We start from the raw sequence: 72,089 nt of genomic DNA on the forward strand, positions 1-72,089 counted from the left end.
GTGGATACACAGAGGGACATCAGGGATGTGTTCACACTGAGGGGAGACCACATGGAGACACACAACAAAAAGGCAGTTATTTGCAAGCCAAAAAGAGAGGCGTCAGAATGAGAAGAGTGCTGCCAACACCTTGATCTCAGACTTCTAGCCTTCAGAACTGTGAAAAAATAAATTTCTATGTTTTAACCACCTCGTCTGTGGTATTTTATTATGGCTGCCTAGCAAACTAACATAGTCACGTTAGCCACATTTCAATAACCTCATGGAAGGAGCAACAAGTTCTACAGGATGGCACCATTCTGGAGCTAAAAGTCACTGAAATAAAGAGAAAACACAATTTGTTGTGGCTCATGACTCACTCTCATACATGATAACACTTGTCATTTATTAGCAGCCATGTCATCCGATTAATGAATCTCTTCCTCTTGCCTTTTACATTCAGCTAGAGCTCAAACAGCCAAGCAGAGGACGTGAGAATCTGTAGCTTATAGTCCCTCTGTATCTAACAAGAGCCCTGTACCTCTGCTTGAAGTCACAGTGGCAAGGCCTTCTCTCACTCTCTCTCTCTCTCTCTCTCTCTCTCTCTCTCATATACACACACACACACACACACACACACACACACACACACACACTTACTTTACCTTAATGATAAGAAGAACTCATCATCTCCCCTGCCCTGACACATGTTCACACAGAGTTGTAACTGTACTTAGTTCTCTAAACTGTGTAAACCAGAAGCTACTGGTGCCTTGCCCTCATCTCCTCAGGCCATCACAGAGGCAACCAGCAAAGTGTTCCCATACACACTGCCTTCCTGCTCTCTCTAGCCAAAGTGGTATGTTTGACCAGCACCGAAGAAAGAAAGGCCTGGAATGCTAAGAAATTAATGCCCATGGATGTCCCTGAATCAACAAAGGACAGACATTATGGATAGTTTTCCTCAATAGTTCATTCTGAAAGATGGTCTCCATCGTCTCTGATAGGACCCCCAACAGGAGGAAGCTCCAATTGCCCACAGTACTAACCTACTCCACCACAAGCCTTCCCTCCCCCTACTCTCTTCCAGCACGTGGAGACCATTTCCCAGATGAACTACTTGCATCAAACCTTCACCCTGACATCTCTCTCTGGGAGAGCCCCAACTAAAACATCATCACAGTAGCAGTCTCTCCCAACTCTTGACACACACAAAGGAGGGGGACTGAATTCTATGCACCAATTTTTAATGCTTTCTGACACCCTTAGACCTAAAGGCCTGAGAGTGTTTTTCTTTACCACAGGCATTGGTAAATCTCATTGGCACTGCTGAATCTCACGGAGACACTTGGGTGGTTCCTTCTCAAGAGGAAATAAATCTAGAATTGCTTCCAGGGTATCATCTACAGGCTGCCCTGACCAAGTGTCCTCCCTGTCCCCTTTCAGGATAACCAGAGAAATACAAATGAGGTAAACTTCTAGAGATAAACTGAACACATCAGCATCAATGCACAGAAGACTAATTATTCTACATGGCTAGCACGGAAAGCTGCCATGTAACAAATTGTTCTTTTTTGGACTCTCTACAACAAAAATGTTGAAAGACTTAATAACAGTTTACAGAACGCTTCTGTGGTGATAAATGCAGAGGAAAGCATGCTCAGTATGGAAATGAACGTCAGGGGTAACTGCCTACACCACAGCCAACCCTTCCCTTCGCCATTTTGCTACAGTTCAAATTCCATTACATAAAAATTACTTCATCATTAATCCTTGTATAATATACCCTCCCTTCTACCAAAAAATAAATTCTCAGTGGACAGTTTACTTATATCACATAAATATCCAGTGCCTTATACACAAGGATGCCAACATTTCCTTTTAAGAGATTTGACTCCTGGAAGCTAAGGAGAGTGGGCAAGTACCCAAAGACACCCAAATTCCATATGGCTTCTGCCTATCTCTGCAAGTTGGCATCAGGTTCTCAATTGTCCTCTTCCCAAGAGGCCCACTTCACTTCACCCACAATTCAAAGGAACTTAAGCCTCATTCATGCTAATGAGGCTCTTTATTTGTCCAACAAGACAGAAAGAATTCAAAAGCTTGATATCTCCAGCCATTTTTTTTTTTTTTTTTTTTTTTTTAACAGAGAAACCAAGCGTCAGTTAGCAGGGAGCTCAGGGACTACCTCCATGGCCACCATTTCTGTCCCATGAGAGCAAAATAGGTGGATGAATTCCATGGAACAAGATGCAGAGCTTCAAGCTCTGTGAAACACTCAAGGAAGGTCTTGGACTCTCTCCATAGATGTCGCTGTGGCCCTGTCCAGGGCTTCACGGAACATTCTGTATCTTGGAGGGGAAAGGCAGCCAGAGTAAAAGAGTGAATTCTTGAAAATTAATGATGTCAGTCTGTCTTCATATATCAAGCTAATTTGAAAGGGCTTTAATTTTCTTAAAGGATAAAAAAAGGTTTCTTTGCTAGATTAAACTTGCGATTGTCATTCATATATTGTTTATAAGGCAGTCATCTCTTCGCTCCGTATTTTTTTGTTTTTGATTTTGTATACTAGTTAGCAGTGAAGACTTGTCTGCGTGTATCAGAAGGAATAAAGAGAGAAACGTCCTTAACTGTCAGTTTTAATAAGAGGAGTCAACATGCCTCTATTCAGGTTAAATATTGTCCTGTCACATTTCAATAGAGTCAACAGATTTTTAAAAAAGAAAAGTCAAAAGCACTGTGTATGCAAAAAACCCTCCCTGTCATAGAATGTCAAAGCCCTTCTTTATCTGGGGGAGGGGCGTGGAGGTAGGGACAGAAAAATCTTTTGTAAAATGTGAAAAATTACCACTCATAATTGGCGCTGACATAAAAAAGGTTTTTTCTTGTTAGAAAAACAAAGAAAATCTCTAATTTAATAATCACCTGCAAAGTGTTATTGTGATGGGAACAAAAAACACACAATCAAAGTCATCTTTTTAAAGTAACTATAGTGTTTTAAGCAATCACTGCACTTTGCAGCAGCTCATACACATAAACCAATGATGTTCAGAGGGGGAAAAAGCTATTCCAAACTCCTCTAGCAAAGTTTCTGAAATAACAAGTGACAGGCTACAATAAGAAAATGCAAATGGGGTATTACGTTCAAAATAAAGCCAAACAAGATTTTCTTAAACCCAAAACATATTCCTGTAAGCAGGAATCATTTAGGCTTAACTTGCAAGAGAAAAGCCATTCTTTACAGGGGGGCTAAAGGGTTAAAGATACACATTTAGGAAAGATGCACTAGAGAGAATTGGACATATTCTGAGTGAAGAACAATCTGTAATAGAGACGAGCAGAATAAAGCCATTTTTGTTTCAACTGCCGGCTGCTTTGTTAAAATATGTGATTCCCTACTTGGAGTTTCAGGGTCTCATATGTTTTTTATCTGCAGCAAACACTGTCATTTTAGAAATTATTCGAACTCCTAATGAAACTATTTGCATTTAATAACCATTTCCACCAGTTAGGTGAGTGTAAAAAACAAGTACAGCTTTTAGACTAATAATCTCGAACTTGACAATATCAAACCAGATGGGATCAATTCCCCCTAAGAATGGCCAGGGAGGCTGGCTCAGACCTTGAACACCAAGTTGCCACAAACACCCAGGCCTTGTCACTAAAGAAACAATGCCCCAGAGAGCTATCTTCTGAAGGTTTCATCAAGACATCATGATTTCTTTGGAGTAATCTGCCTCCTACCAAAGGAAGATCCGAGCTGAGAAAAATCTACTTCTTCTTTAAATCAGCAATAAAATAAACATATAAATGACAACAACAAAGTTCGCCTTTCAGGAACATGACCGTATGTCCTTATTAACTCAAGCCAATCCCAACTTGTGACTGTTGACCTCGTGTCTCATTTGCTTCAGCATTTGTCTTGGGTTTTTCTCTCATTAATCAAATATCAATCCAGGATGGATCCAGTAGACCTGCCCTTTGTACTTCTAGCTTCTGCTATGGTACTGTTTACTTGCGCACGAGATGCATGTGTAGTAACAGAAATTTCCCATTAGCCCATGGCGAAATCTGAAAGACGACTACTGTTAGCCCATATGTCTGGCTTAAGACTCATTCCAGGGACAATTCAGACCATTCTTTCACGGAGATCTTGCAGGGTATTTGTGGATTAAATACGCACTTAGGGAAATTTAATCTGTCCGGTCTTTAGTGGTAGTGAGAAAGACAGTTGTCACCACTGCTTTTCCTGGCTTCTTGTATGCCCTGGTCCATGCCTGTAAGATGCACTAAGGTGGCAGGGCAAGTGGAAAATTATAGCGGTCCTGTCATGGATTGTAGAGAGTAGTCCGTGTACTCTTACTGCTGGGCTTCTTCCTCAGTGTATGATGAGAAACCTATGACTATTTTAATATTCAATAATGTTTTTAAAAATTTTGCAATAAACTCTTTAGCCAGCAATGAGCTCAAAACCACAAAAAAGTAAGGAAGTTTAAGTTCTGATTTTCTACTCCTGAAAAAAGTTAAAGCTTATAACTAGCACAAAAGGTATGTTGATGTTTACCATCGACTTTGAAGAGATCATAGTGATATCATTGAGTACAAGAAAAGCGAAGCTATATAATCTGCTGAAGAAATAGTATGTTCTACTTAAACAGTTCGTAGTTATTCTCCAAAGACAATACTAAAAGAATGATGATTTTATATGTAAAGCTACAGAAGCTTTGACTGCGTGCCACTTTATCAATCATGACTTTTCATTTAGATCAAATGCTATTTTCTCTTAATTAATTTTACTTATTTTGAGTTTCAGTTGAAAGAGATGTTAAAATTTACATTTTTATAAACTCAAAATTAAATTAACTGAATTACAAAGATTTTATGACTGAACTGATATATAAAATTCATTTTTTAAAAAAGACTTAACCATGATTGATTTTTCTTTCTTTGCTACCCATCATTAAAATTTTTTTATTATGGATGAAAGATCTAAATGTGAGACAAGATTCCATCAAAATCCTAGAGGAGAACACAGGCAACACCCTTTTTGAACTCGGCCACAGTAACTTCTTGTAAGATACATCCACGAAGGCAAAAGAAACAAAAGCAAAAATGAACTATCGGGACTTCATCAAGATAAGCAGCTTTTATCACAGCAAAGGATACAGTCAACAAAACTGAAGGATAACCTACAGAATGGGAGAAGATATTTGCAAATGACGTATCAGATAAAGGGCTAGTTTCCAAGATCTATAAAGAACTTCTTAAACTCAACACCAAAGAAACAAACAATCCAATCATGAAATGGGCAAAAGACAGGAACAGAAATCTCACAGAGGAAGACATAGACATGGCCAACACGCACATGAGAAAATGCTCTGCATCACTTGCCATCAGGGAAATACAAATCAAAACCACAATGAGATACCACCTCACACCAGTGAGAATGGGGAACATTAACAAGGCAGGAAACCACAAATGTTGGAGAGGATGCGGAGAAAAGGGAACCCTCTTACACTGTTGGTGGGAATGTGAACTGGTGCAGCCACTCTGGAAAACTGTGTGGAGGTTCCTCAAAGAGTTAAAAATAGACCTGCCCTATGACCCAGCAATTGCACTGCTGGGGATTTACCCCAAAGATACAGATGCAATGAAACGCCGGGACACCTGCACCCCAATGTTTCTAGCAGCAATGGCCACAATAGCCAAACTGTGGAAGGAGCCTCGGTGTCCATCGAAAGATGAATGGATAAAGAAGATGTGGTTGATGTATACAATGGAATATTACTCAGCCATTAGAAACGACAAATACCCACCATTTGCTTCGACGTGGATGGAACTGGAGGGTATTATGCTGAGTGAAGTAAGTCAGTCGGAGAAGGACAAACAGTGTATGTTCTCATTCATTTGGGGAATATAAATAACAGTGAAAGGGAATATAAGGGAAGGGAGAAGAAAAAGACTCCTAACTCGGGGAAACGAACTAGGGGTGGTGGAAGGGGAGGAGGGCGGGGGGTGGGGGTGAATGGGTGACGGGCACTGAGGGGGGCACTTGATGGGATGAGCACTGGGTGTTATTCTGTATGTTGGTAAATTGAACACCAATAAAAAATTAATTTATTTAAAAAATTTTTTTTAATTTTTATTTATTTATGATAGTCACACACAGAGAGAGAGAGAGAGAGAGACAGAGGCAGAGACACAGGCAGAGGGAGAAGCAGGCTCCATGCACCGGGAGCCCGACGTGGAATTCGATCCCGGGTCTCCAGGATCGCGCCCTGGGCCAAAGGCAGGCACTAAACCGCTGCGCCACCCAGGGATCCCTAAAAAATTTTTTTATTGATTGGGTTTTATTTTTTTTTTTAAAGATTTTATTTATTTACTCATAGACACAGAGACAGAGGGGCAGAGACACAGGCAGAAGGAGAAGCAGGCCCCATGCAGAGAGCCCGATGTGGGACTCGATCCGGGTCTCCAGGATCACACCCCAGGCTGCGGACGGCACCAAACCACTGCACCACCAGGGCTGCCCTATTGATTGGGTTTTAGATTTCAACCTTTGGAGAACCACTTTATAAGCCAACCTAAGTGTATGATTTCATAAATAAATGAGTCCTTTCAATTTTGTTTGCATTTTGTTAAAAATCAGAGAGCTTTAATCAAGTACTCAATAAATAAGCACCAAAAGACTGCAGACTGAAGAATTCAATAAATCACAATAATTGGAAACAAAATTTGTATATAACAACACAGTGAAATTTATCCCCAAAATAGCAGGAAGGAAATTTAAACATATTAGATGATGAGAGCTCATATGATACATAAGATTTTATTTTGAAATTCTATAAGTAGGCTTTAGAATATTTCAAGCTGTACAAAGAATATTTGGATAACTCTCTTCCTTAAAAATTATATAAATTCATGTCTTTGCTGAGACAGACTCAAGTTGAGAAAACTTATGATGGGGGATCCCTGAGTGGCGCAGCAGTTTGGCGCCTGCCTTTGGCCCAGGGCGTGATCCCGGAGACCCGGGATCGAATCCCACATCGGGCTCCTGGTGCATGGAGCTTGCTTCTCCCTCTGCCTGTGTCTCTGCCTCCCTCTCTCTCTCTGTAACTATCATAAAAAAAAAAAAAAAAAAAAAAAAAAAAAGAAAACTTATGATGGTGAAGCATCTTAGTTTGGCAAAACACTAAAAAGAATTACAGAGAGGCATAATTATGAGTTTTGTCTTAACAAAATTTTCATCACAACAAGCTCCCCTAAATTAAAGCAATGACAGTATCCGTGAAAATATTTTGGCTGAAATATTTACACACTTCATTATGAAGGTAACAACAACAACAACATCAAAGAATTAAGGATATAAACCACTTAGTAGAATTTTTCCTTGAGCTTATCAAATACTATAGCATTTGTAGAGAGAGTAATTACCCACTTAAGAGTATTGTGGCTTACAAAAATTAGTGAATTAAATAATGTCAACGGTTTTGAACAAAAAATGCAACTTTGAAAGTTGCAAGCAATTTTGTGAAAATGTTTTAAAATAACGAACAAGAAAAAAAAATAACGAACATTTTCTTATAACACTAATGTGTGTTATTTTAATTCTTTATAGAAATTTTATCATTCAAAATAATTTTTGAATAGAACCATTTATAAACCCACCAAACAATAAAATAACTTTTTCAGAATATATTTTAAGTTATTTATTTATTATTTTTTTAGTTATTTATTTTTTAAAACTGTAGTAAAATACATGTAAAACTGATCATTTTGGCCATGTTTAAGTGTGCAGGCCAACAACATTAAGCATGTTTGAACTGTTGTACAATCACCACCGGCATTCATCCATGTAACTTGTCTTCTTGCAAAACTGGAACTCTGTACCCATTAACCAATAATGTCTCATTTTCCCTCCCCTCAGCCTCTAGCAACCACCACTCTACTCTCCTTCTCTATGAAAATGACTCCTCTGGGTACTTAGTATAAGTGGAATCGTACATTTACAACAAAACGAGTTTTGATCCATCAATAAATAAGTATGCCAGTTACAGCTGTCTCATTCGTTCTCAAAAACAACCTGGAGCACAAATCACATACAGTTAAGGTACATTTGAGTGACATCACCAGTGACACCTTGCTCTTCACCGAGAAGGAAGGTTCCCAAAAAGGCACCTTTCTCCAGAGTGTGGGGTCTCCATTACATATCTGTGTGCCCAGAGACATTCCTCTTTGAGCCATGTCATCATGTGGCTTTCTACAACACCAATTTAAGTAAGAACTATGGGTGCTTCCCAGCATTCCCCTTCCCTGCATAGTTTGAGTCAACACCACCCACAAGTGACATTTTGTGCAAGCTTTCGAAGGCAGGAACGAAGCAGTAGATTTTTGATGCTCTGAAGGTTGGTATATCTATCTGATTAGGCACCTGGCATAGTGACAGTTCATACACACTGGGGATCTACAGGCTACCTGGGGTGATGTGCAGTAGCACTTGGACCCATGCTTCCTCCAGCTCCTTCTGGATCTGCTCCTTCAAATTCTCAGTTCTTAGCCAGGTCCAAACACAGCGTCTTGGTGAAAGGTTCCATCTTCTCTTTGCGGTCAGTGACAGCATTGAGATTGGAAGGGGTCAAACACAGATGGGGATTCCAGTTTGTGCTAAAGGATTCAGTTGTCCTCGTGAGTTTCTGGTTAACCCTCACTGTTGTCCATTTCAAGCTTTTCTTCCCAACTGCTGGTCTGACTGACCAAGGGCAATTCTAGTTCTGGCACTGGATGCCAAAGTGACAGCCTTCGTGGATTGGTCTAGCAGCTCTCACAATTGCGTCAAGTTTAAACCCTATAACAAATCCTTTATTCTAATCACTCAAGATGGTTCTGCTTCTCTGACTGAACCTTGAGACACATCATCCCAAATTCTTCAAATCCAGGTGGTTCCTGGGTCTTATTTTACAAACCACCTGCCAGATATAAACGCTAAATTTCATAGCCACTTTGATGTTTATTAAACTGCTTTCAAATATGGAGCAAACTGAAATAGATGACCGAAGGAAATACAGAAAGGAAAATCAGGAAAATGTAGTGCTTTTCTCCTTTGGAAAGAGCAAGCTTTATTCCTCTGTGAAAAGTAAAGCCCAAAAGGAAGGGACGCTGACTCCTGTACAGGGATCAGATTATTTCCCTCCCTTAGGGGAACTTTTCATCTCACTCCACTTTTGTACCATTTTATCAGCCATTCCAATTTGTTTAGGGGTGCATTCTGGTACAGTGGGAAGACAGGTGGTCATCTTTAGTAGACTCAGTAGGTTGAAGAACAATGTGAGTTGGGACTTTTAAGAGATTGCATGTTCATATCAACATATGCTTTACTCAATGTCAGTTCCGCTAGCTCCCTGGAGCATGGCGGACACAGGCAAGAGTGGGCAGGTACACAGCCAGCCATCCTCTGGTTTTTTTCTATGCCATCCTTAAATCCATTTTACTTTAACTTTAAAGATTTTTACTAACTTGTTCATGAGAGACACACAGAAACAGAGTCAGAAACACAGGCATAGAGAAAAGCAGGCTCTATGCAGGGAGCTCGATGTGGGACTCGATCCCGGAACCCCAGGATCATGCCCTAAGCCAAAGGCAGACGCTCAACCGCTGAGCCACCCAGGTGTCCCCTTGAATCCATTTTAGATAACGGGTAAATATGTTTGGCAAATACAAAACTAAACAAGAAAAACGAGGGTTTTTTTTTAAATTTATTTTTTCTTCTCGTTTTCAGACATCTCTAATGGGATAAAGACAAACACCACCATCCCAATTCTCGGTGCCTTGAGGTTGTTTAAGAAGATGCCTGGCCATCTTACCAGCACGAGGAGTAACATGAATGCCATTTATAAAGATTAACAATTAAAAATCTTTCCCCAGAAAAGGAATACCATACAAAAGCCATTCAAAGCTTCAAAGCAAGGGTCTGTGAAGGCCCCATATACTTGGGCCATGTGAGTTATTTCAATTTACTTTAGGAAAAAAGAAAAAAAAAAAACTCCCACAAAGCTGACATTATATAGTAAAGTTTCAGGGATACGGGAGCTATTTAATCATTTTGTGTGTTACCCTGGCTTTTCTGCAGTCTCTTTTTCCTGTGGTTTTGTTCTTGTGCTGCTCATTAGCACCTCCCCCAGAGAGTGGGCAGGAGAAGAGAAAAAGAGATAAAACTCAAATCAGACAATTTTATCAGTCAGCCTGTCAACAAGTTGAATATATTGAGAGCCCAGGGGGTGCAGAGGCACTTTTTAGTAGCTCCGATAAAAGGTTTGGTGGGGGAGGAGGTCAAAACTAATGGCAACATTGAGATTTTTTAGATTATCAAGGGATTTTATTGATTTGTGCCCTCTACATCTCCATTAGTGCAGATAATCAAAAGTGGGGCGAAATAATTAAGCATCTGCAGAACTTTCTTAAAGAAGACACTTAAAAATATATCACTTTTATCCCTGTGAGTTTGGGGACCCGATGGGCAGTTCAAATGGAAAACAAATACATTAATTCCCTTTGCTTTGTCTAGATTCTTCAAACTGCACTGGAAGGAAAAATAAAAACCTTCACAGCAGGTTCTCTGGCTCTTCACCAACATTCTCCTTCCAGTCTGACTCCAGCTAAGAGAGGGGCAGGACACATGGAGAGGGTACATCTAAGCGAAGCAAGAAGCAAGATCACTGCCACCAAAATGAGCCGAAGCCTGACAATGAAGGATGGAGTTGGCCACAGACACAGCAAAATTAACAATGTGTGTGCTCTGCACGTTGACATGGATTTCCATCGAACCTTGCTGTCTGGGCAGAGACACAACACTCTCTCTCCATCATGTTGGGAGGCCACTCGACGCAAGAGGTTTGCTACTCCTAAGGCTGAATTGAAAAGCAACAGTTGGGTTGGCCGGCTCTTTCTAAGGGCATCTTGGGTTACTGTCAGGCCTCGAGTCCCGAGGCATTAAGGAAAGCAGAGGCTTCAGGCTAGAAGGCCAACGGCCTCACCGCAGAACTTTTGGCCTGGCCGCTCAAGGGTGCCATTGTTCTGTGGGTTCTAGTGTTCTGGAAGTTCCACAGGGCTCTAAGAGTTCGTGTATACTGGTTTGGACCTGCTTGCACTCAGCTCTGGATCCCTTCCCCGCTGCTGGGTTTGCTGGGTTTCCCAGGCAGACGAGCTGCTGGGGCTCCGCTGATGGGAGGCACCTCCCATTCAAAGGTGGGAAGGAAGGACAATCAGAGTATTTCTGAGAGTATATCCCCCTCTTCCCCAGTTTGAAGCCCCAGAAGCTTCCTCATTTCTGTGGCTCTGGTCCCCACCAGACAGGCCTGCTGGGGCTCTAACTACCACTCCTAAGGAGCAAGGCCACCTCCACCCTCTGTCCTCAGAGGGAAGAATGGCAGTGGCTTCCTGCTGTTGCTAATCTCTGTCTGTGTCACCACACTCTGCTCTCCAGCCCCTCCAACACCTGGACATCTGACTCTGCACTGAATTTGCTTCCTTGTAAACACCCAAGTGCTTTCTACTTTCCTGGTTGGATCCCACCTGACACTGTGGCAGTGCATCCCATGGATGATTTTCTATCTTGACAGCTGATTCGGTGGCTGGCATCCCCTCTTTCCTGATTTTGTCTCCTGGTAGAACGGGGTTCCTCAGCTCCAGCACTATTCACTCACTGGGTTGGGTAGTTCTTTGCTGGGAGGGGCTGTCCTGTGCATTGTAGGCAACTTAGCAGCATCCCTAGCTCTACCCAGGAGATTCCAGGAGCACCTCTACAGTCATAATAATAAAAAATGTCCCTAAACATGGCAAAGTGTCCCCTAAGGGGGGAAAATACCTTCCCCGGTTGAGAACAGATACTAAAGGGGATTTGGTAGCCATGGCTCTGTGCATACACTTTGGTTGCTCCTGGTCAGCGAATGGGGCTTCGGGGCATAGACGGCCAGGGCTCTGATCAGTGGGCCCTTGGTGGCCTCTTCTAATGACTACCATGGATTCTCAAGACAGAGGGAGAAAAAGCCATGTGGACTCTAAAGACAAAAGAACCAGTCTCCTTCCTCACTGGGGAAAATGATGGCCTAGGCTGGACTGTGGCTGCGATTAGGACACAGGATTCTCACTTCCTCTATCTCTTCCTTAAGGACATTTAGAAAACGTGGAGACTGGAGCCTCCAGGTAGGAAACAATGCATACTCTCCATGCCCCATATGGTCTTGCCTACCCACTTACCACTTTATGTTTTTAAGTGCAAACCAGCCAATGGTGTGCACTTGGGTGAGCCGTGAGGTTTCCTCCTCCTGGTCCCTTGTCTTTCAGAAAGGGTACAAAAGGTACCGCTGGCACCATCCACACAGCGTGCCATCCTAGTTCCCCGCAGCCTGGAGGTAGCACAGTAATTTAATTAAATGTCAACCCCCAGGTATTATATTTCAAATGCAAATAGCTTGGTAATGTAATATTGTGGCTAAGACTTTAAACTCATGGAAATCTAGAAAATCAGGTTATGGTCGCTCCTAGAATTAACATTCCTCTACACATTCCTTGGACACTGGGCTTGCTTTGTGTTGCTAACTACCGTCAAATACACACCGAAGCGACTGTGTATTGGCTGGCCAGGCTGGGAAGTCTGGTCTCCAAGGTTGAGATTCTTCTTGTTAAAATGAATATCCCTTAAACTGGACTTCTGATCCTACAGTGGGAGCTGTTGCCCGGAGCTATGAATAACAGATGGAAAAGTTTTATTCTAGCCCAGATCCACTGTTGGCAAATTGTTCTGTCTCTCTCTTTGGGCCTCAACCTCTCAAATCATTAAAAAAAAAAAATTGCTATGCGCTTCCTTCTGCAAGGTGCTATTCATAATACAGTGGGAGTCATTTTTACTGTGCTTTGAATGCAAAATATAAATGCAAAATACTTAAAAGGTTACTTTATTTTAGAGATTTCTGTCAGTCTTCTCTGAGCTGAGGTCTAGTGAGATGCGACTTGATGAACAAAGAAACTCCAGACCCCACATTCTCAGCCCACAGTAAATTATCAAAGAAAGCAATCCCTACTTTCAATCATGTCCCTCATTACGGAATACAAGGGGGTCAAACAGTCATATCACGGAGAAGAAAGAGGCCTTTCCTGGAAGGACCTCCTGAAGTTACCTTGGTTACTCACAGACCTGCTTGATGATTACATGACCATGTAGCTATGTGATAAAGATGATGAAACTTTTTTTTTTTACATAAATGATGGAAACTACGAACTTAATTTTTTTTTAAGTAAAAACTTAAGAGGCTCTCCATTGGACTTGTTTCTCAAATGCTCTTGTACATAGGGTGTAAAAGGGCAAAAATGGGCCACCTCCTAGTCAGTTTATTTAAGAAGCAACCACATGCAGAAATACCAGCTTTTTAAAGTAGCCAGTATGAAAATGATACTCTTGATCAAAATTAAATTTTTCCCAAATTAGGGAGAGACTTGAGTTCTCTTGAGTTTCTGAATCCTGGAAGCCCCCATTCCTCCAGAAATCGCACTTTCTCCATGCCCCCAGATCAGGTCTATCACTTCTCTCAAAAGTAGATAGAGTCTCCATAGCTTTTTCCTTTCATGCAGAGTGTGCACGTTTGTGACATGGGTGGAACAGACAGAAGGAACTGTCCAGATACTCTGAACTGTATTACTGCAAAATCTAAGCAGCTTCATTTGGGCAATAGGCAGCTTTGCTTCTAATGATTGCCCTGGACATACATGAGCACCAGAGAAACGGAAGCCCTGAGCCCCATTAAAGAGAAGACAACAATGCCCTCATTTCTAGGGCTATCACATTTACTTACTTATCTTTAGATATCTGTATCCTGTATTTATTGCATATTTTACCACGCAAAATAACACAAGGCAACCTAAGTGAGAAACTGGGAAGGAAGAGGAAGATAGAAAAACACAAGGAGTATATCAACTAGATCCAGAAATGGATAAATGCAAAACAGCACTGAGTCTTACGTACTTGTTCTCAAGACTACATATTTGGTCCTAAGACTTTTTAGCAACAAAGCCAAAAGGGGGAAAATTAATCATTTATGAAGGCCCAAGCATCCACAAAATGAAAACAAACCAGGAGAAATCCAGAAACTCCTAAAGCTGAGATGAAGGGAGTCCTCATTTAGCGAGCGTGTATTACCCATACCAAGATCATCAACCTGTAACCAACTCAAATCCCCAAAGCATCAACCTGGAATGATATTTCATATTCAGATCTTTGAAGAAGCAAGCTACCTTCTGAGGACCATCTTTCCACTGAAGTTTCAGCCACTCTTAAATGTGTATATGAACATAGACACATATTACTTGCCAATATATTTTATCCAGTCTACCAATTTTTTTAAATCAAATTTTTTATTTATTTATGATAGTCACAGAGAGAGAGAGAGGCAGAGACATAGGCAGGGGGAGAAGCAGGCTCCATGCACCGGGAGCCCGACGTGGGATTCGATCCCGGGTCTCCAGGATTGCACCCTGGGCCAAAGGCAGGCGCCAAACCGCTGCACCACCCAGGGATCCCTACCAATTTTAAACATGATAAAAAGAGTGCCTTAATGGAATGTCTAAAAGGGCAGAAAGCCCCTAAATTATGTACAAAATGATGTTTGAAGAGGGTACATAGGTGGATTGATTATTGTTTCCATAGACACTCACAGGTGTCCACTGCCAAAATGGTTAGGAACTCTTCCATCACCAACAGCACGTAACAAATGGAGAGGTCCTGGTCTTCTATTAGGCCAAGGAAATATATTCCATATGGAGCCATTCTGATCCTTCAGTGATGCACAAAACTATAAGGACTTCCTGGAGGAGTAGGAGTGAATGCAGTCAACCTACTTTGTGACTATTTATTTGAAATGTCAGCTCTATATACGTAGCAGCACCCTGTCAAAATTTGGCTTTAAGCACACAGAGCAGGTAACCACGTAAAAGATTATGGTGGCCATTACTGGGGAAGAGTCAGGTTTCTTTCTTTCTACAGAGGCAGGAATTAGCTCTGAGCTGGTCTCCACATCCAGCCTCTCCTTGCCTAGGGAGATGTACATTATTATTATGAGAATCCATGACTGTAAATGTGACCAAATGGACTCCCAATCAGGAACCTGGCAGACTTATTTTTTTCTAATTACATTTTTTTAAAGGCCTTTTCTTTTTTTTTTGCCTTTGTCAAAATTTCGTCTTATTTACAGCAATATATGTCATCGGAAATGAGGGTCCTTTAAAATCTCATCCTCCAGAGATAATCACAGGCAACAATTCAGTGTTTATTCATACAGAATTGTTTCCATATGTGTATGTGTGTCATTTTTATTTACTTAATTTTTATATAAATGGGATCATGCTCTAAATACTGTACTACAACTTGCTTTTTTTCCACTTAATGATATATCTTGGGTCTCTTTTAGGTCAGTTCTTATAAACAGACATGGTTGCTTCATATGCCTGCAAATGTTGTACACTGTACAAGCAGCCAGTCGATCTGCTTCACTTGTTGACCATTCCATAGCACTCCACTGCAAAGACAGCCCACAGTTGATTTAATCAAATTCCTACTTTGGAAAACATCGTTAGATGTTAGATGCCTGAATGTCTGTCTTTGTCATTATACACTACAATAGACAATACTTACACATACATCGTACCTTTGTGAAAGCATTTCTGTTGGAGTCCCAAAGAGATTCATTGGTCAAAGCATACACACATTTTTTTCTTTTTTTAGGTAACAGCTATTTCTAAATTTCCCTAAAAATCAAAAAAGCTGTACTGATGTAGACGACTCACTAAGAATTGGAGAAGGCCTACTCCCCTGTTCCTGAGCCAATAACAGCAATTATCTATACTTTAAACATACAGAAGTCTGATAGCTAAAAATTATATCTGATTTTTTATTAGAAATCATACATATAGAACAAAAACAAGCGCCACTTTATTCTTAATGACTATAAATCCTGATGAGTAACCAAATTCTTGTTAATTCAAAGGAGTATTATACTATTACACACTGTCATCAGAGACTAATGATGAACAGTCCTAAGAAGCTATCATGGTCACTGCAAACAGCTACACCAGCTATGCACACACAACTCCAGGGGGCACCATTCATGCATACTGCACCGCATATGATTGACGGTACAGCCTCTACCACCATACATGTTAACTCTATGACAAGCTGCTTCACTGAGAATCCAGAATGACATCCCTCTAAAATAATAATCTTAAAGTTCAAAGCTAAAACTCATTTTTTCCCACAGTTCCAGAGAGTCAACCCCACCACCGACCCAACAAATCAAACCATGTTGCATGTGATGCTAACTCAGCAAAAAGTTGAGCAAATTAATCCTTGTAAGACACTATTCATTAGTATCTAAAAGATCTTTGTCCTATTTGTTCACCCATAGGGCATAACATTAAAATGGCATGATCTCTTGTGATGTACAAAACTAGTTATTAATTTGCACTCATTATCTAAAGACATTTGCCAGTAGCCTTTGGATATATCTCTGGTGTGCACATATGGTGTTTGACAGAGAAGATCCAGGGAGCGGCCCATGACTACAGGTGACACCATTTAATCCAAGCAGCTCATCTATAGATGGAGTTTACTCAGGGCTTCAGACTCAATTATTCAGCTGGCAAAACTGACAGGCTAGAAATGGGGCTTTCAATTATCTATTTCAATAAACATTCTCTCCTACCTCACCCTGGTATTTCTAAAACGCTGTCATTCAGGCTAGATCATGTGTATGGTCTAGACAGGTATAATGGCGTGGTGTCTCCCATGAGAGTGACTAACCAAAGAACAAACATACATTCATTCATTTTTCTTATTTTGCTTTATTATACATCTGTGGTTGGCATCTATACTGCCCCTGTTTTTCTGGAGCCTTTGGTGTGCTGCATCAATCCAGGTGGCTCCATTGTCTCATTACCAACTTGATTCTCAAAGCAAAGCCCATTTGCCTCAAGATCAGTCTGTATTTCTGACAACTTTTACATTCTGAATATTACTGTTTCTTTTTTTAAAAAATTTTCTTCTGTTATTTCTTCTTTGTGACAGAATGTATTTGGTATCAAGCAATAAAATAGGGTTGCAAGAACCAATTTTTCAAGGACTGCCCTCAACAGATTGGATTAAATCCTACAATTAGCCCATAATTTGCATCTCACAACAGGAAATTCATTGTTGCAACCGCAACTTCAGTGGACTCAGTAGAATAAGCTATTGTTGAAGTAATTCCTGTAAAAGGTCATATATTTAAACCCTTCAATTTTTTTTGACAACCTCTCAGAAATGAGTGATACAGTTGCTCCAGTGTCCAAAAAAGCAATAATGTCCATACCACTTTTCTTTATAGGCTGGGTGGAATATTATTACCCCATTCATCACAGACTATTCTGGTTATAAAGTACGTTTCTTGGTATTTGAGAGACCTTTTTCTTTCACTGTCTTGAAAAAGCTTAAGGTCTCCTGGGCTGGGTGTCATTCCTGGTGGTTTTCTCGAAATATGTTACCTTCTTCTCCTCCTGAACAATGGTGACATTTAGCAATTTCCACTGAATTCCATCCTTTTAAGGGCAGAGAATGGGGAGGCTAGTTTAAGATTCCCACTTCTTTTCAATTTGGAGTCACTCCATGATTCTGCTAGAAGCAGGAGATGGATTTATGGCTCAAACACAAACTCCTTCATGAGCCAGGAGGTAAGGTCAAAGAGGCAGAAGATAACAGAAAGAGGTGAAGCCCGATGGTGGACTAGACTATGAAAATCTACCCTGAAGGCATTAAAATTCAAGTTGACAAAATTGCTAGTGTGGTCCAAACTAAGCAAATGGACAGCCGGATTCAGCCTCTAGCTGCCATTTTGAAGTGCTGGATTAAGTGACTTCTAAAACACTTTGCTTTTACGTGGCAACCATAGTTCTCAAAACACAGTAGAGTTTGTTTTTTGTTTTTAGTGCCTAAATGTCTGTCTTCTTGCCAATTCGGAGCCATCAACATCGGTTTAACTCACAGTGTTGATGTCCTTTGATGATGTCCCTGACGTCCCCACAATTCAGAGTCGACCTAAGAGTGAGGCTGTCGAAGTAGGCTTTTCTCCCTGCCTCTTAGGTTACTCAGATCCAAACCAAAAATTTAGTCGGAACGTGTTTACAACCATGTTCCTTATTTTCATTTAACCTTTTGGCACAGACTTCTCATACTTTCTGAGTGAATGTGCTTGTGAGAAATTGGGAGTCTACTGCTGCCAACCTATTCGATTTCAAGTTCCCTCTATTTAGTTTTCCTTAGGCACAGGCAGGAAAAAGGGAGGGTGCGGGGGGGGGGGGGGCGGGGGGGCGGAACAGGGGATCGGGTGGGGAGAGAGAGACAGGGAAAGTCCAAATCAAGCATGTCATTTGATTATTGCGTCAACCCTGCTGCTGTTGCCCCACAGCCCAATAAACTTTAGTGGCCCAGGATTACTCAGCTGAACACTATGTTACTCTTACCATTATCTAGGGGAGGATTTGTCAGATTCATAAATTGTTCTATCACTGAACAGGGAAAGGCAGGCAGAAGAAAAAAGAAACTTCAGAGTTCCTTTGTCTCTTATTTATGATTTTTGTTATAAATCTCTTTCTTATATATGGAACAAAAGCAGGCTTGATAGCACTTAGTTTTAAACCATTCTCAGTCATGATATATAAATACGGCACCTCAGTAGTCTCTTGACGGAATACTAAATACAGAGTTATCTTTTAGGACCAGTGGCTCAGAACAGCCCCTCCAGGGAGCACGTGGCTTATTTCCAGCCCCCTGAGACTAATGTCCTATGCTGAGTGGAATTTCACTGATGAGACTATCTCCTGTACTGAGGGTCAATTTTCTTAAAATACCAAGACAGGGGAGCCACAGCCAACTAGATAATGGCATGGTCCTGTGTGCCCCCCCCCCAACATACAGGTTAAATTAACCAAATTATCAAGGACTGTGAATCTTTCCTTAGGCAAGATAACAATTGCCCTGAAATAATCATTTATGGAAGAACAAAACAGACTAAAATGTCCCATATATCTGAATAAGTAGAGTCTAAATATATCTACTTTTAAGAGACTAGCTTTTTTAAAATTTAATTTTTCAAAGATTTTATTTATTGGAGACAGAGGGAGAGAGAGTGTGTACACATGCACAAGCATGCCAGAGAGAGAGCAGGGGGAGGGGCAGAGGCAGGGGGAGGGAATCTCAAGATTTCCCCATTGAGCACAGAGCCTGACAAGGGGCTGGATCTCGTGACCTGAGCTGAAGTGAACAGTCAGACACTTAATCAACTGTACTAACTTTTTTTTAATTGCCAAAATATATACTTTTCAAAACGAGGGCTGTGTTATAGATTATTAGCTTTCTATAACTTCTGAACTTGAATTTAAAAGAATTTTTATCTTTTTTAATAATCACAGAAATAGGAGGACAAATAGAAAAGAAATAAGTACATTTAGGTAGATCCTGGTATTGCTGCTGGCAGAGTGCCTCAGTGGAAGAAGTTATATTCCTGAGATCCTTACTTCTAGGAGAGCCACATCCAGGACATTCACATCTGACCCCGAGGAAGCAAAAAAAACCCTTATTATGTCAAGTCACTAAGATTTCCAAGGTTTGTTTGTTTCTCCAGCAGAGCCTAGCATATCCTAATATACTAGGTGATCTAACCATTATTATTAAACAATAACAACACAACATCAACACATCTCTGTTGATCACTCCTAAATATATCTTCCAGGGCAGCATCCCCAAATAGATAGAAATAGATACATATGTAGATATATGTACATCTGTACACACACACACACACACACACACACACACACACACATATCTAACTTGGTTTTTCTGCTTAGATGGCTAATGGTCACCTTAAATTTAAGATTGCCAGAGAGAATCCCCTCTTCACCAAACACACATACACACACACACACATACACGCACAGTAGGTCTCTACTAGTCTTCCTGTCTTATTAAGTGGCGTCAATATTATTCAATTACTCAGAGGCATCTGGAATCCAAGGTCCACATCCTGGGAAGTCAACTATCTGTTTTGTTATCATACAGATGAGGGGGCTTGTTAAACTTTTCTTGGGATATATTTCTATCCTTTGTTTCAAATACATGTGGTAAGAGGAAAAGAAGATGGGTACTCTACTGATTAGATTGTAGAAACCACTTGGAATCACTTTCAAAAATTTTCTTGGAAGAATTCAGAATCTAACATTTCAAACTTCGCTGAGGCTTTCCACGATACGAAATGGAAAGAGCCGAAGGCGTGTGACAATGGGCAAAAGAATAGTAAGACTTGTGAAGTGGAAATGCTGACAACTATGCAAGTCACAAATCCAAAATACAGAAGCTCCACCAAAACTAAACAGGTCTACCTGAATCCACTGTCTGACTGTTTCAGTCTACCATGAGCTTCAGTTAAATCTTCTTAAAGCTACACTTTCTGCTTGTCATCCCTTCTGAAAAACCTAGAAGTGTCCCTCAGTACCAAGGAAATAAAGTTTAGATTTCCTGGTCTGTCATTCAAGATCCTTTCCAGTTGCGTTCATTCATTGTCATTCAACAATTTTTAAAAAAGGTTTTGGACTATTATTGCTGTAGTTCCCTATTTAAAATGCTTTAATGATGAGTAATAACAACCTGTGGCTTTCGACCAAGAACAAATATGACAAAGCAAAGAAGTTCCACAAATAAAGAAGATCTGATAAATTCTTACACCACAGAACAGGAAATGCGCAAGCTTCAGTGCAGAGTTGCTGTGAATTCATAGGCTATACTGCTAGGTTTCGAATTTGATCGTACACAAGAACTTTGCACAAAATGCTTATATTCTACTTATTTCATATAAATTTATGTTATTCTTCTCCTTTGCACTGATGCTCATCTGTTCGCTCTGCGTGGTGTGCTCTTCCCAGCAACACTAACCTGCACGTCCTTCAAGACCAGGGACTTCTGCCTCCAGGCTTACCTATATTCAAGATGCTGCTTCATCTTTGGCAAATGCAAACCTGATCATATCACTCTGCTGTTTCAGAGCCCCTGGGCCCACAGGGGGCACCTGAGTGGCTCAGTGGGTTGAGCATCTCTTACTTCATGTCAGGTCATGATTTCAGGGTGGTGAGATCGAGCCCCTTGTTAGGGGGCACTGGACATGGAGCCTGCTGAGAATTCTCTCTCTCTTTCTCCCTCCCCCCACTACTCTTTCTCTCTCTCTAAAATAAATAAAATTCTAAAAAATAAAATAAAAGCCCTTGGGCCTCCAGAATAAAATGCAAATGTCTTTGCCTGGCATGAATGACACAATCTCTCCCAAACTTTCTTTTCCAAACTAATCACTGGCCCAAATTCCCCAGCCTTCCAAATATGTGTATTTTGGCTTTAGTGGACCACTTATGCTTTCCAAATGTACTCTATCTTCTTATTTCTTTATGCCTTTTTCCTAAAATATCCCTTACTGCTTTGTCTGCCTGGTAACTCCACTTACTCTTGAAGGCTCATCGCAAAGCTAATTTCTGAGCATTTTCTGTCTATACGCCTCCCTTCCCACCAGGTAATAGTGCCACTACCTTCAATTAGGTTGAGATTGCTCACTCATCTCTGACGCCACAGTACTGCAGATATATCTCATCTGGGGTGCTTTTTTTTGTTATTTGTTAATACCTATTTCCTGTCTTTTACTTTTACTTTTGTAGGTTACTACAAAATATTTAAAACACTCGAAACGATATAGAGAATAACACAACAAAAGGCCAGACAGTGAGAAATAAGGTATTACAAATACCCTTCCTATGTGTGACTGGGTAGCAGAGGCCTAAAGAGATGAGAATGCTAAGGCAGGGTGCCCAGGGCCACGTGCATTAGAATACACCACAAAATACAATGTTTGACTTTCATGCACATAAATGCAGGGGCAGGAAAGCAGGGTTTGTTCTTTCTTTTTTTAAGGTTTTATTTATTTATTCATGAGAGACACAGAGGGAGAGGCAGAGACGTAGGCAGAGGGAGAAGCAGGGTCCCTGCGAGGAGCCTGATGCGGAACTCGATCCCAGGACCCTGTGATCATGACCTGAGCCAGAGGCAGACGCTCAACCACTGAGCCACCCAGGCATCCCCAGTAAGGTTTGTTCTTGAAGATGGCAGAAACTCCCTACTTGAAGGGCAGCCTGGCACAGAGATAGACTCAACTACCCAAAAGAACACCACAACTTCTATGAAACCAACAGCGGTAACCACTTCCTTGGCTTCCCAATGTGCATCCACTAACCTCAGGGCAGTCAGCAACCTAAGAGCTTCATCCATTCAACAATTACCACTCCACAGTCTCCTTTAGGGGCTTACCTTCCCTCTGATATGGAACTAGAGAGGAAGCAACCTTGAAAGGAGAAGAAACCAAGACTGAAATCTTCCCCTAGGTTTGGTAAATTGACTTGGAAGAGCCCTTTAATAAAGAGAAGCCTGGGCATATCCTTCAGCACCATCATAGGAAATAAAAACAGACCCCAAGCCAAGCCCAGCAATGAGTAGAGGCTGACAAGAGCTGTGAGAAGGGAGTCAAGAGGGTACAACCTGCCATGATACATGGCTTCATTAACTTTATTAAGAATCAAGAAAGAGATGGGAAGATTTTAGTACTATTATCATGCTAATCACATCTACAGATGACACTAAATCGGGAGGTGTTCCCAACAGCAGTTGCAGACTGGCACACAATACCAAGCCATACGTGGGTCTTAGTAAGAGATGTCAAAAGTACCACAATGAGGCTCTGGTTGAAAAAATGCAGATGATCTATCTGGGAATGAATAAACTTAAAGACAGAATTTAAGTTGAAGGCGATTTCTGGATGGCAGTAATAGAGAAAACAACAAAACCGTGAGCTCATGGTAAAGAGCCAACAGGAGGTTAGGCAAGCACTACCGTGCAGCAATTCTCTGAGCTAGTAAAATGTTCAGCCACACAGAGGGGCATCCCCAACTGTGGCTACGAGTCTGTGTCTGTGTGTCAGCTATGAGACCAGGCTTGGAACACTGCAGGCAATTAGGGGTAATGTGATGCCTCAAAGGGAATTTAGAAAAGAAAAGAAAAACAAATCAAAGGGAGTGAAATATGAGGAAAGGCACAGGCGATAAAATGAACATAATTTGACTAAATAACAACCTGCGGGACTATGATAACCATCAAAAGAGCGTAAAAATCCAAAATGAGGCCTAGAGGTCTACTGGTCTGGCCGCTGTTCTGAAAAATACCCATAGTCGCATCTGTTAGAAAACTCAATAGAAAGTCAGTGTGTTGCATCCATCTAATTGAAGCATGGGGACTCTGTCGTGGATAATAAACAGACCCGGGTTCCTAGATGTTCCGTGTGCCTCAAAATCATTATTCAAAATTTGTGGACAGAGAACCTCTGGGAGGAACTCAAGAGCTATTGCAAGGAGGCCCTTCAATCCATAGACACAAAGTCACTCAGTCCTGCATTCAACGAATGTTTAAGGAATGGGTACTGTATGCCCACACTGCACTTGGCACTGAGGACAGTGTCTTCAGTAAATAATATGTACGTACATTACTCTATGTATTTATTAGAGAGCTGTGAATGGAAAAAGCAGAGTATAAAGGAAAACAAACGGTTTTAAGCAACAGTGTCATGATCTATTCTGGTTTTTCAAAACATACATATCTACTCTCCAAGGATACCTAGTGTATCCACTTTCAAAATGCACATCCCTGGATGTGTAAAAATTGCAAGCTAATGCCTAACTATGTATCCATGTATATAATCGTATATACCCACAGGTAGATAGATAGATATATGGGTGATCCTTCAGTAAGAATTTAGAAAACCAAAGCAAAGGAGTGAAATATGAGAAAGAGCACAGGCATAGACTGTGTGTGTGTACATGCATTTAATTACATATTATGTACATATATTTAAAATAAATATTCTTAAATAAAATAATTTTCTCAATATCTTTTTTTTTTAGTCCCATCTTCTCATGTTCAAAAATAGGAAGTTGGGGTCCTGACAGAAAGGTAATGCTTGAGCTATCTTCTGAGACCTCTGGCTTCCTACTGCCACAGCCTCAAGCCCACATCTGATCTTGGAAACTTTTTCAGATTTAGCCTCATCCGTAACAGAGATGTCTGTTACTGTAATGTGCAGCCTTTACATCTGATGTTTCACATCAACTGGACCTGAGGAAGGTTCTATTCTGAGGAATAAATCTATAGGTTATGGCCTTATAAGAAAAGATGAACCAAGTCAATAATGTTCCTTTCTTTGGGGTCTGGAACTGGTATTCTGAGAAACTGGGCGGGTTGAGACACTGGGAACAGTGTTAAAGCTCGAGGTCACTATGGCCAGTCAGAAGCAAAATCTGTAAGCAGAGAGGGAAAGGAGAAGGGAGCCTGGATCCAGAGGAACAGAGGTGAGCAGAGCCATGTGGCCCTTGATACACAGGGGAATAACACTAATTCCCAAGTTTTCAGTTTCCAATTCCAGTTTTCCTAAGACCTTGTGAAATTTCTTGAGTTTGGATCCCATGTAAGTTTCTGTGGCTTAGAACAAGTCTCTCTCTCTCTCTCTCTCTTTTTTTTTTTTTTGTTACTTAAACTAGTTTGAGAAGGTGTCTGATGCTCACTCCAGCCCACTTCCCTTGAACACCTACTTACTACACTGCTCTTCTGGCCATAACCCAGCTCTGACTGAGGAAATACAAATGCCGTGCAATGAACTGGCTCACACAAATGAAAAGTCTCAAGCTTCCTGTAGGCATGGTGAGATCCAGCTACTTTTAGAAACTGACATCTGAATCTCTCTCTCTCTCTCTGTTGTCTCTCTGTCCCTCTTTTCACTCTGTACTGGTTTTCTTCACAGACCCTCTCTCCCTGGTAGTCCCCAAAAGCTCTAACCTTCATCGTTTTTGCAACTGCATCGTAGCGGTAAAACACTTCCAGAGGTGATTCTCACTGGCTCTGGATCACATCTCCTTATGACAGTCACCACGGTCAAAGAGATGAAACATCCTGATGGGCCAAGCCTCCATCACAGTCCACACTGCAGTCCAGCCAAGTAGTGGCTCCATCAAAACAATACAGGTGCAGGGGGAGGAGCTGTTCTAAAGGAACTCAGGTGATATCAGGATGAGGGGAGTGGGTAGCAGGAAGGCAAAAATAATAGAGGTCCACGAGTCCAGTCTAAGCTCACCTCTCATTACTCTTTCATATGGACATCCTTTGGGCCAGAGGCCAATGTCCTCACAGCCCCATCAACTCAAAAATCATTCCTCTCTCACATATTTTTTAGGACCCCTCTTCTTAGAAAACTATGTATTTCCTTCATCTTTAAAAGTACAATTCCAATCCTTCCTGCTTCATGAAATCTTCCCTTATTCCAGCAAAGCTTCACTGCTTGCTTCCTTCTCTCGTTCTCTGCAACACATATAGAAGCAGAGAACCTCCAGTGACACCAAATAACATTCCAGGATACGATGAGTCCTCAAGATTTGCGAACGCACCCGCTCACCAACACTCATTTGTGAGTCCAAACTCAGTACTTACAGCGCTTCCATGGACATGCCCCGAGTGGCCAGGATTTTGAGTCACTGTGGCCAATCGAGGACACAGGACAGAGGACACAGGACACAGGACAGAGCATTCCTGTCTCCCTGTTCCAACGCTCACATTATAAACAAACGTCCTTTTAATTGTTATGTGGTCCCAGTTTCTTTTCTTTTTGCCTCCTTGTGGTTTTTATTTTTTTATACAGTGGTAGTTGTGGTCGTGATTCTAACTGTTTAGAATGGCCCCAAACACAGTGCCAAAGTGCTGGCTAGTGTTCTAGGCACAAGAGGCCGTGATGTATCTTACAGAGAAAACACGTGCCCCAGATCAGCCTCGTCCGGGCATGACTCAAAGTGCTCTTGGCTCTGAGTTCGGTGTTCATGAATCAACAATATGTATTAAAGTGTTTTGAAACAGAAACGCACATAAAACAAGGTTCTGCGTGGGGCGGCTGACAAAATGTTGCGACCAGAGGCTTACAGGAACCAAACCCTGGGTGTCCCTCGTAGCAATCTTCAGTTTTTCTTAATTCAGTGTTTGCACTGACTTCACAGAACTACCACAAATAATAAGAATCAAACCTGTGTGTGTGTGTGTGTGTGTGTGTGTGTGTCTTTATAAAGCTACTTCATTGCATACTCTTGGCTGCTCCCCAGATGTACTGAGTTTTCCAAGCACACCACCAGCTCCCTTAGAACTCACAGTGTATGTGCTCTGTGCATAGCAAGGTGCCCCGCAGGCAACTTCGAAACTTACTGATTTATGGGTATTTTGGTCAGTTACAGAACTTACATCAATTCAGCTTAACTCATTCAGTTGTTCCCACACCAAAAAACTTCTAGAACATTATCTGCTATGTTATTGTTTATAGTTGCTTTCCTCCGGGTATGTGGTAGATCTATTCAAATTGCTGCAATTACCCAAAAACTATCTTTCATTTTAATGGTAAAAGGGAGTGAAGGAAGCAAGAGAAATTTGGTAAGGAAACCAACTTCTTCACCCTTGGTAGAGAGAGGTTTGCACCTTTGTCTCCGTGGCCAGAGACCAGTGCTACTGAATACATAGGTCTCTCTCTGGCACGCATGAAAATCACAGCACATACCTGTATCTCTGGTTCACCATTGCTTTTGCTAAATCACGTGCCACACACTCCTTTATCCTAGAATCTTGCTGGCAATAAGACAGAGGTAACTTAAAAACCAGCAAATTTTTCCTCAATCTGACTTTGGTGTTCTCATAGGAGGCTTCTTTGTTTCTCAGACTTTTACTTTCGATCAACATTGGCTTTATAAATCTGCATGGGGAGTAGGTTTTTGTTCTGTTCTGTTTCAGTTGAGGGAAGAGGCATATTTGACATCAGGGGGGAAAAAACGGGAGGGGAACGTATTAAGTTTCTGTACGTTATACAATAGATGGAATTCACTGAAGAAAAGGTTCAGCTGGGTCCTTTCTGCTTGTAGCCCTGAGCTACTGGGCAACTGTGCTGGATTTCTTACAGGCCTGATTTCCCTTCCAAAAAGGATCCCAAAAGTTCAGGCTAGATGTCGATGAAAATGATGAGGATACTGATAACTTCTATTATGTTTACACTTTCCAGACACAATTTCATTTAATATTCAAAATAAGCTTACAAAGTTGATGCTATGATCATTCTCAGTTGACATGTGAGGAAGCTGAATTGCAAAGAGGTGCAGTGTGGCTGAGTGATAACTCTACACTGACACAGCTACCAAGTCATGGCTTGAATCCAGGCAGTTTAACTCAATCACTTGTCTATACAGGCTGGTTAATCTCTAAGGTACCTTTGTTCTCAAACATTTTATGTTTTTTTCCCAAGATTTCTCCCATGTCAAGGTCCCATGTCAAAGACCCTGCTAATCAAGGTCCCATGTCAAAGACCCTGGTCTGTTTAAGTTGGATATAATGGCATATTTAAAGTTGAACTGAAGAAGATGGAGTAGAGAGGAAGGAAAAAGGGGGTAGGAGAATTCTGGAACCCAAACTTCTGATGGTCTTAGACACTCTATATAATCTATCCTACTAATCCAGTTTTAATTATATTGATAAGTAGGTAGGGCCTGGGCTATTATTCAAGATAGAACATAACGTATGAGTAATTCTTCACATTACTTCTTCCTTTAAAAAAAATCCTATAGGAACTTCTGGATCGTATTAGCATGAACAAATCAAACAATTCTTTTAAAAAATAATAACAACGCAGTATTCTTAGAATAAGATTTGAAGGCATGGTCTGTAAAGGCTGGGGAGCCTGTGGATACATCCTGGGAATTCTCCCGATGAGGGAAGAGGCAAAGGTTCATGGTCAACCCGAGCCCCTGACTTCACCAAAGGCAAAGAGTCAAACCTCCCATGAAGAAAAGCAGGAGTGTAGGGGTTGAGCTGCTTATCATAAGAAGGCATAGCACCCCCCATCCATGATGCCCTTATTTATTTGAGAGAGAGAGAACACACAAGTGGTGGGGAGGGATAGAGAGAGAAGGAGAAGTAGACTCCCTGCCGAGCAGGGAGCCTCACTCAGGCTCAATCCCAGGACTCCAGGATCACGACCTGAGCCAAAAGCAGATGCCTAAACAACTGAGCCACCCAGGAGCCCCACAAAGTTTTTTAAAACTAAAGAATAAAAGACCTGCTTGTAGCAGACAAGCCACCTTGTCAGGAAATTATGGCAGAAGCTGTCATCAGTGAGGGCTCCCCATGGCCTCCCCCACAGGAGGGGGGTGACAATGGCTGGTTGCCATTGCATCCTGATAGCACACGCCCCCAGGATGAGCTTCTAGACAATGTCCACTGCTTAGGAAGGCTCACTAGCAACTAAATTTAGACTGGTTTCTATTCCAAGCCCAGGGCTCCTTCATGGCTGACTTTCTTTTCTAAGAGTCTGTGATGGTGGCTTGTTTGATTTAAAGAAAATCAATGAAGAGTTACATGAGAGGGAAGGAAATAGAAGACCAGGTAGTCCCAGGTTAAGATGAAAGTCCAAATAAAGGGCGCCACATGCACACTCTCTCACTCTCTTTCTCTTTTCCTCAAAGCAAAGAGAATGAGAGGCTTTGAGGTAGAGTGGAAACCATTTTGTTGGAGAGGAAGCATTTTCTTCATCTTTAGAGTAGAATCTGATCGGCCTAATCCAGTCAAAATGGCAGCTATTTGCAACAGGATGACTGACAAGGGATAGACTAGATGGAAAGATAATGTGATCTCAAAATGCAGCTTGTGGTTTTTGTAGGGGCTGAGGTCATCCATGCATCATGGACTTCCTTTTACCCTCTTCCCTTTCCTGGCAAATTATTGGTATGTACAGGATAAGAGAAATGCACAAACAGATTGATCCTCTTTCCATCTTTCCTACGGTGGGAAACCCAGCTGACCTTCACCTCTGACCAGGTGAGATCCCTTTACTGCACAACCAGGTTAGATTAACTGGAAAGATTTTCACAGGTATGATATTTCTCTCCAAGCCTGAGCCCTGAAATCCCAAGCCTTCCTGGAAGCCATCCATGCCCCTGTTCTCCATCAGGAACCAAAGCATTTCCATGAGTCTCTTCAAGCCCCTATTGTGTGTGTTATTTATGATCTTAGTGCCTTTTCTTTTCAGGGTATTGGTCCATAATAGTGCCGTCTGGGTTATTTATGACACAAAGAATAACTTAAACCACATTAGGAACCTCCACATTATAGGGACTTTAGAGAGCTACATTTTTCTAGTTATGGTTAAACTACTGCAGTGATAAATCCAATCGTAAGAGTGCAAGAGGGAATCCACAGGACAGGTGTTACCCATTAGTCACCGCAAGAAAGTATAGGAACAAATGCTGGCTCACAGATGCTTCAGTATCTCTTCCCAAGAATGGCTGTGGGAATCCAAAATGGTAAGGAGCAAGGGGGTTGTGAAAGCCAGTAATGAGAAGAGATGGGTAAGGCTATGGTGGAAGAGGAAGGAGGGAAAGCGAAAGAGTCAAGTTGGTGTGCTACAGCACAGGGGACAGAAAAACAAAGTGGTGCAGAAGTATGTCTATTTCACACTCTCATCTCACGTGAGTTCTGTGGATTCCCCATTGGGTCTATGGATAAGCTTCCACAGTGGGTTAGACATCCACAGTGAAATACCTAGACAAATGGCATACCCAGAATGCCAGCTGTGATCATTTCCTCTTTTTCTACAATTTAGTTTTTTATCCATGAAAATCAGAAAACTATTTCCCTTTTCCTCTCCCCATGAGTACAGTAGTTCAAGAAATATTTATTGAGCGCCTATCAAGGCTGGGCATGGTGTGAGGCACCAAGATAAAATATGAATAAGATACTCACAAGGAAGTCATAATTTACTGGTGGAAACAGACCCAAAAAGAGATCATTATAATATAACAGGGAACTCTCATGATGGAAATACGGAAAGGGTATTGTTCACAGAGCACGGAGTTTGTGGAGTCCCTGCAGGATGCACGGGTGTGAAATGATAAAACCTGGACTGGAATCCTTGCCTCTGGTCTCTAGGAGGCTTCAACAGCTTCCACGTGCCCAAGAAACACAGGACAACTCAATGCCATCAGACTTTGACTCATTGGTACGGAAGTCAGTTCTGTAAGAATCAGTTTCAAATGCCTTAAGTGCAAACTACTGCACATGTTTAGAGGGCATATTCTCTCAGGATTGGCAGGCATTCAGAAGACAAGGCCCTCCATTCAGAGTGTGACATCCTTCCCCAAACCCTAAAGAGTTTGGTTGAACACCTCCAACAACAGGAAACTCAATGCTTCCCAAGAGGCTCATTTCACTTTTGCACAGTCCTGGTAGTTAGAATGTTCATCAGGTTGAGATTTCCAGCCATGGCAACTGAAATGTTACTAGAAACTCACTCATTCATTCAACAAATATTTATTAAACTATCACTGTATGCCATGTGCTGTTATTAAGAATTCAGTAAAAATATAAGTATATAAAGCAACTTTATCATAGAGTTCTCACATAGAGATCACATCTTGCTGGCCTAGATCCAGTCCAGTTTTCTTTGAAGATAAGCAGACTAAACTCCTCTTAGAAGATATGCAACCCATGCTTTGATCACTGTTCATTCTTCATTTGGCTAATAATAGGGTGCCTTCAGATATATGGCAACGAGCAAGGCCAACATGTACACACTGCCCTTGTGGGGCATACAGTCTCTTTGGTAAGGACAGCCCAACCTCAAACCTGAGTACTTTAAGTGCAACTTTGCTAAGAGCCAGAGAATAAACTACACCCTAGTGGTCTGAGCATGTAGGCACACCCAGCTGGGCCATAGTGAAGCACTCCATATGGCTACTTTCTTCCCACTGGATTCCTCTGATGGAATCCCTTCACTTCCAAGGAATCCCCTAGTCATGGTTTCCCTTTGTTCTTCTCCAGCACTAACAATTTGGCATTATTCATGCACATGCTTTCTTATGCATCTCCCCCTCTATACCTTCAGTTCTAGGAGAACAAAGATCATACCTACTTTGGATACCACTGAATCTTCACCCCTTGGTTTTACGGCATGAGGCACTTACTATTATCCCCACTTACAAAAGGTGAAAGTAGGACTCAGCCACAGATGTGGGTGGCACGGTGGCAATCAGTTAATCCTGGTCCTGCCTGGTACTACAGCCTTGTCTCAGCTACTATGTTGTCCCCTGACACCACTGGTGATTCATCTCCTCTCAGCTGCTGCATTTGTTACGATATCAATTAGGCTGAATTAACCAAGATGCCAAAACTAACTGTGGCTTAAAGAAGACAGAAGTCTATTTCTCTACCACGTGAAGGTCTGGGATAAGGAGGGTGGCTCGACAGTTCTACTGGCATTTAGGCACCTTCTCTCCTGATGCTCAGCCATCCTTAGTACATGGCTTCCCTCACGAGAGCCAGAACAGTTGGTCCCACTTCCATCCTCATGTTCACGGTCAGCCAGTAGGAAAGTGGGAAAAAAATAAATAAATAAAAGGAAAGGAGAGAGCCTGTCCCCTTCCTTCAAGGACATAACTGGCAGGTTGCCCATGTGGCTTCTCATTGGCCAGCTTGTAGTCCCATGGCCATACCTGGCTGCAAGGAAGCTGGGATATGCAGACCAGGAAGTCATGTGCCCAACTAAAAATTCTTGCATTAGATAAAAAAGGCAAATGGCTATGTCCAAAACCTGACTTCAGGAGTTACAAGTTCTCATTAATAAGGCAATAGAAATTACAGTGAGATAGAAGGGAGGAAAAAGGAAGGAGTTAAAAAAAGAGGAGGCACAACTGCCAACAAGTAGAGGTAAGCTAAACTTCTTCTCTTCCAGGATTCTCTACCTTCTAAACTCTTTATTCTGAGGATTTATTTCTGGAATGAAATCCTTGACTCTTAGGAACTGTTAAACTATAGGATATTATGGTTTCCTGTGCCCTGGGCCAATCTCTAGGTTATGCCTTTGAGTTTTGTGAATGAAGGAAGTGCAGTGAGGGGATGTAGAGTCCTCTTTCTAAATGCAGAATAATCTTGAGAACTTTGATTCCCAAAAGTGTAACTGATGTTTGGGTTTGTCTCAGTATTACAGGGAAAAAAAAGAAATGGAACGTGGGCTCCCTTCCCCTAAATAACTCCCCTCAAAAGTATCAGAAAAGAAACGCACCTGAGAAATTTATTTTCTCATACAGTCTTTTAAAATTAAGGTTTTTAGAAAAGCAAACTGGAAGTCTTCAATGTTCAAGGCACACTGTATTATACTTTCCTAATTACACAAAAAAAAATTGCTCCTCTTGAGAGGCCCCAGTGAAGGCTGATATCAAACTTTACAAAATCTTTAAAAGTCCAAAGCATTCATCAAATAAACGCAATTAAAAAAAACTAGAGAGTGTAGTTTCGCTACACTTGAGTGAGGTATACAATTATAAATAAACTCTAATTAATTCCTTTCCATTTCTCTGTTATTATCCACATGAACCCTATTTAAGAAAACTCAAAAATGACTTTGCTAAGCAGGAAGCTTATGAAAGACACATCTTCCTTCCTACTTCTTTGACCACATTTCATTGCTTAAAATGATAGAGTGGTGATGAGATTTTTTTTGGACTCTAGGTGACTTGAAGGATTGATAAGATATAAAAGACATACCCAGGGGTGACACCCAATGAACCACATTCTCATATTATATTCTCCCTTTGAGTGGGCCTGGAACCTATAACTTACTTCTAACTAATGTAATAAGGTAACGGTAAAGGGATTTTGCAGATATAATTAAAATTTCTCAGCAGTTGACTACATTAATCAAAAGGAAGATTATCCTGGGTGAGCCTAACCTAATCAGAGCAGTCCTTTAAAATAGCATCTAGAGGTCAGAGCCATCAGCAGAGACTTCCCCACCCTCTTCTACCCCCCACTCTGGCTTTGAAGTAGCAACTGGCCGTGAATTCTACAGCTACAAGAAAATGAATTCTGCAAACAACCTGGGGGAGTTTGGAAGCAGATTCATCCCTAGTTGAACCTGCAGATGAGAACATAGCCCAGCCAACACTTTGATCCCTGTCTTGTGAAACCCTGAGCAGGGAACCCAGCTAAGCAAAGCCCAGATTCCTGACCTACAGGAACTATGAGATAATAAATGGATATTGTTTTAAGCCACCACAACTGTGATAATTTGTTATAGAGCAAAAAGGAACCTGATACACAAGTTGTAGCCTCAACATGTGCCAGTGTGCTAAAGGGACAGAGAGAGGCTCAGAGCTCTTCGGAAGCAAATTTTTAATCTGTGCTCACCTCTTACTCCCAAAGCTTTTTCTCTTTGACATTGCTTGCTGCCATCCTGCCTTCAACCTCAAATCAGGTTTCTGCCTATGATTCAATCTTTGGCTCCCTATGAGAAATCTTTTTAATATAAAATTAATATATAAATAAATTTGCTCTTGGAGCAGTGCAGTGTGGAACAGAACCTGCCAGGCTCTCTAACGTCCATCACAAAGAAAGACTGCAGAGGGGAGGGGGAAGGCAGAGCTTTATCCTCCACGGGGAAGCAGAGAATTCATAGTGATCTTATTGCAGATGTAAAATTAGGTCAGGGGCTCTATAAACTGATTAAAGCTAATGCTTCACGCTTCCAAGGAAAACAGCGGATACAAAAGGGAATGATCTCTGGCTCAGGATAAGAAGGAAAGGAGAATGCTCTATGTTCATAGGCAGTCCAATCATGCAGGATGCTTGGCCAAAATGAACATACAGGAAAGGAGCATCTAAAGAATAGCTGGGAAAACTTCTAAAAGCCAATCGTAGTCAGGCTACACACACACAAACCTAAAATGAGGATTAAAGTGAGCACACCAGTGGCTTGAATGTTCTGAGGTTCAGGAACTCTAAATCACCATGCTTTTCCCCCAAATTAATCTCTATCTGCAGCTCTTAGCCCTCTGGTACCTTGTGTCTTGGCACCTATTTTACAGGCAGCTAGGTTTGAAATATTCTGTTCTGTGCCCCTCAGAAGTCAATGTGTTGGCCATTCATGGTGATTTCAGTGTTTGGATTAGGAAGCATGAATAACAGCTCTATCCCCAAGACTCTTCTTGGATCCCCTTTTAACCCCAACTTCCTTAATTTCATCTCCCTTCCCCTTCACTGATATTTCTTCCTCTTGGTCTCTTCTCAAAGTGAGAGAAAAGTAATTTTTATTAACCTTATGTCTTAGCCTTTCCCTCCTGCTCCCAAGGGAACATTTAAAAAAAAAATCTGGTCTACATTCTTTGATTTGTCTTATGGATTCCCCAAGCAACCCAAGTCACTACAAAAGGGTTAAAAAGACAGATTCTCTATAGAGTAGTAGCATTATTTGCAATGCAAATATCTCTGATTTGAATGGGAAACATTTTATTGAGTTACTAAAATTTCTTCACTTTTTTTTTTTTTTTTTTTTTTAGTGTGTATATATGGGGGAAATAACAGCTTGGTAAGAACATAGCAATTCTGATTCTAAATACTGATATAACTACCATGGAGAAAATTACCTGATTTACATACTTGATTGACACAACACGGAATGAAGAATTGTAGGTCTGGGTAAGGCTGCGGGTCACCAGTAGGTGGCTATTGGGCCAAATGCCTCAATCTAGAATTTAAATCAAATGTCAAAGAAAGACACCTGAGATTTGAACCAGTTACATTTTCATTTAAGTTGTGACCAGAGTCATTCAGTTTCTATTTGGTTCAAGGCCAGCTACCAGTCTACTGGTAATTTAGGAAAACACTGCCCAAATTATTTGGTCCATACGGAGCAGAAAGTAACAGGTCCAGTTTGAGTTCCATGAAGAATAATGGATTTAGTTTTGGTACAACTCTCTGTGAAATAAGTTCAATGCCAGCTAAAGGTATTCAGTTTTCCAACATGAGAATGAATGTTCAGAATGATTCATCTGTCTCCGTACCATCTCTAAGCCACATCACCGGCTCTGGCCAGGAAGGTCACATAAAGTTGACTCTTGTGGCTAAACCCTACGGATGATGCTTAGACTAAAGCCCTAGGGTTACTCTCAGTCCACTTCAAAATGTCTTAAGTTTTCAGGAAGTAGAGAGAAATAAAAAGAAAGAAGAGAGAAAAAATTAGAGCTCCTAACCTACCTAGTTCTGCTCTAGCTCCTAGAGCAGAATTTCTTCATTCTGGTGCATCATATGCTGTTGGCGCATCATATGTTGAAAAAAAAAAAAGTTCCTCGGATCCCATACCCCCTAAGAAAATCCTTTATGGAAAAGGCATTCACCTTCAATGTCACTTGAGTCCTCTATAGTGACAGCATAAATAAAAGCCAATTTTATGAAATTAACTAAAATAAAATCATGCAGCAGCAACTTCTCCATTAATAAAACCCATACCTCTCCTCAAAAACCTGTTGCCTCACTGTACACTATTTTAAGTATTTTAATTTAAATTTCTTATTTCTTCTGCTCAAACGGATCTACTAATAGATCAGATTGATTGCCTATGTACCATCTACCATAAGCCTTTAGGACATGCTAGATCTTTTGGGTGCCACCAAACCCTTCTCCATCCAGAACTAAAAGGTAGCATCCTCCTCTTGACATCTGTACCGTATTTCTGCCTTGTCAGTATCACTCATGTCTCTTGGAACCACCAATGGATCTTCACCTAGCAAGTACCAGTAAGAATAAAGTAGGAACTGACACAAGTCAAAAAAACTTGAGTGTGAGGCAAGCTGAAGCTTTGGAAAGATGTATTTAGTAGGAAAAGAGGGAATGTGGAGCAAGCTCAGGGTACAGGAAAGGATAAACAGAAACAGAATGGCCAGGCAGGCTGCCCAAAGCATATATTGCTCAAGAGGGGACTGCAGGTGAGACACGGATTCCCAGGTTAGTGGGAAGCAAAGAAAACTCATGGGAAAATGGTCTGATCCAAGAAAAGTGACTTAATTCCAAGACATTCTTAATTATCTCAAAGGATGCACATATTAAGAATGTCATGCTACTTATCAAATTACAACAATAATAATTAATAATGCTGCTTTGCCAAGAATACCTTCATGCTCTACAGAAAGATCATCTTTTTAAAAATCAGAGTTATTTGGACTTCAAGAAAAGTGATGAAGATAGGTAGAAGGTGCTGGAAGCAGCATGTTCTAGAGTACAGAGTACTAGGCTAAGGATTATAAATCTTTATTTGATTTGCCATTTTTTGAAAGATTAATAAAGAATAGGCACATGAGTAGGATTGTTATTCTGACTTTCCTAGAATGATAAAAGAGAGATATAATGGATAGTGATGTAGGTTTGTTTCCTTAGAATACTTTCCAGGGCAATTAAGAAAAATATATTCCTTATTTCTAAGACCATAACAAGATTCCCCATAGATCTCCCAACATCCATTCCTTTCTCTCTTATTTCTTTCAAATTCACTTGAAGATATTGGGTCTGAGTCCCAGTTCTGCCACTTATGAGTTATATGACTTTGGACAAGTGACTTAAGCTCTGTAAGCCCCACACTCTCATATAATCAGCAAATAACTGCACCCACAGGTACCAGTCAAGGCCCTCCCAGGAAGCAGACAACATACTCAAAATGATTAATTGAGGAGAGTTTAATACAGAAACTAATTATAGGGCGCCTGGGTGGCTCAGTCAGTTGGGTGTCTGCCTTTAGCTCAGGTCATGATTCCGGAGTCCCGAGACTAAGACACGCACTGGGCTCCCTGTGCTCAGTGGTGAGTCTGCTTCTACCTCTGTCCCTCACCTGACTCATGCTCTCTCTCGCACTCACAAACAAACAAATAAAATCTTTTTTTTTAAAAAAGAAACTAATTATAAAGATGAGAGCAGGATTTAGGGAAACAAGAACACAGAACCTTAGGCCTAGCAACTGCCCCTAGATCTGAAGAGGCACAGAGAGGGAATCATTTCTTAATCTGGGAATAAGAGCTTTAGGAAGAATGTGCCAGAAAGGATCTGAGCTCTTCATTAAAAGGAATACAGCCAACCTCTGGACACTTAATGTGAAGTAAATACCCTCTTGTTCTCCTCTCACTCTCCTCCAGTCTCTTGATTTAGAGTTACCAAATCCAACTGGAAACCATAAAGCATGTGATCCCACTGATACGGTATATGCTGGTTGGCCTCCTAAGGCACAAAGCTGAAGGGAGAAGACCAGATATGGAAGCAAATTAAAAAACATCCAGCAGAATACCTCATAAATGTACTGAGCCCAATTCCTCTGATGGTCCAGTACATCATACTTCAAATCCAAGGTATACCTGAAATCCTACCTTCCATTTGAAGCTTTCTTTTTTTTTTTTTAAGATTTTATTTATTTATTTATTTATTTGACAGAGAGAGAGAGAGAGAGGGAGAGAGAGAGAGAGAGAGAGAGCGAGCATGCATAAGCAGGGAGAGAAGGAGAGGGAGAAGCAGGTTCCCTCCTCGATGTGGGGCTAAATCCCAGGACCCTGGAATCATGACCTGAGCCGAAGGCAGACACTTAACTGACTGAGCTACTCAGGCACCCCCATTTCAAGCTTTCAATAGAAAAAGAGAAATACTGAATATCATCTTAATCCTTTCTGAGATCCACACTCAAACCAATCTCTGAACAATTTGCACATAACCTTGTGCTATTCGGTATTAACACACATCTACTGTTTGTCTTTATTCGTACCTACTTTAAATGTTTTAGAATTATCAAACTTGAGAAATAAAATGAAGATAACATTAAATTAGGGATGCCAGTACTCTTCCATTCCATAAATATTTACTGAGCTTGGATTTTATCATCCATGCCAACTCTAAGCGACTGGTAGGGACTATTTGTAACATTGTAAGAAATTGAGAGAAATTGAAAGCTGGACCCCACACTGTAGGAAATATGTCTCCTCCAGTTGATGGAGGGAAGAATGACAGCACACATATCTGAAAACACTTTATCTTGTCAATACAAATACAAGATGACTAGTCAAATTTAAATTTAAGATAAACAATGTATAGCTTTTACTACATTGCCCCACTCCATATTTGGGGCATATACTAAAGACTATTCATTGTTTATCCGAAATTCAATTAAACTGGGCACCCTGCATTGTTATTTGCTAAGTCTGGCACTCCTGCCCTTGAACCTAGATAAAATTCTTCACTAACCTTGACACTTGGTAGATGTGCCATCTGAGGCCCATAATTATCAAGAAATGTCCTGATGTTACACAGCTGGTTAAAACAGAGTCAGAACTAGAGGCCAAGCTTCTATTTTCCCATGCTGTGCCTCACTGTCTTACATTATAAACTTTGTGAAGATTTAAATACATCAGCAAGCCACCGAGCAAACCATCCCAAGTCACTAGGCCCCTAATGAGCTCTTTTATATTGATTGAAAAATATAACCTGGAAAATGTCATAATGACATTTCGTAATAGTGTTATGTTAGTTTGTAATGTACAGTATATTATACAAATTCATCAAATCCTTACAGAATTAATAGCACCATGCTACCATTCTTATTCAAATTTTAATGCGCATGAGCATCTATATTTATACTCAGGAGTTCCAAATCAGGCAGCTATTTGGTTTTCTATAAAGACAGAAAATCAGTGACAATCCAAAAACCTATTACAGCTAAAAGTGACTTAAAATGTGAAATGAAAATTTTTACCTTTTCAATCACTGAAACTGCTTCTAAAGCTACAGCATATTTAAAAGGACAAATATTTTCCTGGAAATTTTCTGATAGATGAACAAATCAGTTATCCTACAAATACACTCATGGTTGAGAACAGAGGAACACCAAGGTTACTGCCTGTGACCCCTATCCTTCTGAATCGCTCCCTCTCGACACATTTGTTTGGCCCCAGTAGTCAACAGAATTTTCTCTGCAGTGCATAGCTACAGCTCCAAAGGCAAAAGATAACTTAGGTATGTAAATTTAAAAAGTAGTTATGTCATATCATTCACGAGAATAATGTTCTCAAGGCTTAGTTATCATTTATCACCACGTGTGGTAGGCAGAATAATTATCCCCAGAATTACGTGCACACCCTAATCCCCAGAAACTGTGAATGTGCTGTTACCTGGCCAAGGATAATTACAGCTGTAGAAGGAATTAAGTTGGCTGATCAGATGACCTGAGGATACAGAGATTATTCTGGATTATGGGGGATGGGGGGAGCTATGTAATCACAGAGGTGGAAGAGAGAGGCTGAAAAACCAGAGTGAGAGTGACGCAATGCTAGAAAGACTAGACCAGCTATTTCTGGCTTTGAAGATGGACTAAGAATGTGGGCAGCCTCTAGAAACTGGAAAAGACAAGAAAATGGATTCTTCCCTGGACTTTTCAGAAAAGAATGATTTTATCCCAGTGAGACCCATTTTCGACTTCTGACTTCCACAACTCTTAAGATAATAAGTTAGAAATTAGTGTTGCTTCAATTTGTTGTAATGCAACACTCTTCTAGAACCGTCAATAATTATGTACTAATGAACTGGATTAAACAAAACATTTAGTTTATGATGTCCACTCTCAAATGTAAGAATCATAAAAAGTTAATTAATGACACAATCAAAATAAACAGGAATACTACACTGCTATCTGCAACCAATCCGACTGCTGAAGGAGATAAGAACACATGGTTAAGAAACGCTATAAAAAAAAACCCCAATCCTGTACTGACAAGAACTGGGTAAAAGAACAAAATGGTACTGGGCCTTGCTGAACAGACTCCTGCTAACTAGAGCTGAAATGGAAGCCATGAGAAGTAAGGCTGCATGAGAACTGAGATAAAACCAGTCACAAATGAAGAGTCCCCTTCTGATGATGAATCAGAAGGTAGGGATAGGTCCTGGGAAGATGAAAGACTATGAACAAAGGAAGAGCCAGCAGCGTCTGTGAATGAGGACTGGGAGGATTTGCAAATGCCTCATGTGTGCAGAGGCATCTGATTAAAGCTATCATGGCATTTAGCCATATTGACCTTGTACAAGAACTCAACTTCCCAAAGTTACATGACTCTGAAAGGCAAGCCACCTAAATAACAAGTCTTGATAGCTAGTGGAAACCTCAGGACGTGTATAAAGCAGATATATCATAGTGTAGTGGCAGCAACGATGAGAATCATGGAAACCAATGATTCCCACAGCATACCCGCAAGAATACGAACAGGGTGGAGATGTAAAATAAATCTCCCAGGGAAAGCCAAGAGGATGAGAAAACCTCAGAGTTCAGCATATATCAGGTTTGCTCAAGACGAGAACACCCAGAGCAACAAGTGATCAAAAGTGATTCCACAATCAGGTTATTTAAATAATTCGTCCACATGTGTTAATCAGACAAGTGAATAGAAATTGGCTGACCCAACTGACAGGTATGCATATAGATTCACAAGCAGACACACATACACACAAACATACACAGAAACAGTCAGTAGATATTCAGAACCATCAAAAAGCAAGAGTTAGAAAAATCAAAATCATTTTAGAAAAATCAGCAGGAACTTAACAGATATTTGCTAAGTAATGAATCTCCAACAGTCAAAAATAAGAATCCTTCCAACATGGAGAGACCTGGCACTTAGGTGTCATAATTTCCCCTCTGCCCCCCGCCCCCCGCCCCGAAATGCTTACCAGGAGCATAAGCTCACACAGTTAGAATCTCAGAAAGTTTCTGTTTGCAATAACAAATCCAGGGTTACTCTAGGTACATCATGCTCGCATCCTCACAATCAAAGAACGCAGAAAGAATGGAACAAAGTGTTAAGGTGTTCTACAGACTATTACAGTTAGCTTCACAAGAAGAAAGTTTGCAACTCAGCTTTGACACTTGGATTCTTGGCAAGATATTTGAGTCCATGTTCCCTCTTTTATAAAATGGAGATAGTAAGATAATAATGTATGTAAAGGTTCTTTGCAAATGAGGTAGGATTATAAATATTATTTCACCACAAGACACAATTTATGCTATTCTTTAACCTTAAGACTTAAAAGCCTGTAACAAAGATCACTTTGGGCTTTAAGTGGAATAATTCTCTACTATAAATGTAGATTTAATAATATGTTTGAAAATGACAACAGCAAGAATACTTGCTTTGAGTCACAGTAGCAAGTCAGAAAATGTTGGCCAAATAAATCAGGTATTTCACAATTTGGCAAGATTACTAATGCAATCAAATTCATTAGCCATAACTGCACTATGAAAATACCATTGAACTGATAACAAAATGATTCAGTATATTACTTGCCTTAAAAAAAAAAAAAAAAAACGAAGACTGCCAACAAATTAACTTAACTGTCTTAGAAACTTATATGACCCCTAATATACTAGTTCGAAATTTTTTGAAGCAAAGAATCAATCAACAAACTTGGAACCTGTTTTGAAGACTGTGTTTTTAAATACTTGGGATGTTATTTAGGCCATTTAATAGTATATAATGTATTAACATATTTAACAATATATTATTAATAGGCCCTACGGTCATCATTTAATGGCATCTTCACTTGAACCATTAAAGAAAACCTACTGCTACTAACAACAATAGCAATCTTGGGACGCCTGGGTGGCTCAGTGGTTGAGCCTCTGCCTTTGGCTCAGGGCATGATCCCAGAGTCCCAGGATCGAGTCCCACATCGGGCTCCCTGTATGGAACCTGCTTCTCCCTCTGCCTATGTCTCTGCCTCTCTGTGTCTCTCATGAATAAATAAATAAAATCGTTTTTTAAAAAAATAGCAATCTTTACCACATAAGGGTGTCTCCCACTCCCTTTCCAGTGTCCAGCTCTTGTATGTTCTTCAAATTCTTAAAAGCAAAAAGTACAGTTGAAAATGTCCACATAAATGTGCAATAAAAATCTGAGTAGGACACACAGGGGGAACACTGCATTTTAGATCTCAGGGGTCATTTGATTCTAAAAGGCAACTTCAAGTTAGGAGGCTCTTCACAGAGGTACCTGGTGAGATTTCTATACTTGAGTCTGACAACTAAGGCACAGGCAGGACACAAGGGGTGAAGAGTGTAATCTGGTGAAAATAAAAAGCTCATGTGGAATAGGTTTTCATGTTTATTAGACGTTCCCCCACCGTGAACAGGAGACAAAGGTGGGAAGGGTCAGAGTCGAAGGTTCTACTTCCTAACCACCTGTCCACCTAATATGACATGGATTTTGGGCTGAGTAATCAACAAGCCAAGCAACCCATTGTAAGAATTTCTACCTTCTGGCACAACTTTCTAGCTGGCTTACCCTGAGACCCTTATAGGTCAACAAACATCACCTGCACTAACAGCAAACACATTCATTTACTTAAGGAATGTTCATTGAGCATCTACTATGTGCCAGGCATCGTTCTAAGCACTAGAAATACAGCAAGTAACAAAAGAAATTAAAACAAAACAAACAAAATCCAAAAAGCAAAAAGCTTGCCCTCAGGGAGCTTACTTTCTGGAGAAGGCGAGACAGACATTAATGTGATAAGGACACAGCTTTGCCTTACCGAAGAGTTGTTTTTCAAACTAGCAGCTAAAGAAAGAAAAGGAAGAAAAGCAGTGTGTGCAAAGAAATGAGAAATGACCCGTAACCTCCTCAGTCTCCATGTACAAATAAAAATCACATTAAAAATGCTTTTGTGATAGACTGTGTAGTAAGCCCCGCCTTGCTGCAGGTGTCCATGATCTGCCACGTGTCCAGGAGCCGTCTTCCATACTTTCAGGAGCAAACGCTCTTCTCTCTCTTCAGTCCGTCCTCCCATCACCCTCCCTTGAGGGGGCCTGACCACCATCAAATGCTGCAATGATTTTATAAGAACTCTTCCTCCTGGGCACTCTGCAGACAAGCGCAAGACAGAGAGAGTGCCAGTCTCGAGTGATGGCCACCCTGGGTCCTCAGGGACCAGAGGTCTTAAGGTGGAGTTGGGTGTATTGGTCATGAGTTAGGATTATGAGTCACCCTGATCGAGAAGATGGATTGAAGTAAATTAAATCGTTGGTCCACAGTTTTCACTTCCCTGTTGCAGCGATGTACATCCACACCTTTGCCATGGTCTCCCAGAAGCATGAGACCCTTCCTCTCCGCCCCCCATGCCTTTCCTCATCTGTGACCTTGTACACAATCTTCCTTTCTACTCTTAGCCAAGAAAGACTCTTCCCTGCAAAGCAGCTCCTCCAAATCCCCTTGGGAAACCGTTGCTCTCATTCACCCACTTCCATTTTGGTTCCCACAGGACCACTTTGGTAAGTAGTCAAGGCAGACCTTAACATTTAGACCTGTCACAATACAACCCACGTCTGCCTTTCTAATCTTATTTACTGCTATTTCATTTCCTTATCCTGAATGTCCAGCCAACAAGAACTACTTCGGGTTTCCTGTATAATCCCCAGAGAATGCCCATCTTCCCGCCGTGAGGCTCCTTCTCCCTACACTGGAAACTCTTCATTTCCTCTGTCTCTTCTACCTTATCAAACGCTATCCATCCCTCAAAGGACAGCTCCAACATCACCTCCTCAAGGCTCTGCTTAATCCCGCCACATCCTTCCTCTGGGTCCTCAGTCATCCAACAGCATCACTGTGCTCCCTGCCATTATAATTACAGGAGTTTAATCTTGCTACATCCATCCATCCTAAATCAATTTGTAAAATGTTAGCTTGCTCATTCCCAATAAATGTATGTTTATTTCATTTATAAGTTATACACACACATACACACACACACATAATCTAACATTGCATTATTATTTACACCATAGAACTTACACAAAACAGACATTTTTCAAAAACAGGAGCCCCAACATTTCCTTCTGATACCCTTCAGATTGCATCGTGCACTCCTTGGTATAGGCAACTGTGCTTTGGAGATGATCATCTTGGAAGCTAGAATCTATGCATGATCCATATTTCAACTCCTCCCCCAACAGAGCTGCTGAATCTAACACGGTGCCATAATATCATAAGAGACAGAAATTATTTATTGAATGGGTGGATGCATCTCTCCCCTTGCAAGGCAGGACGTCGTAATGTAGAAGACAAAGGAATCCGGGTCAGCCCCTCACTGGCTGTGCGACCTACAGCACTTCACTTGATATTTCTGGGCTTCAGTTTTCTCACTGTGAAAAATATAAGAAGATGATATGGTCTCTTCAGCTCCTTGGAACTCCAATGTTTAGAATGCTAAGAGATCGGGGTGATAACACCCCAGCATGATGGGAAGACTGAAGGGAGATCAATTTATAAAACTCCTCCAAGAAAGGCAAGAGGGAACTTGAGCATTTTGATCATCGTTACTAACAGAGCCACTACCCTGCCTTGTGCACATGGATCAGACAAAGCCAGACTTTCATCCTGGAAGGCTGTACACGGTGCTGCACAATCCTCTCTGAAGGAGGAAGCCTGAGGATGGTGCTCTGACAGCCGGCATCACGGCCCTTCTCAGCCCAGCTCCCACAGCAGAGCCAGTCAGATAAACCAAAAATCCAGATGTAAGGGTGTGGGCCATATGTGGTCACAATGCACAAAACTTCAAACTTGGGGCCGGTTTAAAACAACTGTCAGGAGAAACTTCTCCTCATTTGCCTGGCTTCAGCATGTCTGGAGGAACAGTGTGTGGAGCTTTTACCTTTCTCTGAGGCCTCGTGCGTGGGCCACGGCCAAGGGCAGATTTCCGGACCTATCAGACCAATTATTTCACAGGACATAGTAAGTCCTTAGTCTGATGTTCCTTTTATTTCCATTACTATCTCATTCGATCAGCTTCTAAGTGTAGTGACAGGACTTGGCTTCCTTCCCGTGAGAGTTCTATCCTGTCCAGTCCTTATAGCCTAAAAGAATTTTTTTTTTTTTAACTAATGGCTACAATACTTTTTCTTTCTTAGCTTTAGGCCATGGCTCCTGGTCCTGCCATCCCAGAAAATGGTGACTAATCCCTCTCTCTCATTTCTATGGTTACCTTGAAGGTATTTATAGACTGCGGTCACTTCCTCCATAGAAGCCTTTCTTTTGGGAGGATATAAATTACTTCTTATGTCAGACCACTCGAGTTTGCTCTTCCAACATTCTATCATTTTTGTGGCCTTTCTTTTATTTCCTCTACATTTTATTTCCTTCTTAAACTGTGGGGATGTGAACCACAGCTGACTTTCCAGATGTGGTTAGAATCTGTTCGGGTGAGCTGAACAATGCAATTGCCCACCTGATCCCCTTGCCATACACCCTTCACGCGAAAATAGGATTGGTGGTGCCATGCAAAACCCTATTTAGTTGTCATTCGCTCTTCATCTTAGGTGTTTCTCAGACACCAGCTCTGCAGTTAAGGAGTCTTGCTCTCATTTGGATCTGGCTGCTTGCATCCATGTTTGAGTATGAAATTGTGTATTCATTGCGACCGCTTCTCATCCTTCCGGGGCAGATCCTATTTCTAATCGATGCAAGTCAACTGGCCTTTTTAGTTCAAACCAAACCTTCTGTGGTGTGTGTGTGTTTCTAAGTCATCCAGTCTGGCTAATCGCAAAAAAAAAAGAAAAAGAAAAAAAAGAAAAGAAAAGAAGAAAAGAAAAGAAAAGAAAAGAAAAGAAAAGAAAAGAAAAGAAAAGAAAAGAAAAGAAAAGAAAGAAATCTAATGATTGCTAACTATCAGACACTGTTAGTAAAAAAGTCCTGCTTTTAGAGGATCTCAAGGCAGCTTGAAGAACATGCCCGTTTTACACCCTGTCACTCCTCTCTGTGGTGATCTGAGAGCACTGTTTTCCCTCTAAAATCAGAAGTACTTGGTTTTGGTCTCAGCTCCGGTATCTGGCTATATCCTGCTATCCCAGATAAAGGATTCTGAGTCCCCAGACCTACACCGATCAATGTGGTAGCCATTAGCCACATGTGGCTATTTAAAGCTAATGACATTAATCAAATATGTTAACTGAAATAAAATGAACTAAAATCAAATAACATTTAAAATTCAGTTTCCTGAGCTTCACTAACTTCCAAGTGCTCAAGCCACAGTTGCTAGTGTCTATCGGATAGCACAAATATGCAATGTTTTCATCACCACAGAAAGTTCTAGAGGGCAGTGCTGCTCCAGAAAGTTGGGCCCTACTGCTTCCCCTTCTTTATGTTCTATAGACCTCACCACAAGGCAGTCATTTCTTCTCTCCCTTGTATACATTTTCAGTTCTCATCAAAGTTTTTCTCAAAGAAGATGGTGAATAGCTGGTCCCTGCCTTCACTCATCCAGATAGCACTCACTGACCACTGACTATAGGCAGGCCCTGCTCCTGGATCTTGGAATAAATAGTGAACCAGGGAAAGTCCTCATCCATCTGTGGTTTCTATTCTAGTGAATGATAACACAACATATACAATCAACACAACAAACAATCTACAATCAATACACAATAGACAAACAAGTATATATACTAACGTCTTTGGAAAGCTGTAAAGAGGGGAAAGAGGCAGGGCATGCAGGGAGGCAGCCATCAGGGAAGGGTTCTCTCACAAGGAGGTATGTGAGCAGACACCTGAGCAGAGGGAGGGGGTGAACCAGGTGATGCTTTGGAAGAAGAGTGAGGGCCAAGGCCACAAGGCAGGAATGAGCCTGCCATGTCTGCTGCAGTAAGGGCGGCTGACAGGGCTGGAGAGAAGAAAGCGGGAGAGGGCCAGAAGAGGTGAAACCAGGTTTCGTAAGGCTTGAAGCGTATGCAGTTTGGGGAACCCTTTAATTATGACACAGAAAATAAAATTCCTAATATAAAACTGCTCAGGGACCCTCTCAAATCTCAGAAAGGACCTGTGCCAAATGAGGGCCCATGAAACTTAGACTTCACTCACCTGAAACTAAAGCTCCTTCTGGTGGAAAAAGATGTCAAAGAGATGGAGGTGGGAGCGAGGCACAGACTAGACTTGTCTGGTCTTACAGAGCATGAGAAGGACGGGAGCCATGGGATGGGGTTTTGAGTGCAGAAGAGCCAGGCTCTGCTTTGCATTTTAAAACATTTTTTGATTTATACTTTCCCAGGCTTCCAAGCAGGAAATTGACACCGGAAACAAGGACAATGGAGGAAAGGAAGGAGACTAATGAAGTAGGGGGCAAGAGCTAACCATGCTTACACCAGGATCAAGAGCGTGCAAAATGGGAGGAATAAGCAGTGGGTAGGAGGGCACTTTGAAGAGAACCTGCAGAACTGCTGGTGGCTTTGCTGTGCAGGTAACAGAACCCTCTGTTTGCAGCTGAAGGAACAGAAAAAGTGGTGGTAGATTTTACCAAGAGGGTTAAGCACCAACTTTGGAAGAGAAAATGAGGAGTTCAGTTTGCCCACATTCAGTTTAAGCTGCTTTTATGCATTGAAGCAGAAGTGCTGACGAGCCACTTGGTGATATATATCTAGAACTCAGAGGAAAGAAGGGCTTAACATACACATTTGAGTGTTATCTGCCCACGGATCATATTTAAAGTTATGGCAGTGGATGAAAATATTTAGGGAGTTAATGTAGATGGAGAAGAGGGTTTAGAGTTAAGTTCCTGGAGACTCTAACATTCCATGGAACAACCCTCCTTAAAATGGAAAAGATCCTGAGCTTTAACTGTTCTCACTTTGATTCTTTCCCCCTTCGATTCATGGGCCAAAACTCTCCAAAAGCAATTCAGGAAAGAGAGGACACTGCCTATTTCATTCACTACAAAATCCCCACGGCCTTGCCTGGCACTGGCACAGACTCACTAAGTATTCAGTGAAATGTGAGCTCAGCCCTCTCACGGCCTCCAAGCTGCCCTCACCGTCCAAGCTGACTTTACAGTGGTCACCCCCATGACCCACCAGGGTTCCTGAGTTTGGTGGCCCAGAGGAATTCTAACCAAGACTCATATGCTCTGTTCCTTGTACACGTAAACATCTGTCTCACCCCACACCAAATCTTCTTGCTATCACTGTGCTCACTGACGATGCTTGATTCTAGGGAATAAAGATGCTGTTCCACACATGTCCTCCGAAGAAGGTACCGTTTGGGAAGGGCACAGGCATGCGCCATTGAGCTCCACAGCTGGAGGCACTGATTGCACGAAAAGCACCTGGGCACGTCACCAAGCCACAGATGGTGACTACGCGCGACCCCAGTTGATGAGAGCTGGACAGTGGTGTTTAGTGGAAACGGCTTTGGAACTCTAAGGAAGCATTTGGATCTCTAAGGATCCAGTGAATGGATACAACGGATTCTTGACTTCCGTGTATTAATTGTTCCTCATCACATTCAATATGTAGGTACACCTTATAGGTTTTGCCTCCAAAACTTATCTCATGTGCATTTACTTCCCTCCGCTGCCAGTGCCTGGACCTAAGTCCAGGTAGCACCTCCACTAGAATCCTCCACTAGCCTTTGGAATGCACCCCATCCAGTTTACATGCTTGCCCTCGTCCCCATTTCTCTTCTTTGAGTATAGACAGAGCCCAGGGACAAACCGGATTTAAAACACCAGATTTTGGCAAGTTAATTTTAAAGATACTTCTCTGGGAAAGGGCAGTTGACTATATCCTCCTCAAGTTTAGCACGCTCCCTTAAGTGAAGCACCTTCAACCCTGCTTTGCCTGCAGAGAGTTCTTTAAGGATGCTCAACTGAAGCGCCCGCTTTTCCTTCTTCCTATTAAAAATGGTTCTCGGATGCTTTTATTCTTAGAGATGCATTCTATTGTAGCACCAATATAGTTACATAAGCGCATCGTTTCATGCTCTATTCACCTTCTGGATCTTTTAACCCGACCCCTCTCAGCTGAGAAAAGAAATACTATGGGTTTAAATCTATCTGCTATCAGCTGCAGTAGGGCAATTCTTACCCTAGGGCCCCAAACCCTCATTTCAGATGGACTAATCCAGACCTCTTTTGGTGGCAATGCTATTTCCTCTGCTACCTGGTTTGGCTGTGTGCTGAGCCCCAGTTATATTTAGGCAGTGGAGGGGAAAAATAGGGATATTAACCTCTAACACTGATGAAAATAATAGCCACAATAAAATCGGGATGAAAAACGCAGGGGTAGTAATTATTCTGCTCTTACCTTACCCCAGAGGAAATAGTTTTCAGATAGAGCCTTAGGAATTTGTAAAAGGTCCCTCTGTTTGGGGTTTTATAAGGCAGGTGGAGGGGCTATCTGGAGACAGGGGGCAGTGTGCCAGAGCTGCAGACAACGTGGCACTAAGTGACGGGGCCTGCAGTAGAATCCCCACTCCTCTCCCTCAATTCTTCAAAGGTTGAAAAATCTGAGGATGCAGGCTCTTGGAACCACTTCCCTCCTCTGTTCTATCTGGCAGCAGCCTAGTGTGGAAAATATACTAGGCTATATTTCAAATAACCTAAACCAACTGGCAAAAAGTACTAAATTCTTGCTTTTGTGTCTGGCTCTTAAATTCCTGCAGACCTGACTTAACAGACAAGAGAGGGTCATAAAACTGAACCTGTGAAACAAAAATAGACCTTTCGGGACTTCTCATACACACACGGCAGGGGTGCCAAAATCGCTTTCATTTTTTTTGTGTTTCCAATTGTGCTGTGCTCCCTTGCACATGCTCGAGTGCTTGAGCAGGCGTCCTTCTAGGCACAGTGTGCCCATCGCCCATGTAGGAGGGACGGCGAGGGTTTACACTCTTGGGGTCCCCTCTTCCTGTCAAGCGACTCCTCCTTGATAGGACCTGTCCATTTCTATAATTAATTTTAGGGACCCAAGCCGGCACATAGTTGGTTCTGTATGCTGCTCTAACTGCTGTGCTTGGAAAAGGCTTTATGCTTTGAAGTTCTCCTCATTCAGAAATCAAATAATTTAAATCTAAAAAAAAAAAAATACACAAGTGCCTTCTGGCTACTGATGACAGGGAGTAGCAATAATAAAAAATAATAATAGTGAAAATATGCAACCGCGTTAATGCCAAGGACCTAGGGATGCAGGAGACAGAAATGAAATTAGAGGGGAAATCATGATATTGCTGAAGTGCTGGAGTGCTGCTCTCACACTAAGGCCAGGGGGATTGGGATAAGGTAAAGTTAATTGCATTTCCAGATGACAAACCTCTCACCTCTGAACTGAATGGCTCTTTATAAAAGCTATCAGTAATAAACTGTAAATCTCAGCCATGATTGCAAATAAAGGTCATCCCTTTCATGCTGCCACTTTCCTGGGCCTTATTACATTCCCGCCTGAACCGCTCTCACTTCTTAAGGTGTGCCAGCTGTCCATATATGCAATCAGCATGGCGCGCTTTATTTTTTTTTTAAAGCATGACATTATCGGATTTACATCCTTGCACATTGTGCAACTGAATTGGGCCAATCCCCTTCTTCTGGAAAGGAAGGAGGCATTCGGGGGGGTGGGGGGGGGCAGGATTACTCTTCATCTTTTCCTATGAATGGAAAGGAGGTCCCGCGCTGCCAGGGTTTCTAAGGAGCAACACGTCCCATCTCTAACATATCGGTTTTAATTGCTATAGCCCGGCCACACTTTTCCCTTTCTCGGTGTGCACGGCAAGGGATCCCCATCTCTCCCCATTCCCTGGATCAGCGAGCTTCCCTTAGAAAGCTGAGTTAAATTCATTCTAATGCAACTCAGGAAATATTCATTCATGTCCTCTCTGTTGATGACAAGTCCCCAGATCCTTTTTTCTCAGTGCGTATCTCCAATTCTGTCAACAGTAAGGATGGCAAATATTTGGCGAGCACTTGCTGTGTGCCGGTAGAGGGCCGAGCATGTGACGTGACCTCATCTGATTCTCCACCCGCTGTGGCCGGTCCCATTTCACCTCCATTTTGCAGATAAGAAAACTGAGGCTAAGGGAGGTTATCGTGTCAGGTGTCCTACCAGTGCAAGTAACAGAAATGGGATTTTTTTTTCTTTAGCTAAAGGATACCTAAAGCACCCTGGGAAAGACTGAGAAACAATAAATGGTACAAAATGGCAAAGCCAACTGGTGAATGCAAAAGTGACCTCAGGAGTTCTCTCCCAGGAAAGAGAGCACATGCTGAAAGAAACCTCTGCTGGGGAAGAGGAACCACACACTCCTACACAACTCTGTTCCAGGAGATAATACACTCACCACCTCCCTAACCACTGAAGGGAGTAAAGCATTAGCCCTCAACCCAAAAATGAAACAGTTCCAACTCTGCTTCTGTTCTGATGCCATTTATCCACTTAGCCGTTCATTCATTCAATCACCATGTGGCAGGCAAGACAATCACTTAGTGAGATTTCAGCTTCTCTGTTAATTTACCTTCCCTTGCCTACCCAAATTTTGTGTAATGAATAGTGAAAATATTTTGCAAAATAATAAGTATTCTTCAAGGGCACATTCAAAACCACAATAATCCCCTGAAGGTAGCAGCAATGTATGTTCTTCTGTTTTAAGCAGGCTTATAATTATTTTCAAAAATCAAATAGGGAAAATCTTAATATGTAGGAAAAGCCAGTGATACATTTGTTTATGACCTACTCAGAGCAATAATCATTTCCCCGTGTGTGTACTTTTGACCATACTTAATGCCAAAAGATTTACAAAGACCCATAATACCTTGTCTTTGACTTCCAAGAGTTAAGTTTCATCTAATTAATGAAAATAAAATGGTAAAGTGCCAATGCAGGATTTAATCAATAGTTCAAAATAACACTAAGAAATCATGTCAGTACAAACAATAATGAAACAACTTGTACCTGAGTTCAAGGAAAGTCAAGGTCACATGGGAAGGAGATCCTCTAGATCTTGAACAGCTATAGAATCTTGATTAGTGAAAGGAGGACATTCTCATATCAACTAATTTAAATGCAATGTAGATGATGGTAAGAAAATCTCTGAAGGAGAGATTCTTCTATAGAATATTAATCATACTTTCTAAATGGACAATCCACAGGTGAGTGAAAAACGAGCAAAGCTACTAGCAAACTCTGGGGAGATAAGCTATAGCTTAGTGTTTTCTCTGGACGTCATGGAACTCATCTTGTCTGGGCCCCAGAAGAGGCATCTAACAGCAATCACCAGGAGCCGACTAGCAGAGTAGGATACGGCAACCTGTGTCTCCCATTTTAAAGACAGAAACCGGCAAACAACTGTAGCATTACTGAGTCTCCCAACGTTTGCAAAAGCTTATCTTGGGAATTCACTTTTGTCTTTACTGCCTGTGCTCAAATTCACACATTGAAAGGCCACTGGAGTGAAATCAGTTGAGTCCACTAATGCCACTTGGAATGACACACAATTCAAGTATAATGACTGTCTAGAAGTTAATTTTTAAGTGAACGAGTGTATAATTCTAAAAAGAAAATAGCAGTGAAGGAAGAGGAGGAGGAGGGGGAGGAAGAAGAGGAAAAGGTGGTAGCATTTCATCTAGGGATGTGATTGAGAAGAAAATCCAAAGAACGGGATTGACTTTACTGGGTCCTAAAATCCTACACACCGTTCATTCATTCTCTCATTTACTCTTCCATGTCTGCCATGTGGAAGATGAAAAAACTTAGGTCCTATAAAGATAAATAGGACCCTGCTCTATGAGGACCTTACACCAAATACACATGGAAACCTGAGACACAGAAGCACAGGTCAACAGTGAAAGCAGAATTGGAGCTATACTCTTACCATACGGCAACAAAGGTCACCTCTGATGAAACAACAGCCCCCAGATTTCCTGAAATTTTCTTCTCTGTCTTCACCCAACATAGACCTCCAAGTCGTGACTAGAGCCAACGAGGCTCATGCCAGTTGAATTCTGATGTCACTCAACTTCCTCTGTTAATTGTCTTCTATTGTGAATAGCTTCCTATTTTAGAAGTGGATATATATGTAGACTGCCCCTCATCAAAAGCAATGTAACAGCTAAGCATTAATACTATTCCAAGGCTGCCTTTTTTCTGTACCCATTTCCTATTTACAAGGAAGTCACTAGGTACACATGAAAGAGAATATCAGTTACTCAATAACAACCATGAAGAAGACGTGTATAAAAGCAACAGCTTTCCCTTTATCCATATTAAAAGCTTTAACAGTGATTAGGAACAAAACAAAAAGGGATAACTGGCTTGGGAAGATGAGATTAACATCATTTGGAGTCTTTGGGGGAGGCGGAGGTGATGGCCCCTTACAGAAAAAGTTTGCTGACTCCATCTATAGATTATAATCAGGGTCATAAAAACTTAGGGCAAGAAGGAATCATCACCAACTGGATCCTCTACTAAATACAGGAGGGAATCTGTCCACAAAGTTAAGAAAAGCTCAGCCAGAGCCCCATTGGCCAGGGCAGAGTCCTAGTCACTACAGAAAGACCCCCTTGGGCCAAGAATCACGCTTCGGGGGCTCAGTGGGCAGCTGGCTCAGGTGAAAGGCAGCCCAACATGCTACTACTCCTGTCTCATTTTCAAACCTGAATCTTGACACTTACAGAAGAAAGGCAAAGCCTGAGCCTCTATTTTGTCATGGAGGTGAAACCAAGGACCGATACTGTAGTGACCAAAGAGCACAGTGAATTCTAACCCTTTTGGAGTCACAGACCCCTTTGAGAATCTGCTTCAGGTTATGGACTTTCTACCCCCAGGAACATGTGTAACACATGTAAAAATTTTCAGGCAACATTAAAGGGTTCAATTATTCCCTGAAGCTCACTAATGAGTAGCAATTTCAGAACCCTGATTTAGGGTATGATTAGAGGTAAACGTTCAAACCTACTTCTTTTCTTCTGGTGGCAGATACTAACCTGCTATCCTTCTTCCTTAAGAATGTGAATGGCCTTGAGCGGCGCTGAAGCTCTAGCAGCTCCCTGTACATTTGTGGCTCTGCCACGTTTCCCCACTCTCCTGCAACTAAAGTCAAACGGCTGGGTCTGGGTCCTGGTCTTTAAGCAGGAGTGACATGTCCACCTGCTAGGCAGAAGCATTAGAAACTGGCATGTGACACTCTGGTTCCCTCAGCACTAAAGGAGGCTCCGTGTTTCTGACTCTAGGTGGACTGCTCCAAGATCATGGCCCTGAGAGCCTAGGTCCCTGACCTACTGTGTGGAACACATCCCCAGGCACAACTACACTGAGTTAAATTTGCTAAGTATGCGCTGTAAATTAGGAATAAATCTTTGCCATGTTCAGCCCCTGTGAGATGAGAGTTCATCTGTTACCGTCATGTAACATATTCTGAAATACGGAGGGTAAAAAATCTTTAGAATACGTAAATCTATAGGACTACCTTCTTTCCCAACTTTAAATGCTGAGGCAGCATGAAAATGCTAGTTGCCAGAGAGAGAGAGGCACTGAAATGGAGGCTGTGATGGGTAGCCTCGTGCCTTCCATCTGTCTGAGATGCTCACTTCCGCAGCTGCCAAGAGAGTTAGCTGTGGAAGGCTCACAGCTGCATCTCTGACCAAAGGGCACCACCCCAAACACAGTTCCCATCCTATGACTGTTAATGTGGGTGTACAAAGACCCAACCCCCTCTCCTTGACTTGAGACAACTCAGATCCCATGGGCCTCCCAGGGCCTTTCCATGGGATCAACGAAGGCCTCTGCAGCCACAACATCACTCTTTGATTCCTTCCTTTGCCCAATCCTGCTTCCTCCTCAAGAAACAGTAAAAATTCTTTGTTGTTTTATTAACCTGAAGGAAATCCAGTGGGCAAGAAGTGTGTGGCCTACGACATTAAGGGCAGTTTCCTGTTTTATTCTAGAAGACTGATGAACTATTCGTTTAGATCCACAAACATTCTGTCAATTGTTAATCCACTGTAAACCAGTCAACAGTATTAATTGCAAATAATAATTGCTAACATTTGTGTGCCTGTAATAGTTTAAGGACTTCACATGTATGAACTCATTTAATCTTTGCAACAATCCAATAAATAGTTACTATTATTAATAGTAAACTATTACCAAATAACAGTCACTATTATTATCCCATTTTCCACACACAAAGAAAGTAAAGTTAGGTGATCTTCTCAAGGTCATGTAGCTAGTACTAAGTAAGGCTAGACACAGGGCTGTCCTAGGTACTATGCTCCACCTCACCCTGGACCTCATCTATTCACTTTACAGTGTCCCCACCAGGTTGGTGCTATTCCTCAAAACAGCAACTTGACAAAGTTGGGCTGTGGTTAGGAGGCAAAGAAAGAAAGGAGGCAGGTGGAAAGAGCAGGAAAGAGTGTTCTCTAGGGGGAAGACTAGCATGTGCAAAGCCTCACTAAAAACATGGTGAGGGGAGCAGATCACAGGAAGAAGATGCTTGGCTGTCTTGGAGAGACGGCAGGTAGGGGAGTCGCGGCAGGCACACATCTGGGCCCTGGAATCATAGAGAGCTACAGAACCTAAGCAAATGACTTACCTTCTCTGAACTTAAATTCCCTCATCTCTAAAAGGAGGTAAAAGAAACAACATTTCAGGACCATCAAGAAGATTAAATGAGAAAATGCACGTCCAGTAATTAACCGAGTGCCTGGCACCCAGAGAGCACTACGGATACATATAATCATGAGTCGTTCCCTTAACCATGATCGAAGAAGAAACACAAACAAATGAAAAAGACAGATTCTCACTTGCAGAATTGTTTTTAAATTTACTTTTAACAAAATAACCCATGTAATACAAGGACTTCTGCAAGGCCTCTAATGAGGAATAGCAATTCCTTGCTGCACCCTCTTTCCAGTCCTGATTCCTGCTCCCCAGAGCAATCTTTCACTTTCTATTCTTAATCGTTTCTTCTGGTGTCTGCCTCCACATTTCTAACTAATCTGCTTTTCTTTATGTTTCTTGATTTTGGTTTCTTTTTCACTACTATCTCGTGACTTCACACCATGGAAAACGAGGATTCGGATACCTTACAACCCCAAGTATGCACATGCACATGTATATACACTCACGCCACTCTTTTGATATAGTTATATAACTTTTTTTAAACAAAATACTTGCTGTCTCCATTGTAATTGTATTATTACCACATAAACATTCTTCACACATAAGCTCTGTGGTTTATTATAGTTACAGTTCTTTTCTGGCACAACGTTTTTGTTTTTCCAGGAGTTGGTAATGTTCCTGGGTTTTTTTTAATCTGCTTGGTTTTCTACATATGTATCATTAATTTATCCCCAAGTTCTCACCACTTATGAATTTCTTACAAATATGTTTAAATACATCAGAATATCCTAATCATTTTTTTCCCTCAGAGACATCCTAGGACCTGTAGTCCAGGTTGGAGCAATAAGACCTATATCTCTATTTTAAGACTTCTGCCCAGCAATTATCCTAAAAAGCCTCTTCCCCATTATCCTAAGAATTCTATTTGCCTATTTACCTCCTTCTAGTGTTGTCTATTTTTTGCATCTTTATTCTTTCTTTTTTAGTTTTTTCCATCTTTACCAGGAAACTACACCCTTTGATAACTTTTTAAGAAAAGGTACATGGGAGGTAAATCCTACATCATGCTGAGGCAACAATTTGATTGGTTCTTAAGTTCTACATTGAAAATAATTTTTTCTGATTTCCAGAACTTCTACCGAGAAAGCTGATGTCAGTTGGGACTTTTTTACTCTCTGAAAATTTTAATCTTTGTATGAAATTTCTGCCATATTCACTTGTTGCCTGAGTACAGGGGGTAATATTCTCATCTTGAACTATCTTTTAAAAATATTATCCTATTCTTATTTCATGGATGTGGCATCTTCCCTTGTCTGAATATCTTAATTTTGTTTTTCTCTGCTTCTTCCTGTCATCAAGATAAAGTTTTCCTTAAGTGTCTAGGGGAACACCATCTGTTCATTTATATTTTAAAAATAGACACTTTTTATAAAGCTGTTGGAAGTTCCCTCTGGGGTTGATGTTCTCTGTATTCAGAAAGGGATCTGGTTGTTTCCTTGAAATCCCAGCTTACAGTATCTGTAGATCTTTCCTTTGAATGGTCAACTCCTTAGAAAGGAACCCCCCAGTCACCAGCCTGGAGATGATCAGCCCAGTCAACAATGTTTTCCAACCAAGTGGCAGACAGGAGCAAGGATAGGTCACCACCATTCATGACACAGACTTCAATTAATCCCCATGTGCAAAGAATAGAAGCCCTCACTCATGCCTGATTCCCAAAGTCAGAGCCTGTTCAGCCTCAGCAGAACTCCAAGCTTCTGAGAAAATTGGGCAAAGGGGTTTTCATTTGAAGTATAGGGTGAGTGAATCTAGAAGATTACTTTTCTTTTATCCAACTTCCAAGTTCTAGAAGATTACTTTTCTTTTATCCAACTTCCAAGTTCCAAGTAGTTCTATTACCAGCCCTACCCATTCCCACACCTGCAGAGACAGCCATCATCTCCAACAGCAGAACCTTTATGTTCTAGCACCTCGAACTGGCTCAATTCTTGACCTTACCTTTTGCAGACCTTTGGCTCCATCCTTCTATTATCCCCTAAATCAGTTACCATCAGTCCAGTTATTTTTTAGCTTCCAAAATTTTGTCAACATTTCTTATCTGCCATCACTTCCTCTTCTATGTTTGTGGTCCTCATGATTTTATGTTTTATACTTAAACTGTCACTTTAGTGAGGCTGAGAGCATAAAGATAAACCTACATGTTCAAGCTGCCATGTTCCTGAATTATGTCTTTTGAGGAGACACCTCCTGGTGAACCACTTCCATTCTATCATTAGAGTGTTTGCTCTCTGAAATGCTAAGGAATGATCACGACTGATTTATCCAGTGCAATATCAGAGGAGAAAGCAACCAAACAGTGTAAACCCTTCAATAAAGCACAAGACATGCTATGATTAAAATGCACTCAGGAATCTGTATGGTGGGTGCAAGCACAGATCAACCTCCGCAAGCAGCCTCATGTGTCTCATTGTGAATGGCTGAGGAAAATTGATGCCAACAATATAAGTACTGATCAGCTCCTGGGATGTTCCAAGGAGTGGCATGTTCTGTATCTCCTGGTTTCATCTTCTCTAATATCTTCATACAAGCATTACCAATTTGGGAGAGACCTGGGTTCATTAAGTATTCAAGCAGCATTTGTTTAGTCTTGGGAATGAAAGGAAATAAGTTTCATGTAGCTTCATCTTAATGAAAGTTTATTATGTTGTAAATCTGATGTAATTTCAGGGGCTTGCCGCCTTGCATGATGGATGCATTATCTGGCCTAGGAATCATAAGAAGTGACTTCGTAATGTACTCACCACAAATCCCAACATTGAATGGACCTACTCTATAAATCTTCTGCTTAAATACTCTGTTTTCTTAACGCGCATGTATGCATGTCTGTGTGCACACACGTGTGCTGTGTATATTTTTTGCATCAGCCAGAGGTCCAGCAGGAAGCAATTTGCACACACTCAAAAGGGGATACTGAGAAGGGTTTAATGAAGGAACTGTTTGCAGGGGTATGAGCTGGATTAGGGAAACCTGAAGAGATCGTGAAACAGCACCATAGGGCTAGCAAGAGCACAGGAACCCTTACCACCCCTAGGCCTGAAGGTGCCAAGAAGGGTGGGGTTGCCAGAACCTGGCAAGAGTAGTAGTTGTAGGAAAGGGCTGCAGACAGGAGCTGTGGCCTTCAATAAAGAAACACAACCAATTCTGAGACAAAAAGGGAAAAAGTCAGAAGAATAAATACTAGGACCTCACTTTCCCACTGCCTCCCCTATTTTTCTACTGAGCCCCCCTATTGGACAAACCAACGTAGAAGCTGCAGGACAAAGGAAGGATGTGTTGCATTTATAAAGGTCAAGTCCCAGGCACAGAGACTGTAAAATACCCAGCACACAGGGTACACTAGAGGTTTTGTATCCTCGGGCCCCTCTGAAGAAATAGGAATGATGGAGTCAGGATCAGAAGTAGGTGAACACCCAAATCAACAACAGGCTTCTATGGTTATGTTTTATACTACTATTTTTTGCTTGTTACGTGTTTGCTTTGCCCACTAGGCTCTAAGTTCCAGGAGGTGAGGGGCCATGATCTTTTGTATCCCAGCCCAGTGATTAGCGTACAGACACCTAGTAAGGACTGAACCGCATTTAGAGAAATCACACCAACAATGAAAGAGTTCAGCTTCTCCATCCACAAAATGGGAATGCAGAGACTAGGGAAAGATACCAAGCTACACAACATCATTGACTCCAAAGGCTGTGATCTGTATGCTCAAAATGCACTGATGCCTGGAATTAAAAGAGCTAAAAGGCATTTCAAATATCATTATTACTTTTACTGCCACTATTGTAGACATGTCCAAACGGGATCATATGTTCAGGGCGTTTCTGGATCGTAGCAGAGTAGCTGATCTGTTCCACAATAAATGCATCCCAGGCAGCAACTGTGTAGTCAAAACATAATCAGTCAACAGAATATGCTTCTCTGGCCTCAAAAATTTCTCTCTCTCTCTCTCTCTCTCTCTCTCTCTCTCTCTTCCTTTCTAAAATGGACGCTCAAGCCCTAGGCAACATAACCACTGAGGTTTTATTATAAAATACATTTCAAAATAATGGTTGCAAGTCTTGGAAGCAGAGAAGATGAAAAAGAAGAAGTAAACAAGGCCTTTTTCTTCTACTAAATGATAAATTAAAAGCAGCACTTTGCTGTTCTGCCTCATTTATTATTACATTGCGCTCTCGCTGCTAGAGTTAAGGTTGTGTCAGCGTTTCCATTATAAACCCCTATTTTCAAGGGTTTATAATTCAGCCATAAAAATTTGCTCCAGGCTTAAACTTGCCATGCAAAAGGTCTCATTGTAGGACCAAACTTAGGGACAAATTCAAAAGAGGGAGAAATGAGGTGGTTGGTCTGAGGTTAAAAATGGGAACAACAACAACAAAAAATCGTCCTAATTGGTGGCCCTTCTCTCAGATTCCAAATGTGTCCTGAATCTTAGGGAGACATAAAACACCAAAAGGAGATGAGAGAGGGAATATAATTTTTCACTGCTTTATGAAAAAAAAAAAGACATTATAGGCACAAAGTAGGACTAGATGCAGATACATTCTAAAAGCCAACCTACAGCGTCTGCTCCTGCATTTACCATTTACACATAGTTACTGATTAAGAAAACTAGATCACACATCCAGGTGTCCATTCTGTGGTTAGTTTTTATTTTACAACGACCCCTGTAAAAATGTGAAAGATGGACACGTGGGACTCACCAAAGCAGAGCATTTCTGACCATGAACACTATTTTCTTCCATTTCTCTCTTTCTGCTTCCAAGGGTACCATGTGCAAAGTATCTTCATGTCAGTGTCCCAACTCCAGTGAACTTCTAGATGCTTTGTGTGGCATCATTCTGCCTCTGTGTACATTTGAGTCACAAATCTAAGCCTGATGGCCTTACTCTGGTAGTGGGTGTCCATCTTTATGAGAAATTTATTTTCCTGACAGGTTCAACTGTATCCAAAATGCCAGGAGACAGACACCAGCTTACAGGAGTAAGGGCGGGGCGGGGGTGGGGGGGACTCTGGAGTTTAGTGTGCCAATAAAGCTCTGCCAAATTAGGAAACTTACCTCGAAAGCAGAAAAAAAAATTTTTTTTTTCAGAAAAACTATTTTGTGTGGGCACTGTCTACAAGTCAGAACTAGAGAGAACCTGTGTTGCCTACAGGTCTAGAGTGGCTGTCAGGTAACACACTGTAATCCTTGGAGAGCTGAGCTTCCACTCTAATGTTTGGGCCGAGAGGGCTCTGTGCTTAAGTTTAACTCCTAGATTTGAAGCCAGATGTATTGATCAGCAGTTCTCAAACTTTAGTGTACATCAGGATATCCCCACCACAGAGCTTCTGACTCACTAGGTACATGGACCAAGAATTTGCATTTCTAACCAGTTCCCAGGTGAAGCTGGTGCTGTTGGTCGGGGATTATATGTGCACATGACTGGTGTAGATCCTTCAGATATGTATTAATAAAAATAAAGGGATGTTATACTATTCCAAATGGTGTGTCTTAAAGCATGGTCTTCTTGGGGCTTTTCAGAGTATCCTAAAATGAAATCATTTGAGCTCATAGAACCCTCGTAATGGTACAATGATCCATAGTTTACAGGTGGAAGAATGAAGGGCAAGGGCTTTGTCTGATACCAGGAGATAAATCAATAGCAGAGCCAGGATGAAGAATCAAAATTCCAGACCCCTAATTCTACAGACCAGGTGTGTTCTGACCTACGCTGGCCAATTGGCCAGTCTTCCTAATATTAGATAACAGCACATGCAGGCCACAGAGGCTTGTAAACAGAATCATGATGTATTCAATACGCAGCATGAGAACTGACCCTTGTCAGAGCCATGCGTTATCAAGATCTACTTGATATCTGCACCCACTTTTATTTCATTAAGTGCAAAGTACAGCTCAAGAGATACAATGGGAATATGGGGAGATGAGTTCTCTCCTCCAAGGGCCACCACCATGGGAGTCCACTGATGTCACAAGAAAAGCACCCCAAGAAAAGCTCCTCCAATACAGCTAGGCATCGGGCAGCAGCATCTTATCTCACTCCAGGCAACCACAGAAAGAGCTGGCGATACTAACTCACAGAAATAATGTGGGGAAGGAAAGAAAAAGACAACCGCGGACACAAAAAAGAGGGGAAAGTTTTATTAAGCCTGCGCACGCTTTCCCCGTTGGGTTCACACTAGCATTCGTCCTAATGGGTTCCAGATGTTCTTTCGTCCGGCAAGTAGCTACCTGGGATAAAACAGTAGCCTGCCTCCTTCCAGAAGGTGAAATCGTGGACCTCGGGGCTGATTTACAGTTGAGCTACATCAGAGCTCACAGCGTGAGCGGGCGGCGATCGCGAGCCGGGGGTGGAGGTGCAAAGGCTCCTCGGAAGAGGCTGGTCGCTCAGGGGTTAACGCCAACCTTTCCCTTGAGCGCGGCCTCTGTAGTAGCTAATGAAGGTAATGAAATATGACATGCAGTTTGGCCCTTGACCGCGGAGCGCACCCCCGCCCCTCTGTGCCGCGAACAAAGCCAAAACAGATGTAGCGACTCCTGTGCGGCTTGGGCTTGACGTCCGTTACACAGAGCAGGTCGCCGTGTGCATTCCCGGAACGTCCGCGGGCGCTCGCCGCGCTGGCCCAGAAAGATGCTGCCTTTGTTTGTGAGGTGCGGGGATAAGGGGGGGACAGAGGCGGCGCCCGGGAGCTTGGGCCTCTGGAAAATCACGCCTCCGCCCCGGCTCTCAGCAGCCCCGCACCTGCACCTGCGGTCGCCTCCTCCTGACCCTCCCGTGTAAATGGAAAAGCCAAAAGGCAGGATGCCCTTTAGGGGGGGATCGAGGGGCAGCTCTGCTTCGGAAGCTCTCCACGACTCTGGCTTCCGTAGAAGACTCTGCCTGCGTGCTTACTGCCGACTCCGGGCGCCGAGGACCCGGGATGGTCTGAGTACTTGTTTCCCAAAGTCACCTGCCTGGGTCGCAGTCGACAAGGCAGAGGCAGCAGCTCTTCGCCAACAGCAGTGGCGTTTCAGGGTTTCTAACGTCAGTATCGGTGCAGGCATCCCCGTGCAAGCGGACAGGCCTTGAACAAACACACGCTTCTTGCAGTAAAAGGTGCGTGGCGTGGCTGCGCTGCCAATGCTAATTGCAGCTGCACTGCATCTGGCTCCTTCACTCCTGGGGGCCACTGGGCCACCTGACTGGGGGATTTTTCTCCCGTCGGGACCTCCAGGGGTTTTCCTTACAGAAAATTTCATCAAGGGTTGGCCTAACATACCATCTATTCTTTCCAAAGCATCAGACCTAACCGGCAAAGTCAGGTTGAAAAAAAAAAGAAGAATTGGAAGATAGGGAGGAGGAAGAATCCTGACAATTGATAGCCTGTTCCAAAGGTTATTTATCATTCTCAGCAGAAACACTGACATGTGCCTTTTGAAAGGGGACACTGTACCTTTAACCTTGAATCAGAACGCATTTTTAATTTGGGATGCAAGGTGAAGTTCAAAAATGCATAGCCTTTGGGTGGTAGTTGGGGGGAGGGGTGTGGCTGGATTTATTTATGAGACGTGTGGAAAATTTTGACATCACATGCTAGAGCCATTATTCACATGTTACATGACATAAGATTGGCCCATTTAATGCAGCAACATCACATAAAAAATTTGATTTTGTCCTCTGACAGTAGGCTGGTCCTCTGCTGCTCACCCTCCTCCACCTCCCACCCCTGAAATGTAATCTTTTTAGGTTAAAGGCCACAGGAAAATGATTTAAATAGGCTGTGGCTTTCATCAGACCCTGGAAACCCGGGTTTGGACCGAGCTCCCTCCCATTAACAACAAGCTGCAGGATGGTGGGGATACAGGGCTTGTTGGGAAGGGGTATCTTTTGTAAGAGGGGGCCCCAGCCTGCTCCAAACCCCTGTGAGCCCTCTACCACCACAGCTGTTTTCCACAGGGTACGGAACTGGTGGGGACTCAGAGCTGCTCATCAATTTTAGGAAACATCCACTCCTAAGACTTATTAGCCCAACCTTTTGTCCAATCATGCAAAGACATCTGAGGCCTAACAAGAATCAGACCTGGAGGGTAAAAGACACCCAATATTTTTAGGCTGTGTCAGCCTTTATTCAAAGCACTGTTACTGCCACAATTGCATTTTATGCCCATAAGACAATGCTGAGGGGTGCAGGGACCCCACTTTGCAAATGGGAACAGAGGCTGTGAAAGAACAGCCTAAGGTCAGACACGTACAAGTGGCCAGTACATGACTCGAGCTCAGGCCTTCTGACCCAAAAGCCTCTCTTCTTTCCTCTTCAGCTAGTTATTCTATACTGTACCTTTTTGGCATTTGCCAAGTGTCTGTAAAGGGCCAAGGACTGTATTGGGTGTTTTTATCTCATTCAAACTGAGTTTATACACTGCATAAAACTCTATTGTACAGCCCACATCCAAACTCTGTGTCTTCTGCATTGGAATAATGTCATGGTGTGCAAAGGCTCTGAGCTAAGTTCCTAGACAAATGAAAAGAGGTGGCCTTCATGCTCTTTGTTGCAAAAAACCCAGTACCTAAAACTCAGGCTATAATGAACGCACCCAGGATTGGGTGACTACATTTTTATTTGCAACAAAAGAATAAGTCTCGCTCAATGTTTGGAATAGGTACTGGCTTAAGTGAACATGTACCCTGTGCTGAAACCTCTGGGCATCAGGAGCTGCTGGCCAATGGCCAGTGGAAGTGGGGAGAAGCTGCAGACTCTGACCACAGTGAGGAGTCTGAGACAAAGGGCAGACACCCTGAGCATCTGGCTTTGACGCACATGCTGGGAAAACTCTACCCAGAGTCCAGAGGCTATCACTGTGACTTTACTCTGTCTGGAAATCTCATTGCTTGGGTAAAGCAGATTCGATCTCTTCATTTGGAGGACCCACCTCCTGAGGTAGCCAAGCAAGCTGTTGAACAACTTCTATTTTTATGTTCACGACTAAGATCTGAGACAGGATCTCAAGCAAATCACAAATCAGAGCCAGACTTAGTTGGTTCTTGATGAACCCACCTCTCACTACCTCTTGGTTGGTGAGAGGTGAAAGAAACAGAGAATCCTTCTCTGTTGTTAAAACCTCAATCAAATATATAGAAAGGAAATGAAAGCACCAACTTTAACTATCTGCAGCCCCCCAGGGTCACAGAAGCATTATTTACAAGAGCCAAGACATGGAAACAACCTAAATGTCCATCAAGTGAATAGATTTAAAAAACTGTGATACACACACACACACACACACACACACTTTCCATGGAATATTATTCAGCCATAAAAATGAAGAAACCCTGCCACTTGCCGTAACAAGGACCAATCATGAGGGCATCATACTAAGTCAAGTCAGAGGAAGAAAAATAGGGTATGATCTCTCTTACATGTAGAACAAAAGAAAAAGAGAACTCAGAGAGAAAGAGATCAGATTTGTGTTTACCAGGAGTGAGTAGGGGGAGGGAGAAATGGAGAAAGGTGGTCAATGGCACAAACTTGCAAGTTACAAGATAAATAAGTACTAGGGATGTAATGTATGACATGATACCTGCCACTAATACCGCTCTATGATATAGAGGAAAGTTGTTAAGGGAGTGGATCCTGAGTTCTCATCACAAGGAAAACCAATAATTGGTTTGCTTTTTTCCTTTTATTTATCTACATGAGATGATGGATGTTAACTACAGTAATCATTTCACAATATATCCAAGTCAAACCATTTTGCTACACACCTTAAATGTATATGGTGGTGCCTCTCAATTATATCTCAATAAATTAGAAAAAAAATTGAATCTCCCTTTAAAAAAGAAATATACCCACATTTAACAATTGTTTAAGACTAGAAAATCTAAAAATAAAACCCCAGTCAAGAGGGACACAATGTGTAAGGTGTCCCGTAAGATCTTAAAGAGCAGATATAACCACCACCTATGCTGAGCTCTTCTGCTGAGCTTCCAGAATGACCCATTCCCTGCTTTGATAGTGATATTAATCCCTTAACTAACCCAGAAGAGTATATGGGACTTTATTCATTGACAACAAATGTTAAAAAGCGTGAGTTAAGAGATTCTTCTGAGTATGACTGAAATGCAATCCTGCCTGGAGATGGGGGAGGCGCTAGATGATCCCTCCCGCTTCCAATCAGGTTTTGCCTAATGCTGCTGATGCAAGTTGGACCCTATAAAACTGTCTATATTTAATGCTTTGATCTACGAAATCAGCAAATTCATGGGCTCAACCTAATACATTTCTGAGCTTGGTAAATAGACCAGTTTAACATTCAACACTTAAATGAATCACAGCAAATGGAGAACAAAACAGCTTGGAGCATTATTTCCAGTGGAAAAACGTGTTACATAATGTTGTGAGCATATTATATAACAGGTGTCTAATTTTCTTTTGCTTCTGAAATGCAGAGCATAGTGACATTTTTTTTTATTACCCGTGCTTAGAAAAAAATTAGCAAAAAATACTACAAAGTAGTACCAAAACCATTAAACTTTTTGCACAGCTATAATCACTTTAGGAATGAAGATGAAGTTGAAAAGACAAGCAGAGAGACTTGGAAGTATCAAGTCAACACAACTCTAGATGCCTCCACCCCCTGAAAATATAGTTCAAAAAAGCAATGCTGCTAGCAAAAAGATTAACCAATTTCCTCATATTCTCACTGTTCCTTCTTACAGCCCATCATCCAAGGAGAACAGGCCATGCAGTGGAAAATTACAGTTTTCTAGTAAGACAAACCAACCACAGCTTTGGAGTTTTCGTTTTAGAGTAAGCACGCATGTCACCCAAGAAGAGAAATGCCAGCAGGATCTAGAAGTCACCCAATGCCACTGAAAAGACGTAAGGACCTGACAAAGCTGTAAGCTTCCAAAGGTCTCAAAAGACTGCAGTCACCTCTACATATCCTGGTAATTGGAGCGCATGGCAGGGCATCAGCAGGCCAAGGTCAGCCAGAGGTCATGGCCCCTCTGCTGATGGGTTCCATAATGGTCCAGATAATGCATACTTGGGGGAGAGAGCTGACACAACTACATAAAGAGATGGAGAAGAGGATGCAAAGCTGGCTCACAGGTGGTTCATGAAATTCTGTGGGTAAAATCATTTTAACCCCTTCCTTGCTGGGGCTCTCACAAGTCTTTGAGACACATTATAAAGCATTTCCAGGTTGAAGAAATATTACAGAGAAAAAAAAAGAAAAAATCCTCTAAATACTGTCCATGCAGGCTGGTTGTAGCAGCCAATGGAGCCAGAGAGAGGGAGAGAGGGAGAAAGAGTCCACAAATTTTAAAGAAGCAGGTTACATATTTGGCATGGCCTCATGACCTGGCCCTATTAGGCACAGTCTTCACTGCATAGTGTTTCTAGAACTCTAGAACGTGACAAAAGGCTAGGGACCTAGCATGGCTCAATGTTGAGGGTTGTCAAAAACCAAAAAGTCAGCTCCTTGGAGCTTATGGTCCAGGGAGGCCAGTGGCAAATATAAATCAGAGATGGCTGAAATTTTCAAGTTTGATTCATTGTGTGACAATGAAACACAGAAGCCAACCAGTGTGGCAGTGTGGACTGGAATAGAACTAGACCTACACTCATGGTGGAGAAAAAACTCTAAAAATGTCAGACACGTTTTTGCTGGCTCTATGTGACCCTCAGTTTCTTCCCCTGAAAATCAGAACCATAAGAATTACTGTATGGCTAAAATACGCTAGTATCTATAGGCAAAGCCTGCTGGCAACAGGAAAACTTTCAATATCTATAAGGTATTAATATCACCCCTATCACTGTTACAATGTACATCCAACACTGAGTTCTTTTGCTTGTTGTTTTACTATTTATTTATCCAGCAGATTGGAAAACGTGGCCTTGGCTGACATCAGAATTCCTCTTAGGAAGAGAACAGTCTTTTTGAGGAAAATATCCTTGATAAGGCACCTGTGGAGAAGGTGAGATGCCAAGGGCATGTGTCAGAAGGAAACAAAGAAAGTAGCTGAACTGAAATGCATTCAAAACAGATTGGAATCTGAGGGAGGCAGACAAGTAAGGAAGAAAGGGCAAGAGTATAAGAGAGTCTTGGAAAATGGTAAGAAACAGGAACTGAGTTGAAAAAGGAGCCAAGTGGTGATGTGGGAATGCTCCCATCCTACCAAAGTGCCAGTAATCTACACACCGCACACACGCACCACCCTGGCATGAGTGGTTCGTCTGAAGAAGGAAAAGGAAGACGGCCTCATTCCTTGGCTGCATCATACATCCCAGACGACAGAGGGGTGTGGAGACAATTTCCAAGATGAAATGATTCAGCAGAAGCAGGAGCTTGCAGGACAAAGGGAACCACAGGGATGCATAAGCTCTTTGGAAATCTGCAGAGGTGCTGTAAAGGGCCTCCTTATTTTTACACGGGATATATCTGGAGGTGGGGGAGGGGCTTAGCCATCTTTTCGAGAAATTAGGACACTAAAACCCTGCTTGACATCTGAGTTACAAATGGTCTGCTAATATTAAGTAATCGGAAACATGCTCCCAGAACACAGCAAATTCTCCCTGTGTCCATTGTCCCCTAAGGGAAGCTCCAAGCACCAGGTGTCTTCAAAGTTTCTACTGAATCTGATGTGTCTGTTTAAACTCTGTGGGAAAGTATAGAAGCCAGCCCATGTCTAGACTCCTGGTGAATGCTATACTATTCCAGAGGCACCAACCAGGGAAAGTGGGGCTATCTTTCTTTTCTTATAGGAAACTTGGACCTACATTCGCCAGGCAACCTTGAGAAGCATACCTCCTTTCTGACCCTCGGTCTCCTCACCTGAAAATGGCAATGACTAAGAGCCACTTCAAATGATAAAATGATTAAATGAGAAATATCAATAAAATATTTTTGAAAATGGTAAGATACTGGGGCACCTGGGTGGCTCAGTTGGTTGAGCATCTGCCTTCGGCTCAGGTCGTGATCCCAGGGTCCTGGGATCAAGTCCTGCTTCTCCCTCTGCCTGTGTCTCTGCCTCTCTCTCTGTGTCTCTTAAGAATAAATAAATTAAATCTTAAAAAAAAAATAAAGAAAATGGTAAGATCCTATTTAGGTGTAAATGATCAATGTCTTCTTTAAAACCCCATAGCCAAGTTCCCAAGTAGGCCCATGTTGTGATTGCAAACAACATTTATGTACGGCTATAAAGAATCTACTGAGAGAACTAGAAATGTGGCAGTTTCTTTGACCTTCCCTTTAGGGCCGCATTCTCGTCCACAAAGGTGGATAAGGGAGGAGAGATGTTCATTTTGCTCAGGAAGTTGGTACAGGCTCCTTATGCACTTGTTGCTTCCGTGGATCCTCTTGAGACAGCTTAGACTTCACGCAGAGCTTCCCACGGGAAGAAAATAGCCTCTCCCTTCCTCTCAGGAGGAAGAAGAACGCAAGAAGTGACTTGATTTGACTACGTTTCTGCCTTAAAACCTCTTCCACAGATTAGGAGATAGAAAAGGATAAACCCCCAAGTCAATCTTCTGTCACCAGGTATTGAAACTGTTTCTAGTTAAGGTGTGAAGGATACAGGAGAGGAAAAGGATTTTATTCTCCTTGTTAATAGAATCAAAACACCCAATATTGATTTTTGCCCTTCATTACCAAACAATAAGAATAACAGCAACAACCTAATGCAGAAATCATCAGGGGGAGGATTATTACAGCCTCACCAGTCAGAGGAATGTATTTATTAGGGGCTGTGATCATGGTGCAAGGGTGTTTGACGTAAATTACAGCAGCAATTTATGGTCTGGTTTTTTTCCCTCTTTTTTCTCTTTCCCCCCGTTCTGAAGCCCATCCAGAAATCCTACTCAGGCCAGTTAAAATCAGAATAATGAAACACCAGGGCTCCTGCAGGCCTGCAGCCCCCGGGCCTTTCTCAGCTGGCTTCCCAGGACATACAACCAAGGCAATGTCAGCCTCCCAGCCACCCACCTCCAGGCGCCCCCAGGTACTTGCCCCGGAATCGGGCAGCAGGATCAGAGCCAAAGTCCATACCAGACCCACAGCCGAAGGAGAAAAAGTGCCCAGCCTCCCCGGGGAGTGCCCGCCACAGGGAAGGGACGCTTTGCTTCCTGAAGATGATTTCTGACACGCTTTGACTCTATAAAAGGCCCATCAGCTGGTGCATCTCCTTCTTCGGCCACTTGCCAGTCCTGGTTATAAACCCACAGCTTCTCCCTTCAGAGTGCAATAACTACAATATCCTAATAATGAACAAAACCAATATCAGTGACACTGCCTGGAAATAAATGTTACCACTTAGATTCTAATAAAAGAGAAGTTGGAACAAGTTGTACCAGGTGCCTTTTATTTGTACTTATATTCAATTATGTAGCATATGTTTTTTAACGGAATTGTTAAAAAGGGATTTGTGTATTTTCAGGGCACTGCATCTTTTATCCTAACTGGTCAAATGAAATTTTTGTCATTTTAGGCTTGGGCCCCTATCTCTGGTAATTTAACAATGCAAATCAGCTCAATACAAGGCCACAGGTATTTATTAAGCCCCTAGCATAGGAAATGACCAACACATACTTTCTGAAGAAAGAAACAAGACAACATAATCCTCCCTGGTTGGGAGACAGGTTAAAGGGGTATATATGTGTGTGGCAATAAATCCTGTTCCCCAACAGATACTGGTCCACCAAAAGAGTTGTTCTTCAATCTTTACTATTCACTGAAGAAAAAAAAAAGATTCCTGCAACTAACTGCATCAACCAGGAGGTACCCAAGAGGACTCAGACCAGAAAATCAGGGCATATGGATGCAAGTTTTGACAATGCTGCTAATTACTACATTAACTTGGGGCACACCACTCTATTTGCCTGCGTTTCCATCTCTCCAGCTGTAAAATGGAGAAGCCCAGATAGTCCTGTTGCTCTGAACTGTGGCTCTGAATTATCTCTAACAGTTCTAGAAGTGGTCTGTTTCCCCTGATATGATGATACACCACTCGAACCTATTTTTCTATACCTATTATTGGTGTGTCTGTGGCTGTCATCAATCCACAAAAAACCATTAGTGTATATCAATGCCCTATGAGACTCGTGTGTGCCCATTTTGCTTCTTTCTGCCTCAGTTTTCTTGCCCAAACCTTCTTACAGCTCTAATGTTCTAGCTTTCTTTAATGCTTAGTCACAAAGACAGGGAAAGTGTTCATTAGGGTCTCTACATTCCAAACTATCCTTATCCTTCTAGAAACTCACCTACTAGCCTGTGCCAGTCAGAAGTCACCCCTATTTATGAATGTGAAGGACAGTATCTCATTTCCTATCAAGAGAAACAAATGACTCAGTTACCAAGGCGATGTGCCAAAGTCTTCAAAGCCCAGAACTGTGGAAACTCTGCCCTAACGATATGCTAAATGCAAAATACATGGTATAATTTCATCAAATCGACTCCATATAAAATCCAACTCCCAGGATCAAGGACCAAAGTGTCAGAGATCTTAGGCAATTCTGATGACCCCTCCAGAGAAGAGGGTGAAAAAGAGAAACAAAGCAAAGGCAATCAGAGACAGGGTTCCTCAGGGAGGGAGGGAGTCAGTGTGCTCCCTGCCAAACTCTGGATGCTTTGCTACTGATGTTTCCCACAGTAAGATATGGCCTTGAGATGTTAGGAAATGCTACATTGTTTTTTAATGACCAGGATTTTGTAGTCAGGAGAATCTGAAACATTACCCAGCAGAAGAATCCCAGATGTTGATGATAGGATACAAGATCTGCAGCTACCAAGTATATCTCAACTAAAATCAGCGAGAAGAGTGGGAAGGAAAAGGCTAATGCAAGTAGCGTCTTTGTTAGGTGGCAGCACCAAACTCTGAAATATTACACTGTAGCCACAAAGCACCATAAATGGACCTTGCTCTAACTCAAAGACTCTGGCTTATCAAGGTCATGTTTATGATGAGCACCATATCCAAAAGGTTGATGAGGGATGTTTTCTAAGCAAGACAAAGACAGAAATCATACAAATATGCAGATAAATATATCTGCAAGTTGAGTTCTCATCTATGCTTATAATATGTGACCAACAAACCATTATTTTTTTCTATTACAGAGTTCCTATGTATCAAGAAGAAAAAGAAAACTCAATAGGAAAACATGCAAAGGGATGGGAATGGAAACTTATAATATATGAAATGTAAATGTCCAATAAATGTATGAACAATGCCCAACTCCAGGGAGAGTCAGGTAAATGAAAATAAAGAAAAAATGAATTATCATTATTGACATATCACTGTCATCATTCTTGACAAAACTTAAAAATATTGATGACATCCAGTGGTGGGGATGATATTAGGGACAAAAGCACTCCTGTATATTTCTGAAGAAAATATAAATTGCTACAATGTTTTGGAAAAGTCAATAAGCTCTGCTTATTAAAAGATTAAAAATTCATTTACCCTTTGACATGATAATCACATCAGAATCCACTCAATAGAAATAGAAGCACCAATGTATAAGAAAATATATATGAAAATGTTTGCTTAAAACCTAAGTATCATATAAAAAAATTTTTTTAATTTTTATTTATTTATGATAGTCACACAGAGAGAGAGAGAGAGAGAGAGAGAGAGG

At 41.8% G+C, this 72,089-nt stretch overlaps 2 long non-coding RNA genes across 6 annotated transcripts; both read left to right on the forward strand.

The window, feature by feature from the left end:
- Positions 1 to 44,640: 44,640 nt before the first annotated feature.
- On the forward strand, positions 44,641 to 48,930 carry LOC111096048. The gene is made up of 3 exons (XR_005358950.1): positions 44,641 to 44,778; positions 47,087 to 47,275; positions 48,025 to 48,930. It is a non-coding gene; the product is annotated as an uncharacterized LOC111096048 (long non-coding RNA).
- A 12,853-nt stretch (positions 48,931 to 61,783) lies between these two features.
- LOC102153541 lies at positions 61,784 to 69,793 on the forward strand. Of its 5 annotated transcripts, none has more exons than XR_005360197.1 (5): positions 61,784 to 61,919; positions 66,173 to 66,566; positions 67,337 to 67,860; positions 68,223 to 68,373; positions 69,300 to 69,793. It is a non-coding gene; the product is annotated as an uncharacterized LOC102153541 (long non-coding RNA). The 5 variants fall into 5 exon arrangements; XR_005360195.1 differs by having other exon boundaries at positions 67,337 to 67,435; XR_005360196.1 differs by having other exon boundaries at positions 67,340 to 67,860.
- The last annotated feature ends 2,296 nt before the right edge of the window (positions 69,794 to 72,089 follow it).

This window comes from Canis lupus, chromosome 5 (genome assembly GCF_011100685.1).
Source record: "Canis lupus familiaris isolate Mischka breed German Shepherd chromosome 5, alternate assembly UU_Cfam_GSD_1.0, whole genome shotgun sequence".
NCBI lineage: Eukaryota > Metazoa > Chordata > Mammalia > Carnivora > Canidae > Canis > Canis lupus.